The sequence below is a fragment of the Capsicum annuum genome, chromosome 6, assembly GCF_002878395.1.
Source record: "Capsicum annuum cultivar UCD-10X-F1 chromosome 6, UCD10Xv1.1, whole genome shotgun sequence".
NCBI classification, from domain to species: Eukaryota; Viridiplantae; Streptophyta; class Magnoliopsida; order Solanales; family Solanaceae; genus Capsicum; species Capsicum annuum.
Genome location: NC_061116.1, coordinates 203,086,957 through 203,159,045, shown reverse-complemented (window position 1 = coordinate 203,159,045; position 72,089 = coordinate 203,086,957). Strand labels below are relative to the sequence as shown.

Here is a 72,089-nt window from a genome sequence, read left to right as displayed (position 1 = left end):
TGAAAATCACAAACACTGATCGCAACGCAAAACTTTCTGGGCTGGATTAGCAAAATTTGGGTAACAACTCTAACAATCTCCACCTTGACACGAATTCTAATTCAAAACTCAAATCCATTTCAAGACAAACTCTCCACCTCTCCCACAAAAGCCCCTAAGGGCACATCTTAACAACTAACACTAACCAAGTCTAAGCAATGCTCAAATTTGGCACTTGGTAGTGTCTTGTTCATCATATTAGCAGGATTATCGTGAGTACTAATCTTTCTCATCATAATATCACCACGAGCAATAATTTCACGCATAAAATAATACCAAACATTAATGTGTTTTTTCCTCACATGAACATCTAATCTTTCATAAGGAAGATAGCACTCTGACTGTCACAAAAAACCGTACTAATCTGTAAGTCTTTTCCAAGTTCACCAAACAGACCTTTCAACCAAATAGCTTCCTTGAAAACCTCTGTAATAGCCATATACTTTGCCTCAGTAGTTGACAAAGAAACCATAGTCTATAAAGTAGCTTTCAAACTAATAGTACAACAACCAATAGTGAAACATAGCATGTAAGGGATCTCCTTTTATCACGATCTCCTGAAAAATAAGAATCAACATACCCGATTACTCCATCTCTATTTCGCTCAAAATGCAAACAAACATCATCAGATCCATGCAAGTATCTGAAAATCCACTGAACTGCTTTCCAATATTCTTTGCTAGGATTTTCCATGTATCTGCTAACTGCACTGATGAAATAAGATAAATCTAGTTGTGAACACACTATCGTATACATAAGAGACCCGACAACACTTGAGTATGGAACTCGAGACGTATAGTCAAACTCATCAATCTATTTTTGGAGATAAAGTGGTCGAGAGTTTGAAGTGAGCTGCCAATGAAATACTTACAGGTTTGGCATTTTGCATATTGAACCTGTGAAACACTTTTTCAATTTATCCTTTCTGACTCTAGTATAACTTTCAATTCTTTCCATTCCTTAGAATCTTCTTTGCTGCACTTAGATTCTTCATATCAAACTCCTTACTGAGCTGGGTTTTAACTTTTATTATCTCTCTTATATCCTTTGCTAAAGTCAACATATCATCCACAAACAAGAGAAGAGAATAATCCATAGATATTCTATAGTCTGTGAGATAATAGAGTGGGAGTAATATTGTAGTGAGTTTTGAGAAATAAAAATGTGTTGTTTCATTTATAAAGAGTAGTAGTCTTTTGACACTGTCAAGTTGTAATCACTATTATTGTATTCCTCCATTGAGTATTTTATTCACCCCGCTATAATATTTGGTGTCGTTGTTACTCTCTTATTATTGCTATTTTGTGTGGATATTATCCTGGGTGGAAATATTTATTTTCCCAACACTAAGAATGTGGAGGTGGAGTGGAATAGATTATTTGTGCACATTCTAGGATGGAACCACTATGGTTTTTTCCATATTAAAGAGGAATTTGTTTCTAATAAATCTAGGTAAGAGGATGTGTTCTGAAATAAACCATGGCATGTGGTATATAGAGTTGCAATGATGGCAATAGTAGTGCTGGGTTTGGTACTTACTTTAGTAGGAGGAGTGACGACGAGAGAGGACTTTGACCCAAAAGATTAATTTGAAGTTACGAAGGGTTTTCATTATTAAGTGACAAAATGGAGATTTGTTTTGGAAAGGACTTTTTATATTTAAAACTCAGAGTTGCCACTTGGAATAATCCGGTGTGACAAGTCGCCTTTGGAAATCCTTTTCAAAATGGTTTGACTCTATAACTGATCTGCGAACTGAGATTCCAGTTAAGGAATTCTGTTGACCGAGGGGAAGGTGTTAGGCACCCCTGATCCTGTGGTTCGACCACAGTCTCTTAGTGGAGCGTATCGGCTAATTTGACATTATGAATATATAAATCACACAAAATCACACAAAACAATCAAACAAACAAACAAACAAAACAAATCCAAAATTATAGTGTCCAGTCCGATTATTACAATCCCGAAATAGAAAATGCAAAAATATAAGCCTATTCTATTCTATGATAATTCTAAACTACACTCCCTTGCTTTCTCTACCCGATGTTCCGGGCCTTGATCATGCATCGTCTTCAAGTATATGGTACTTCAAGGCATTCCCCGGATAAATCAATACAAATCCCTCGGGGGATCCCCTGACCAAATGAAAACAATAGATCCCAATGCATAAATCAAAACCCTTCCACAAACATTTCATCATTCAACAATCACAAATCCTAAGTTTTGTGCACCCCCTATCGATTGCCTATCCTTACGACGGCCTATCTTATGCTACTATTATGTTCAACATAATGAATCAAAGTTAATCCAAATTCAATGACATCCCTATCCATTTCATGTCAAACAATCGATTTAATTTACTTCATTAATCTCCGATTCCCATCCCCAAATTTATACATGATAATTTAAACATAAGAACAACTATCCATCCATATCATCATCGATTTCATGCTTATGACTACTTATTCAGGTAAAACAACACCAATTATCAACAAAATTGTTCAGTCAACAAAAAACGCACTACCACAACATCCATGCACCAAATATCACAAACAAGGAAGTCAAAAGAATAAAGAATAGAAATGGACCTTCAAAGAACAAATTTCGTTGAGAATAATGTTTAAGAAGGCCTGGAATTAGAATCCCAAATAGAATACCTCGACAATGAACTAAAATCCAACTTGGTATTTGAGAAATTACAACCCGCAACAGACTACGGCGAACAGACTGACCCAAACCAAATGAAGTACCCACATTGATTTTCACGACCCAAACCGGGGCCCTGGCCGTGACGAGTATTCCCGAACTGTGAAGGCTCGAGACGCCCTTTGTCTATCCGGTAGTCATGCACAAGATTCATATAATAAAAGATAATGTAAAAATAGAAATCTAAGACAGAAACATGGTCAGTCTGAATGTGATCATAATACTGAAAAATTGAAATACAAAAATATCTGGATAATAATAATTTCTGACTTAGTCTGCGAAATCTCTACTATAAACTAAACAAAACTGTCTGAAAACTGGAACAAGGCCTCAGAAGACCAAAACATGACTAAAGATAAATATCTGAAGGTAAAAAGGCCTTCTGGAATATAGAAGGCTCACCCCTGCACAATCTGCTCTGCGATCTGAAATACCTACTGTTCATCTCGACCCCTAGATTGTGTCTCAAAACATGGAAGGAGGGAGGGTTCAACACAAATGTATTGGCACGTGAAGCAATCCAAAATAAAGTATTTAAACATATATATAATAGATGAGAGCAATTTTCATCAATACATCATGAATAAAATAGTTTCTGAAAACACATGGGCATCATTCGAAAATCATAAGACATTCTTGTCAAAGCAATTTTTTATCTTTGTATAACTTCTGAGTTAGGTGGCACTCCCCTACAAGTCTGATATTCCACAGGCTATATGGAATCCGCCATTGACTCGGCGGGGAAGCCCCCAACCCAAGTGTATCGCAAAGGTTGGAGTGTATTACAATTTTAGGAAATGAGTTGTCTGAACTCATGCCTTCTTCGAGGACCACCTAACATCTCTTTATTCCCAATTTTTAACCTTTTCTGAACATGTATCATTATGAATTTTCTAAATTATGAAAGTCTGATAAAATCTGATTTCTGAACTAGTCTGTGTCTGTTATGGTATTTGTCTGAGTTGGTATCGTCATACCAAGACTTGCAAGTCCTATTTCTGAGCCATAATGCATTAAGCATGATCTTTCATAAAAGTGTAGTTTCAGACCACCCAAACATGTAATTAGCATAAAAGATTTCATGTTCCGAAACTCAAGTCAAAACCATGCAAAAACATTCATCAAACATATGGTGTTCATGTGCTTTTGGAAAAATTATGCACTCTTTCATTATATGTATATTCAACATTTACAGCCCTCTCTTTCGTGTTCAAAATCGTATTCCAAACATAGAAAAGTCAAAGCTATTTCATATCATGATTTTTCAAGACGTATTTCAAAGCAATTTATATCATGTGAAACATAGGAAAATTACATCAAGAGAGGGATTTCATGTAAATCGTGCTATCAATTCATATTTCAAGGGAAAACACATATATACATATACATATAATTTTCAAGTCACTTTGGGGGAAATCCAAAAGGCTAAAACAATATGATTTAAAGCTTCTAAAACATGAATATGTACATGAATTCAAAAACCCCTTTCTTAACACATGATTTCTATGCCCATGAGAATTTAGAAAAACCCCGAGTACCTCTATTTAAGAAATTGAGGGATGATCCTTGAAGCCTACGATGTGGGGATTTCAAATCTCTAATTATCTTCCAAAACCCACGGTTGAATCTTGAGTTATTTGAGATTTTTGTTTGAAACCCTAAGGGGTGTTCTTGAGAGAAAATTTGAGAAAAGGATTATATTTTGATGAATTGGGGGATATAGAAGAAATTTGGGTGAGGTGAAATGACTAAAATTCCCGTAAGAAAACAAACAAAGTCAAAACTGTCCCTCAGTTGCCGAACTGACAAGCTGAAGTAAACCGGGTATAACTCCTTACTCAGATGTTGGATTTAGATGAAACTAGTTTCATTGGAAAGAAAACTCAAAGGTCTTACATTTGATAGGTAGAATCTCTCCCATTTCTTTATATTCATAGAGTTATGATCGTTTGAAGTTGACCCTGAAATGCTGAAAACTAGGCAATAGGCTATGCGTTTTGCTACTATTTTGAAATCCAAACGCAGCCTTATACGTTTCGAAAAATTCCAAAACTTATCCGAGATGTACTATGAGATTGTACAATCGTAACACAACTTGAAAATCTAAAAACAGAGGTCGGAAAGGTTGAAAAGTTGTATCCCAAAGATTGCCAGCTAAAATGACTCTAAGTCCTCATTAATTGCCAGCTAAAATGACTCTAAGTCCTCATTACACTTAGAAAAATTTTCAAGTTTTTAAGTCTAAGAGCACTCTATTAAAGGCTAATCCATGCACGACTTTTACGGGATGTTACATTATCTCCCCCCTTGGGATCATTCATCCCCGAATGCTGGATTGGAAATGTTGAAGCTCAAAGGTATAGAATGATGCTGACACGATGTGTCTTTTAAGAAAGTAAATAACTGATCTGAAACATTTAAACTTCTATCATGAAACTGAATTCTGAGTTGACTTTCCCTTACTTGCTTCAAGAAGCTGATTCATGCAAAGAGTTTAGGATTCCCTTGGAGTTTTCATGATCCAATCATACATATTAAATTGAGAAGTGATAACTTATGCGATTACGAATCATGAGGCATCAAGACATAGATCGTACCAAGGTATTATACTAACTGGGCTTAAATACTTGGAAGTATTTGAGATTATACACTGAACACTTATGAACTGAGTCACGACTAAATAGCTGAATCTGAAACATGATGCTTTGACTGAACTGAATTTACAACTTAGGATGAAATATATTATAGCTTGGGATGGTCATACGCATGAGACTTCGGATAGCAGGATTGGGTGAAAAGGTGGAAAACCACCATAACTTGTCTGCCTGACTGCTAAAATGAAATACACCGGAAACTTATATTCAATGGGAGTATCTCTTCAACACTCTGTCAAAGAAATTCTAGTAGCATTATGGAGCAAAAGATCTTGGACAATGCAACTTCTTGTTTTTCAAGCTTAGCACACTTCTTTAATACTCCCTTAACTATACTATTTCCCTTAAATACCATATTCATTCCATTCAACTTATAATTCTCATATGGGCGTTGATAGCTCTTTCTACAATGTCTATAGTAGCTTAAATCCTTTCACTACGATCAAGCCTAAATCCAAGTCACAAAAATATAACATGTCATACCATGATACTAGTCTAAACAATATGATTCAATCTTTCATATCTTTTTAAATTTCACACCCTAAGCATATCATGCCTTCCCACATTAATGACTAACTCTGAACTCGTACTATAGATTCACTAGCGCATATTGCGTCCCTTCACTAAAATTCCAACATGTCATTCAAGCCTATCTTTATAAGCTTATATGAAATACGAGGCAAACACCCATGAAGACATACTTCACATAATCTCTAAACCACTATTAATATAACTCCCACACGCTACCCCAAGAACATACACACACAAATTTCCACTAACCATCACATATATCAAAAACTTGGACCCAGATCTTACTTCACACTTATGGTCTTATCTAAAACAAGCATACTATAAAGCGTGAGTACATGAGTCATGAGCTACATGGCCTCAATTTGGAGTTCATAACTTATGGAATGGGATTCTAACTACTGAATGAACTGAAACTTCTCATTTTTGAACTTGAAGAGTACATGATTCTCTATCATATGCATGAACATGAATTTTGATCATTGGACTAAAGTGTAAGGCATGAGTAGATATTGGGATAACTGGAAAAAAATACTGAGATAAGAATGGGTTGAGTCTCACCCTCACTTTCTGACGTTCTATATCATCATGACATCACAACTAGAATCTGAAAGCCTGACTTGGTTATTCTCTTTATCATCTCCCCCTTAGCTTCAAGCCATCATATTAAGTTTGGGAGATCCCTTACTAGACTCTAAATTGAAGTACACTCACTGCACTCTAGGATCTGGAAAACTACTATACACACATATCATGGCACTTAACCCGAATGACTACACCTGAAAGTGGAAAACCCACTGTTAATACTACCTTCTGAGATACAATTTTATAATTCTATAGACCCAGCAGTCATCATATAATACTTGCACACTTACTAACTTAGAGTTTTCATGAGTATCCCCATAGTCGGAGTGCACACCCTCTAGTTCTTTAACTCTTATTTCTATTAGTTCAACCTTCAAAAACTCAAACTTAGAATCTAGCAGTCAACATGGATATCACCAAGCCTTTAATGAATCATACTACTTCCGACATAGCCTACCAATATCGCGACTCCAAACTTACATCTCTCTACTATGAGAATCAAGATCATATAAAACGGCTCAACACAATCAATCAAAACTCCTTAACTTGGCTATTTAGAACACCATATACCATCTAACTAGTCTTTCTCCACCTAGCAACTCAACATTACCACTCGTCACACAAAACGTGTAATAGTCTTAGAAAATACCGCAACCTCAGATCACCGTGGGCATACTTCTACATTATATATGCAACATCATACTTCACTACTAATCAAATAAACTTAGGCTCTTGCATATACCATTCAAGCCTATTAGATTACTTCCATAAAACTAGTATCATTAACCAAGAAACCATCACATCCACCTTCATGGACATCAATAGTTCAAACTTAATGTCTAGTGCTAAACATGATTTACAACTCAACCTTATACATAATTCTTACAAAACATACATCATTAATCTTTATTCACTATTTTTACAACCACATTGTGATGCTCAACGTCACAACCCATTAAACTCCTCACGTTTTGGGCATGTTTCGGACTATTCGGGTGCGTTTTCGAGCTTGGCAGGGCTTCGATAAATGCCCCGCATTGCTGCCAACGTTCCAACACCTTCTAGATGGTCAAAATAGGCTGGCAGGACATTTATTAGAATTTAGGAAGTTCACACGGGCTGGTATGAAAGTGCAGATTTTCCATCTTTAAAAGGTCCACAAAGGTTGGCATGCATGTGCAGAAATTTCAGCATGCATGTGCAGGATTTTCAGATTTTCAGCTTGTAGTTGATAATTGTATAGCTTGCATTGTTGTACCTTGTTGACTTAAGGACTTTTAAGTACTATAAATACATGTTGTAAGGCATCATAGGTATCAGCTCATACTTGTTTTATTCAGTAAATACCACCCAGGAAGAATACAATATAATTTACTAGTCCATCAAATTGGGACATTCTACCCCAAATACCAGATTTTATCTAGATACTATCCACGACCAAAGCACCTTTATGACATTACTACTATACCTCAAAAATCTACTACATACCTTCTCACAAGTAGTACTAGTTTACAACTACCAAGGAAAAGAAGGTCAAGGGGTAAAGTCACATAATAGACATGATCGACTTAATCCTATACTATAACCCCATACAATCTTATCTACTTATACGGCTTCTCACATCACGCTTACTTACCCAATCATACATTTAGACTACCTTCAAATTCCACAAACAACCATGAGTCTATACTTACAACTTACTGGCTAATATAGCCATTTTCACACATCAAGCAACCGACAAATCACCCTAACTAACAACTCCTTCTCTACCTTCTACTAAACTAACACACAAGGACGAATCACCTCTTTACCAACTCATTCTCATGCAAACAAATTCAGCTATATATATATTAAACCAACACAAGAACAAAAAGTTGGACAACAAGTTGCTAGTGAATCGAAATAGGCCACACACGGCTTCACTAGACTTTGATTTTGTATTTTGAACAAGAAAATGAGATGAATGACAAGTCAACTATGTTAGTGAATCGAAAGAGCCCCACACGGCTTCACTAGACTTTATTTTTTTCAACAACACCTTGATGACAAGATTACATGAGATAGAAATTTAATACGCAATATCCAATGAACTAAGAATACACATCTTACTCTGTATAAATAAAATCGGAGTCAAACACTTCCTTCATGGACTACCGTACCATCCATACATTCTACTAGTTACCACATTAGTCTATCACCATAAGGGTGGTAAATCATTCTCGAACATCGATTATTCAACTAAAATATTCATTTACACAAAATTCATCCTCACTCTGACTTCTAACTTTGTGACTTCACATCACCAACTTCTTGGTCTAATTTCACTACGAATAGGTCATGAAAACAACACTCTAATGCATACTACTATTCGGGTGGAAATACAGTTCCAACATTCTACTACACATCATCCCCCCTTAAGCAAGACATTTGTAACATAAATTTGAAGGGGAGTAAATGCAATTAATACCTCAAGCTGAAAAGCACGATTCCATTAGGATCAATGTTTACATCGGAATCAATACACGTTGAAGCACTAACAGACTCTTCTCAAGTCCTTGCACAAATTTTAACTCTTATATGGTTCAATCAGAAAGGACCATACCATTTAGATTCTAAACTTCTGCACTTAAATCACCTCAATAATGAGACATATCTGAAGACATTAGAGTAAGGAAAGAATTTGGGATGACTTTTTACTTTTGTATGGGCGACACCATAGCACCAATTAGAGTATGAAAGAGGAACATTCTGAATCTATTGCACGAACTAGAACATGAAGAAACAGAGACATTCCTAAATGCCTAGTAGCCTCCTACTTATAAGTGTGGCGTGCTACACACCCATACATAAGACTCTACCCAACACTATTTCACAGACACCCTGGGACCATGAACCGTGCTTTGATACCAAGTTTGTCACAACCTGAACCGGCGCCCTAGCCATGATGAGCATTCCCAAATCGTGAAGTCCCAAGATGCCCTCTTTCTACCCAGTAGTTATGCACAACATTCATATAATAAAAGATAATGTGGAAATAGAAATCTAATACGAAAACATGGTCAGTCTGAATGTGATCATAATACTGAAAAATTGAAATCCAAAATATATCTGAATAATAATAATGTCTGACTCAGTCTGCGAAATCTCTACTATGTACTAAACAAAATTGTCTAAAAACTAGAACAAGGCCCCCAGTAGACCAAACCATGACTAAATATAAATATCTGAAGGTAAGCAAGCCTTCTGGAATATAGAAGGCTCACCCCTTCACAATCTGCTCTACGATCTGAAATACCTACTATTTATCTCGACCCCTAGACTGTGTCTCAAAACCTGGAAGGATAGGGGGTCAGCACAAATATACTGGCACACGAAGCAATCCAAAATAAAGTATTTGAACATATATATAATAGATGAGAGCAATTTTCATCAACACATCATGAATAAAATATTTCTGAAAACACATGGGCATCATTTGAAAATCATAAGACATTCTTTTTAAAACAATTTCTGATCTTTGTTTTACTTCTGAGTTAGGTGGCACTCCTCTACAAGTCTGATATTCCACGGGCTATATATTATCCGTCATTGACTCGGCGGGGAAGCCCCCAACCTAACTGTGCCGCAAGGGTTGGAGTGTCTGAGTCTGATATGCCACACGGCACTTAAGCCAGCGTATAATAATATACCCGGATCGGTAAATCACGGTTTTGGAAAATGAGTTGTTTGAACTCTTGCCTTCTTCGGGGACCACCTAACATCTCTTTATGCCTAATTTTTAACCTTTTCTGAACATGTATCATTCTGAAATTTCTAAATCATAAAAGTCTGATAAAATCTGATTTCTAAACTAGTTTATGTCTGTTATGGCATTTGTCTAAGTTGGTATCGTCATATCAAGACTTGCAAGTCCTATTTCTAATCCATAATACATTCATCTTGATCTTTCTTAAAAGTGTAGTTTCAGACCACCCAAACATGTAATTTGCATAAAAGATTTCATGTTCCGAAACTTAAGTCAAAACCATGCAAAAACTTTCATTAAACATATGGTGGTCATGTGCTTTTGGCAAAATTATGGACTCTTTCATTATATGTATATTTAACATTTACAACCCTCTCTTTCGTGTTCAAAATTGTATTCCAAACATAGCAAAGTCAAAGCATTTCATATAATGACTTTTCAAGACATATTTCAAAATAATCTATATCATGTGAAACATGGAAAAATTACATCAAGAGAGGGATTTCATATAAATCGTGCTCTCAATTCATATTTCAAGGCAAAACACATATATACATATACATATAATTTTTAAGTCACTTTGGGGGAAAGCCAAAAGGCTAAAACAATATCATTTAAAGCTTCTAAAACATAAATATGTACATGAATTCAAAAACCCCTTTCTTAAAACATGATTTCTATGCCCATGAGAATTTAGGAAAACCCTGTGTAACTCTATTTAAGAAATTGAGGGATGATCCTTGAAGCCTACGGTGCAGGGATTCCAAATCTCTAATTATCTTCCAAAACCCACGGTCGAATCTTGAGTTGTTTGGGATTTTTGTTTGAAACCCTAAGGGGTGTTCTTGAGAGAAAATTTGAGAAAAGGATTATATTTTGATGAATTGGAGGCTAAATCTGGTGTTATAGATGAAATTTGGGTGAGGTGATATGACTTAAATGCCTCTAAGAAAACAAACAAAGTCAAAACTATCCCTCAGTTGATGAACTGACAGGATGAATTAAAACGGGTATAACTACTTACTCAGATGTTGGATTTGGATGAAACCAGTTGCATTGGAAAGAAAACTCAAAGAGCTTTCATTTTATAGGCAGTATCTCTCCCATTTCATTATATTCAGAGAGTTATGATTGTTTGAAGTTGACCCTGAAATGCTGAAAATTGGGCAACGGGCTATGCATTTTGCTACAGTTTTGAAATCCAAACACAGCCTTATGCATTATGAAAAATTCTAAAACTTATCCGAGATGTAATCTGAGCTTGTACGATTGAAACACAACTTTAAAATCTAAAAACGGAGGTCGGAAAGGTTGAAAAGTTGTATCCCGAAGATTGCCAGCTAAAATGACTCTAAGTCCTCATTACACTTAGAAAAATTTTCAAGTTTTTAAGTCTAAGAGCACTCTATTAAAGGCTAGTCCATGCACGACTTATATGGGGTGTTACATTGACTGATTTCAAAATCGATTTGGATAAAAATGGGTGACGTTGTTGTTGTTTGACTGGACATCGTAAATCGATCCGGACCAAATTTAAAACCAGCAAGATAAACTCAATACGAACTCACTCCTAAATCGATAATTTTGAACAGAATTGCGAATCCAAAACCAAAACTAGTTTGACCAAGAATAGGAATTGCAAAAACAAACCACACACGAACCCATTTCAGATCCGGCGAAAACAGACCACCCCTTCCCGAAATCCGGCGAGCTGATCGGGGTTCCCCTCACTTTTTTTTGTTTTTTTCTTAGTTTTTGATCTCCGATCTCCCTCTCTCGCACACGATTCACTCTTGTTCCCGGCTATTTTTTGTTCTCAATAGCTGGGTCCCTTGAGGTATTTCATAGTCAGTTCTAAAATTCTCAGTTTTCTGGTCATTTTCTCTTGTTCTTTTGATATAACAGACTTCTCAATATTAAGAGGAAATTCAGGCGGGTGAGTATAACCATAAGGATTAGTCGACCTAAATGTGGGATCAATAGCATGATGTTAATCAGCCAAAATATTCAATACAGGCTCTCTTGCAGAGTGGGGAGGCATAACTTATGGATAAACCTCAAAATTAGGAGCTTCGGGTGGGGGTGGTAAGGCAAAAACATAAACAGTGGGTAGAGTCGAGCTTGTGGTAGCTTTGTGTTGAGGAGTGAGGAAATGAATATTAGAAGTATTTTGATAGTGTTGCCTCGGAATAGGTCCTGATGCATGTCGTGGTGTGTCAACAAAAATAGGAAACTGTGTATGTGACACTGGAGGGAAGCTACAAAGATATTCAAGATTATCAGCGGGAAATGGAGGAGGTGGAAACCCATTAGCCCAAGATCGATACATTTCTATCTTTTGTTGCCTTAATTTTCGAATTTCTTCATTAGCTCCTAAATTCTCATTGCCCAAACTCCTTATCTGATCAGTGACAAAAAACTTGATATCCTTGTTGGCCGTAACTTTCTCTGTGACTTGGTGCAATATGGAGGACCAGCCAAAATGCCACAAACCAACCACCTTAAACTAACTGAACAAGAGATAGCAAATGCATTAGAATTCAACATTTTTTTTTCAAAATCTCTTTTTTTTCTTTTTGAAAAGGTCACCGAACCCAAGAGGGGCACCTACTATCTTACCCCCGAAAGGGGAGAATCAAGTGTACGTAGTTCATGAAGTCTTGCCAAAATGGCCAATTAATTCTTTTTCCCTTTTTTTCAGAAACTTCAAAAATAACAAATTGTCAAAAGAATTGACGAAAATCTTTTTGCATTTTTCAGGTTTAAACTCCTTATACAAAACGAAACCTATGATTACCAAAGAAAAATCTTTTTGGGTTTTCAATTTTTGAATTTCATACGAAAATGAGACTTGAAGCTATTAACAAAAAATCTTTTTTGTGATTTTCTACTAAAGATGTATAGGAAACACCTACTTTGAAAGAAAATTGAAGAAAATCTTTTTTTGGATTTTTCAAACAAGATCCCCGAACCCACAATAGGCTGCGTACGTATCTCACTCTGGAGAGAGGAGAATCATGGGTGTGTAGTTAGTCAATATTGGACAATTAAGGAGTAAATGACAAACTAAACCCTGAATTGAGAGAAACGACTAAAGACATACAAATAAATTCTTTTTGGATTTTTAATTAGAAACTAACACCAACAACTATGAAAGGAAAAAAATCTTTTTGATATTTTTGTTATATAAAAATGTACAAAACTCCTATTGAAAGGAAAAAATATTTTTGGAGTTTTTAAATTGTGAATACTAACTAAAGAAATAAAAGAAAATTTTTTTTAACGTTTTTGATTTTTTGGGAAATGAGAGAAAAAAGTAAAAAAAAAAATATTTTTTTTGAATTGTGGAAAATAAAAGTCATAAAGAACCCTAAAAACTACCAAATCTCTTTTTTTTTCTTCCTTTTTTCCAATAATTTCTTGCTTACACACTTTGCTTCTAACTCATGCTTTTTCCCAAATTACCGTGTTACCCTCAAAGATGCAACATTTAGAATGTAGGGATGCTTTTAGAGGTGAATTTCGTACAAAGGGCCACGTGGGTCCTGCTAGGTCTCAATATGATGCAAATAATCATGACCTAAAGGCTGACCTATACTAGGGTCCACTAACAAGGCTGTTCGAGGGAGCGTATGGTCGATAGTGGATTGCTTTAGCTGTCCACCTACTCCCTACAACCCAACGGCTCCCCCTCCTAAAATAAGGGTGACTCAATTATAGGTTGTGTACACACGTGTACTACGAACTTGTTGCAGAAAGAAAGATTCAAGCTATGCACATGATGCCAAATATAAAGCGGTAACACATAAAGTAAAAAATGTAAACAAAGAGCACATAGACACTCAACAATGATAAACAATGACACAAAACAACACAAACAAAATATCTATACACCTATAGTGCCAAGCTAAGCTGATACAAACTCCAAAATAAGCTCGAATTCTGAAAAATCCCCAGCAGAGTCGCCAGAACAGTCACACCCTTTTTTTTCACCAAAAAGATTAATTTAAAGTTCGAAGGGTTTTCATTATTAAGAGACAAAATGGAGATTTATTTCGAAAAGGACTTTTTATATTTAAAACTCAAAGTCGCCACTTGGCATAATCCGGTGTGCCAAGTCATCTTTGGAAATCCTTTTCAAAATGGTTTTGACTCTATAATTGATCTGCGAAAAGAGATTTCGGTTAAGGAATTCTGTTGATCGAGGGAAAGGTGTAAGGCACCCCTCGATCCCATGGTTCGATCATTGTTGCTTGGTGGAGCATATCGGATAATTTGACATTATGAATATATAAACAACACAAAATCACACAAAACAATCAATCAAATAAACAAACAAAACAAATCCAAAATTATTGTGTCTAGTCCGATTATTACAATCCCGAAATAGAAAAATGAAAAAATATATACCTATTCTATTCTATGCTAATTCTAAACTACACTCCCTTGTTTTCTCCACCCGATGTTCCAAGCCTTGATCGTGCGTCATCTTTAAGTACATGGTACTTTGGGGCATTCCCTAGATAAATCAATACAAATTCCTCGGGGCATCCCCCGACCAAATGAATACAATAGATCCCAATGCATAAATCAAAACCATTCAATAAATATTTCATCTTTCAACAATCACAAATCCTAAGTTTTGCGTACCCCCTATCGCTTGCCTATCCTTACAATGGACTGTCTTATGCTACTATTATGTTCAACATAATGAATCAAAATTAATCCTAATTCAACTACATCCCTATCGATTTCATGTCAAACAACCGATTCAAATTACTTTATTAATCTCCAATTCCCATCCCTAAATTTATACATGACAGTTTAAACATAAGAATAATTATCGATCCATATCATCATCGATTTCATGCTCACGACTACTTATTCAGGTAAAACAGCACCAATTATCAACAAAATTGTTCAGTCAACAAACAACGCAATACCACACCATCCATGCACCTAATATCATAAATAAGGAAGTCAAAAGAGTAAAGATTAGAAATATACCTTCAAAGAATGGATTTCATTGAGAATAATGTTTAAGAAGGCCCAGACTTAGAATCCCAAATAGAATACCTCATAACAAACTAAAATCGAACTCGGCATTTAAGAAATTTCAACCCGTAACAGACCATGACGAACAGACTGACCAAAACCAAATGCAGTACCTATATTGACTGATTTTGGAATCGATTTGGATAAGAATGGGTGACACTGCTGTTGTTTGCCTGGACGTCGCAAATCAATCCATACCAAATTTAAAACCAGCAAAACAAACTCTTAAATCGATAATTTTGAACCAAATTACAAATCCAAAACCAAAACTAGTTTGACCCAAAATAGGAAACACAGAAACAAACCACGAACGAACCCATTTCTGATCCAGTGAAAATAGACCACCCCCTTCCGAAATCCAGCGAGATGATCGGGTTTCCCCTTACTTTTTTTTTTGTTTTCTTCTCAGTTTCTGATCTCTAATCTCCCTCTCTCATAAACGATTCACTCTTGTTCCTGACTATTTTTTGTTCTCACTAGATGGGTATGGCAGTGTGGATTTTACTTCAGTGAGGGTCCTTTGCTGGTGACAGTGGTGTGTATATATAATAGTGTGTGTAGTTCTCTTGGGACCAAGAAAAAGGAAAAATAAATAGAGTATGTATATGATGGGTGAGGTCCTTCGTGAGAATGAGTGTTGCTGTGATGGTGGAGAAGAAAAGAAAATTCTCCACTGTGTGTTATGCGTCTATGCTGAAGAACCCATTGAGATTATTCTATGTGGATGTTGAGAAAGTAAGGATTTTTTGAAGTGTTCATCTATGCCCATGGTCAATTGAGAGTGGTGAGTATATGGGTCTATGTGTATGTGAAAATTGTGCCCCCCTCTAATTCTCCTCCTTCAATTTGGTATATTTTTGAAGTATATAAAAATGGAAAAGATCCCTATGAGCTGTATCCCCCAATTCCTGTGGGCCCCCTTTCTTTTTTGTTGTATGTGTAATTTTTTATGAACAAAGAAGGAAAAAATGTGAGATGGAAATGGGTGGGGTCACATGGGTAGGTAGGGTAGGGTAGGGGTAGGGTGTGAATGAGGTGTAAAAATTAGTTAGGATAAGGGAATATTTTGGGATTGGTGATTTAATTTTTTAGGATTTGTTGTATTTGTTTTCTTGTGGGGAAAGTATAGAATGGGTGAGGGTAAAATAAAGTGAGGTAAAAATGAATAAAATTGGACTTGGGAGGGATAAAATTAGGTGCCTACAGCAAACACAGAGGCAAACAAAGATACCATGGCATGATTTTATACACAAATGATCAAACAATGATATGATATGCACCACAGAAGAGTTCCTATGAACATGCTTTCTAACATGTTAAAGCATCCAATAAGTAAATAGATAATTAAATTGCATTGTTTTAGGTACTTAAAGGTGAGCAGCAATAAGAAATAATAGAATTAATAAAGACGAACACTTGTGAGAATACGATGCGGGGATCCCACTAAGCCTCCCAGAAAAACAAAGAAGAATATCTAATTGATTTTGCATTAAAATAATCAATGATTTTTGTTAGGAGAGTAATGATTGTGTCACTTGTCCGTTAACGGAAAAGAAGAGTTGTTTATATAGTGGGAGAGTAGAGAAGTAAAAGGTGAGGAATAGGTAATAAAATCAATCAGTGTCGATATAAAAGAAAAATAAAATATTCTATAAAATCAGTTAGTAAGTTAATCAATTGAGTGGGCGAGAGATATGATAATTCGTCGGTTAAGAAAATTTTTTCCTTTAAATAAGTGATCCAATCAATCAAAGGGAAAAGAATATTCAAGAAAAATTCAAATCTGCGGATTGAATCCCCAAGAGGAACAAAATATGTTAAGTTACCATAAATGTATACACACAATCAGTCAAGTATATGTAAAGAAAAATAAGAAAGATTACACGAAAAATTTCTGCCATAAATATGTAACCATGATTTCATTATTTTGTTTAAAAAAAAATACAACAAACCAATCAATAAACATATTCTCATTCACATACAAGTTATAAATATTCAAGTAATATTTACTAAAAATGACTCAAAAGAATGGAAAAATTGTCTCAATTTCAACAAGGAAACTGAATCAATTAACATCATATCAAATAAGAGAATCTTCAATTAGTAGAACATCTATTTACGACATGAAATCTCATCAACCAAATATAATAGAAAATAATAAAGTTTCAGTGTAAGGCAAAGTAAAAATCAGTCACGTATTTATTCCTTCAACAATAACCCAATTCATATCAACACGTCAACAATCCATCTTACTATGTAGGAATTATGACGAAGTGTCAAGGCATGAGTGTATGCTAAATTATTTCTAACGCCACAATTGATAGAAATTAGGGTTCATCACACATGACAATCTAAACAAGTAGTCAAGAACGAATTATAAAGAATCGCACCAAAATATCAATCGAACTTCGTCAATTTTAAACCTTAAACTTTGTCAAAGAAAAGAAAATAAGAGGATTGCATTAATCAGACATGCAACTTTAACATGTAAACAAACCTGTGGATGGGTTATTGAGAGCCCAACTTTTTTTTTCAGAAATAGGTCAGCGGTGCAGAGAAGGTTGATGGTGGGTAGATGGCAGAGATGACTTGGGGCGGCGACGGTTGGTTTGCGAAGGAGGTTAGACAGCAGGGGGGTCTTGTTATGATGTTAGGGAGGTGATGGAGTTCTGGTTCATTGTCGGAAGGGGAAAATGGAGGGAGAGATGGTGATAGAGGTGGAAGGGGCTGGTGGCGCAGCGTTGGCAGCGGCGAGAACGGACGGCGGGACGCGAGTGAGGGAGCTGTCATCGCTGGTCGTTGTTGTTTTACCAGAGACAAAAATTTCTCCGATGGTTGAAGCGACGATGGCTCATGGCAGTGTTAATGGTGAACGGAGGGACGACGCCTGAGCGGATTGGTTGCTGGATGTTGTTCGACGGTGTGGGGGATGATTTTTCTAGAGGGAGAAGAGAGAGAGGTTTATGGGGAGAGGGAGAGAGAGGCGGATGAGATAGGGAGGTAGAGGCTGATAGGAATGAAAATTAGGGTTAGGTTTGGTTTTGGTTGTATAAAAGGAAGATAAATGGGATTTAATCTCAGTCGTTAGATTAATCTTGATCAACGGCTGATATTTAAGCTTATGTGAAATTAAAAATATGACTAGGAACATAATAGATTAGGCTAAAATTGACGTAAATATGGATAAAATTGAAATGAATAAAATGTAAATTGGCTATATTTGTAATAGATAAGGTAAAAATTAAGCAATAAATAAATTAGACAAATTGATTTAAAAAATAGGCTGTTATTTAAATTAAAGGAGAGATAACAATATATAATAATAATAATAATTAAATAATAAATTATAATAATAAATAACAAAAAATAACATATATAATAACGATTTTAATAATAATAAATAAAAATACTAATATAAATAAACATTATTTAATAATGAAAAACTAGACAATGTTTTTGAGAAAAAAATGTGAATGTGCACAATTACGTGAAAACAAAATTTAATAAAATTACATAAAATATCATATTTAAAAATTATAAAATGATGCTAAAAGATAGTAAAATAATTTATGCATTTTTATGAATTATGAAGGTGATACGTCAGTACATATTTAATATAAAAAATGATGTGTAAAAATATTGATAGTTAAAATTAAATAATTTGATAAAAATAACAGCCTAAAACTGATATCGGGAGGTCAAAATTGGGTGTCAACACCCTCGCATGTCTGGGGGTGTGTCTTTGAATGATCACCTAACTTTATTTAAGGAAATCGTCTGTAATTTAGAGACTTTGGAGGTTAAGTACAATGAGGAAGATCTAGGGTTAATTTTTCTATGTTCACTGCCTGTATCATATTTGACCTTTAGGGATACGATTTTATATAGTCGTGATACCCTAACCCTAGCTGAAGTTTATGATTTATTGTTCTCTAAGGAGAAGATAAAGTATCTTGTGAATGGGCCAGTGAATCAAGGAGATGGTCTCACTGTTCGAGGAAGGACTCATGAGAGGAACTCCAGAGGTGATGACAACAATAGGTCAAAATATAGGAACAGAAACAAAACCTATAATTACTGCGAGAAGAAGGGCCATATCAAATCTGAGTGTTATAAGTTACAGAATAGAAATAAACGGGAAGCTCAAAACTAGAAAGGAAAACAACCAGAGAAGTCCGGTGAAGCCAATTTTGTTAAAGATGGAAGTAGTGATGGAGAACTCTTGGTAGTTTTTGATGGTAACTCCAAACCCTGTAAGAATTGGATTCTTGATTCAGCTTGCACATTTCATATGTGTCGCAATCGGGATTGGTTTACAATATATGAAATGGTCTCTAAAGGTGTTATGTTGATGAAAAATAGCACACCTTATAATATAGATGGTATTGGAATAATAAGGATTAAGATGTTTGATGGGATTGTAAGGACACTTGTTATTGTGCAGTATGTCCCAAACCTGAAGAAAAATCTTATTTCCTTGAGTATCCTTGATTCAAACGGATATAAGTACACTGGTGAAGGTGGAGTCCTGAAGGTTAGTAAAGGTGATCTTGTTGTGATGAAGGGACAGAGAAAAACTGCTAATTTATACATCTTGCAAGTCTTTACGATTACAAGTGATGTTGTTGTTTCTACTTTCTCTCTATCAGATAGTCATGTTACTAAGCTTTGGCATATGCATCTGGGACATATGAGTGAAAATAGGATGGCTGAGCTAAGTATGAGAGGCCTTCTTAATGGCTAAAGTATTACCAAATTGGAGTTTTGTGAACACTGCATTTTTGGGAAGTAGAAGAGAGTCAGATTTACTAAAGGAATCACTCTACTAAAAGCACACTTGATTACATTCATTCTGATCTATGGGGGTCCTTCTAGAGTACTTTCTAGAGGATGTGCTAATTACATGTTGACTATTATTTATGACTATTCCAGAAAAGTTTGGTTGTAATTCCGAAAGAAAAAGAATAATGTATTGCCTATTTTCAAGGAGTGGAAGACTATGATTGAAAAACAAATAAGGAAGCAGGGAAAACGCCTTCGGACTGATAATGGTTTAGAGCTCTATTCTAATGAATTTAATGTTCTGTGCAAGTCAGAAGGAATTGAGAGGAACTTAACAGTTCATCATACTCCACAGCAGAATAGTGTGGCCAATGAATAAATAGGACTATAATAGAGAAGGTACATTGTACTCTCTCTAATGCTAGTTTCCCCAAGTCTTTTTGGGGCGAAGCTGCTTCCACAACTTGTCTTCTTATTAACTGCTCTCCTCCAATTGCGATTAACAAAGAGACTCCACGAGAGCTATGGTTCAGTACTCCTGCCAGTTACTCTGATTTGAAGATTGTCCTTCTTATGCTCATGTTGATAATTGAAAGTTTGAACCTAGATTTGTCAAGTTCTTATTTATGGGTTATAAGTCTGGTGTTAAATAATATAAGCTTTGGTGTCCAGAAAACAAAAAGGTTATAATTAGCAGGGATGTTGTGTTCAATGAAAATGTCATGCTTTGGGCTTCGCCCCTAGATGAGCCTAGTGACATGAATAAGCAAAAGTCAAGAAACCCAGTTGACTTATATATTGGAGCCATACCAGTGCCTACTTCTCAGTCTAGCCTGGAGATATAAAGTGATACTATTTTATCTTCACTACCAGTGGCACCACAATATTCTATTACTAAAAATAGACCTAGGAGAGATATTAGACCTCTTCAGATGTATGATGATTCTAAATTGGTTGCTTATGCATTGAATGTAGAAGAAGGTATTGATTCCGGAGAAGAACCTTCTTCTTACACAAAGACATTTAGTTGTGATAATTCTAGCCGATGGATGATTGCTATGCAGGAGGAAATAGAATCATTTCATAAGAATGATAGATGGGATTTGTTGAGATTCCCTAAAGATAAGAAAGATGTCTGTTGCAAGTGGATATTTTAAAAAAAAGGAACATCGGGAGTTAAAGATGCTAGGTACAAAGCAAAACTACTTGCTAATGGTTACAATCAGGTTCTAAGTGTTGACTTCACATATGTGTTTTCTCCAGTTCTAAAGCATAGTTCGATTTGAGCCTTGCTTGATATCGTGGCCATACACAATCTTGAGCTTGAGCAGTTGAATGTCAAAACTGCATTCATACATGGAGAACTTGAGGAGGACATCTATATGCAATAACCAGAGGGTTTTGCAGTCTCAGAAAAGTAAGATGATGTATGCTTGCTGAAAAAGTCCCTTTTATGTCTTAAAACAGTCGACCAAACAGTGGTATAAGAGGTTTGACTCTTTTATGACTTCACATATGTTTAGGAGGAGTAGTTATGATAGTGTGTTTATTTCAAAGAGGTAAGTGATAGTTCGTTCGTGTATCTTCTCTTGTATGTTGATGATATATTGATTGCAGCAAAGGATATGAGAGAGATAAGAAAAGTCAAAGCCCAGCTTAGTAAGGAGATTCAGATGAAGGATTTAGGAGCAACAAAGAAGATACTTGGAATGGAAATTTTGAGGGATAGAGAGAAGTGTAAGTTATACTTGAGTCAGAAAAGGTACATTGAGAAAGTACTTCACAGATTCAATAAGCAAAATGCAAAACCTATTAGTACTCTATTGGCAGCTCATTTCAAATTCTCGACCACATTATCTACAAAGACAGACGATGAGTGTGACTATATGTCTCAAGTTCCATACTTTAGTGTCGTTGGGTCTCTTATGTATGAGATGGTGTGTTCACGACTAAATTTATTATATGCAGTCAGTGCAGTTAGCAGATACATGCAAATACTGGTAAATAACATTGGAAAACAGTTCAGTGGATTTTTAGATACTTGCATGGATCTGCTGTAGTTTGAGCGAAATAGAGATGAAGTGATCGGGTATGTTGATTCTAATTTTTAGGAGACCTTGATAAAAAGAGGTCCCTTAAAGGCTATGTTTCCACCATTGGTGGTTATGCTATTAGTTGGAAAGCTACTTTACAGATTACAGTTGCTTTGTCAACTACTGAGGCAGGGTACATGGCTATTACAGATGCTTACAAGGAAGCTATTTGGTTAAAGAGTCTGTTTGGTGAACTTAGCAAAGACTTACAAATTACTACTAGGGGTGGCTCAAGCGTATTGGTGGCCTAATGTGAAAATTAAATAGAGGCCTTAAACTTTTTTTAAAAAAAATGATTTTTTTACTAACTCTATTTTCAAAATTATATAATTGATTTTTTCTAATTATTCTTTTTTAAGTAACAATATAATTAATGCATTTAATCTTTCTTGAGACATAATACTCTAGATATATGAACTTCTAATAATTCTTTTTTTATATAAAAAATAATTTTTCTATAAATAATATTTATTTATTGTTTTCAAAATTCTATAATATATTATCGTGAAAAATGAGGCCCCTCAAATTTGGGGGCCTAAGGCGACCGCCTATTTTTTTCTAGGGTAGAGCTATCCTTGATTACTGCTATCTTTTGTGACATTCAGAGTGCTATCTTCCTTACAAAAAATTAGTTGTTTCATGAGAGGACAAAATGTTCGGTATCATTTTATGCGTGCAATTATTGCTCGTGGTGATATTGTGTTAAGCAAGATTAGTACTCATGATAACCTTATTGATATGATGACCAAGAACTACCAAGTGCCAAGTTTGAGCATTGTTTGGACTTGGTTGTTGTCAGCAGTTAAGATGTGCCCTTAGGGGTTTTTTTGTAGAAGAGGTGGAGAGTTTTCTTAAAACGGATTTGTGTTCTGAATTAGAATTTGTTGATCCGGCCCTGAAAATTTCGCAGTGCGACCCATGTTTGTATGTTTTTAGGCCTAGGATTTATTTGTACGCACGTATTATATAAGTGCAATTTAGTGGGTCGTTTTGGACGTTTTTAATACGTCATTCTCCTCATTGTATTCTCCATCCTTCATAGTGAATTTCCTCTGCCTTTGCCCGTGGTTTTACCCGCAAGGGTTTCCACATAAATATATATGTCTTCTTCTTATTTTATTTTGTTTTGTGGTATTGCTTATTCTACCCAATTATAATAATGAAGCTGCCGAAGGTACTGCCTACTGTGCCATCATCCAGGCATCTTTTTGATTTCCCTAATTTTCTTGATTTTGGGTTAAAGTATGGTGAATATGCAATTGTTATATAGATTGTACCAGTTAAATTTCTGCCCTTTTCTGACTCCTCAAGTAGGATTCGAGGTCTTTTTGCTGATTTTTTCAACTGGACTGGTTCAACTACTACTTAACTTAGAACTGTCTCCACACCTCAAAATGTGGTACGTAGAACTAAGGGAACAAAAAAATGCTTGTCCCGTGGATGAAGCATCCTACATTTAGTAGGGTTTCGGGAAGGGCCATACCTCAAGAGAGTGATGGTTAAATCTGTGATCTATAGGCTATAAGGGTACAATTTTACCGTTGCTTCAAGACTTTTAGCAATTTTGGGTAAATTAAGCATATCAACGGCGGCACAAAAATACTATTGTAATAACTAATAGCAGGGACATCCTCTTTTCAGTACCATCCCCATTTCTCCCTTGCACAAAAGTACTTGAGGTCAGCTTGCTGAAAGTATCATTCTTTACTATTGGAGTTATTCACCTTCCGGTTATTGAGCAATTCAAATAGTTCAATTACTTTAAAAGTAACAAAAACTGGTTATGTGATTTACTGTTATAGTGGGTTACTTTCGGTAATTAATTTGATGTGACAAGATAATTTTGTCACTTCAATATTACATATGTGAAATTAACACGAATTAGATGTATGTTACTAATGAAGTTTATATGTATGGAGTAATTGTTGGATCAATAATTGGATTCTTCCACTAAATGAATAAGAGGGGTGTGGGGAAACGAATGACTTATAAGTTACATGAGTTATAAAACATAGAGAGGAAGAACTATTAGTGAATAATTAGTGAGATGTAACAAAAGAAAAATGCCACATTCATTCTTCCACAATTAAACATGGAAAATGAGTCATCAAAAGACCATTTTTACCACAATGAAACGTGGGAGATAAAGATCAAAAGATACTCTAGTATGCAGCACTTCAATGCACGTCAACATGGAACATTTCAATAGCAAATTTAATATTAAAATGCTTTAAAAACCCAACAATTCATATAGAAAAAAAAAAAAACAATCATTCCTACTAGATCAAAACTTGAAATAGTCAAGTAGGAGAAATAAAACATTGTCCCAAATTTTCTAATACTACTTCTTTATTGAGATCACATTTCTGGGCTGATCACTGCGCTTTTTCAGAGCTTTTCAATTGACGTTGCTGCGAAATTTCTGAGAGATGTTAGATGATATTAGATTAAAAAGAAGAGAGTTATACCATAAATATATTTAATTATCATATGAACTACAGAGTTATTTTTAATAAAAAATATTTTTGATGTTTGATGATTACTGAACGATAACAATCATCTGAAACAATATGAATTAAAGATTGAAAATAATGTTATTTCATAGAATTGTCACTACAAAAATATAGAAATTAGCAATGATTAATTAACTTTTATCATTAAACAAAGTCCATCTCTAATCCTTTTAATTACTGAGTGTTTTGATAAGACTTTCCAAAACTAAAGGTTGAATAATGTCGAAATATTTACTGGTGAAAGTGATAGTATTACATTTAATTTTTCTTTTTTGCTATAGATAAACAATTTTAAAATTAAGTAGTTGTAGAAAGAATAACTTCACCATCTCTAATCCTTTTAATTACTGAGTGTTTTGATAAGACTTTCCAAAACTAGAGGTTTAATAATGTCGATATATTTATTGGTGAAAGTGATAGTATTACATTTAATTTTTTATTTTTTTTTGCTATAGATATACAATTTTAAAATTAAGTAGTTGTAGAAAGAATAACTTCTCAGACAAGTGTTCGATAAAAAATAGTTTCAACCAAAACATTTTGTAAAATAAAAATTTGAGAAAATCACTTTTATAAAATAATTTGCTTTTGCAGAAAAACTGCAGTAAATGCATTCAAAAGTTACATAATTTATCACTTTAATTTTTTTAAAGACGTACCTAAAGATGACTTGCAATTTGCATCCTTATAAGACCAGGAACATTCATCATTTCCAGAATATTCTTTGGGTAACATTCTACATGGTCCACAAGTAAGCAATATTATTTAATGCCTATAATATTTTCAAATCAAGCCAAGATACTTATAAATACAAACTGATATTAGACATAAGTATAAATTTCAGCTATTCATGTCGCTCTTTAGAAATAAATTGTAAGGAAATTTAATTAATAGTAAAATAAACTTACTTCATTTACCAAGTTGTTGTAAACATTTTATGAATTTCGCATGAAGATCCCCAGTCCACTTTATGTTGTCCTTTTGATTAACATCCTTGTTATTTTTGAGGTAGAAATGAGCTCAATCTTTCATAGGTTGCTTTTCTAAGAGCTCATTGTGTTCATCACATGTAACGCCCTGGAAAACGGGTCCCAGAGGGTCACATGGTGCTTGATGCTATGAGTAGCCCCAAGCTAACCCTTTGAGCCATTTTCATTTAGTTCAACACAAATCTACGGGGTTTCCATAAATAACCCTCAAATATCAACAGAGTGATCATCATCCAAGAATAAAAGAATTTTAGAAAGATAACAAAATATGACTTATTAGTCAGCTCCTAACATCTATACTAGTATGACAAGTCTCTAGGAAGATCAATAAAACCCGCGAGCGATTGAGACATGCCCCAACTGACTCATACTCAGTTATCAAATGTAAATAATTCCGTGAAACCAAAATCAGACATCACGTCCTCGGAACATGAGGAATCACCAATACAGAGGATGTAGAACAACTTGCCTGAAGAATCACTGTCGAACCTGGAACTAAGCACCTGCACCTAAATTCTGAGAAAATGCAGCCCACATTCGAAGATGTGGGTCAGTACCATGGAAAGGAACCAAGTATATGGGGTGTATGCAGTTGTATAAACATCATCATCATAAATATTTATAAGAAATATGCAGGATGTATGAAAGACTCACATAGCCCGAAGAAAATCATCATAATCATGAGAGGATGAAATAAGTACATTAACACATGTGAGTCATCATATAATTTGTCAATCACTTTCAGTCAATCAGGAATATCAATTCTCATGATGTAAATATCATTTAAATCTTTTGAAAGAATAACTTTCACAATTCCACTTTCAAATCACTTCACCATTCACCATAGACACAAGGAAACACACACACACTGGGAGATCCTATAACTGACATAAACCATGTGAGCTACATGGAGTCCAACATACAAACCATGTTGGGGAGAGCCACCCTATCCTTGCCATCGGAGTAGGACTATCGATATCAAATCCACACAAACTAGTGATCACTATATAAATCAGCCTCAGGCTCACTCCTACGGGGGCATGTAGTTCTAGGGTAGTAAGGTCGCTTTATACCTCCCACTCGGTGCTAAAGATTTCTCCTGGACTTAGCTCAGATCATTTCAAATATAATCCACAACAAAAAAATTTCAGTAATATATAAATATACATCGGGAGCCATCATGCTTCCCATCTATCAAAATCAACCACGTTGTGGATTTCTTTCACACTCGAGTTCAAAACAACTCCACTAAGACCAAAAGGTCAAATCATTCAAAATATCTCAAATATTCAACATCAACGTGCTTATAACACACACTTTCTCAAAAAATCACAATTTCCAACAGGGATTCACGACCCAAATATCAAAATCATGATAAATATCATTCAAGATTCATGCTTTATATCTCAACACATTAAATTCATCTTTCAAAATCATAAACATCAAGATTTCATAATAATCATCATAATATAACACATTAAATCTGGATGGTCCGCGCAGCCTGATCATCGATCTGTGGATGAAAAGCAGAACTTAAAAGCACTTAGGTACCAAGACCCTTCTGAAAACCTTTCCAAAATTGCAAAGTGAACTGAGTACCCCTATCTGAAATGATAGGCAAGGGAACTCCATGCAGTCTGACTAGCTCTCGGATATACAATCTAGCGTAATCCTCAGTACTATATGAAGTATGAACTGGCAAAAAATGAGCAGACTTAGAACCTATCAACCACAACCCAAATGGAATCATGATAGCATCAGAAAGGAGGTAAACCGATCACTAAGTCCATATTTATCTCTTCCCACTTCTACGTAGGAATACTAAAATCTTGCATCATACCACCAGGTCTTCGGTGTTTGACCTTAACCTGTTGGTATGTTGCACACCTAGCTACAAACGCAGCTATATCTTTCTTCATGCCACTTCACCAATAGATTTCCCGCAAGTCTTGGTACATCTTGGTGGCACCAGGATGAATAGAATATCGCGCCCCATGCTCTTCAGCCATAATCCTCTATCTCAAATCATCAACATTCGGGACGCACAATCTACCCTACAATCTCAAAACACTATCTCTCCCTTGGGAGAAAACCTCTACTTTTTGGTCCTTGACTGACTCCTTCAGTCTGACCAAACTATCATCTAAGTATTGCTTTTCCTTCACTTCCAAAACCAAGGAGGATTCAGAACTACTCTGAACCCCTATATTACCTTCAGCAGAGTCAAAAAACCTAACCCCTAATCTAGCCAAACGATGTACATCACGAGCCAACTCTTTCTTACCTTCTACCAGATGCGAAACACTACCTATGGACACTCTACTTAGGGCATCTGCCATAATATTGGCCTTGCCCGGATGGTACAACACACTCATATCATAGTCCTTTAACAATTCTAACCATCATCTCTGCCTAAGATTCAATTCTCTCTAGGTAAACACATACTGCAGACTCTTATGATCAGTGAAAACATCAACATAGACACCATACAAATAGTGTCTCTAGATTTTCAAAGCAAACACAACAATAGCCAACTCAAGGTCATGGGTGGGGTAATTTTTCTCATGGGGTTTCAACTGTCTTGAAGCATAACCTATCACCTTACCCTTTTGCATCAATACGCAACCCAACCCAACTCTCGAAGCATCACAGTACACCACAAAACCATCAACACCATCAAGCAAAGTCAAAACAGGGTCTGAAGTAAGTCGAGTCTTCAACTCCTTAAAACTCTTCTCACAAGATTCGGACCACAAAAACTTCACTTTATTTTGGGTCAACCGAGTCATAGGAGACGCTATAGAGGAGAAACCCTCAACAAAACGATGGTAATAGCCATCTAAACCCAAGAAACTTTGGATATCATTCGGAGAAATAGGTCTAGGCCAATTTCTAACAACTTCAGTCTTTTGGGGATCAACTCTAATACCCTCAGAAGAAATGATATGACCCAGAAAAGCAACTGATCTTAGCCAAAACTCACACTTATTGAACTTGGCAAACAACTTGTGATTTCTAAGGGTTTGTAAGACAGTTCGGAGATGATCAGAATGTTCATCCTTACTACGGGAGTACACCAGTATATCATTAATCAAACTATGATAAACATATCCAGATATGGTCTGAACACTCGATTCATGAGGTCCATGAAAGCTGTTAGGGCATTAGCTAACCCAAAAGACATAACAAGAAACTCAAAATGGCCATAACGAGTTTGGAAAGTGATTTTCGAGATGTCACACTCCCTAACTTTGAGTTGATGATAGCCGAAATGAAGGTCTATCTTTGAGAAATAACTTGCACCTTGCAATTGGTCAAACAAATCATCTATTCTTGGAAGGGGTACTTATTTTTTATGGTGACTTTATTCAGTTGGCGGTAATCAATGCACATATGCAAAGAGCCATATTTCTTTCTCACAAACAACACAGGAGCACCCCAAGGAGAAACACTGGGCCTTATGAAACCTTTATCTAGTAGATCTTTGAGTTGCTCTTTCAACTTCTTAAGTTCTGCAGGGGCCATACGGTAAGGAAGAATAGAAATGGGCTGCGTATCGGGAAGAAGATCAATCCCGAATTCTATCTCTCTATCAGGAGGTATCCTTGGGAGATCATCCAGAAAGACATCAGAAAACTCATTGAAGATGTTAACAGACTGGAGAGTTGGATTCTCAGACTTAGTGTCTTTGACTCTAACCAAATGGTAAATACACCCCTTGGAAATAAGCTTTCTAGCTTTGAGGTAAGAAATAAAATGACTCTTGGGTGACACAGAATTCCCAGACCACTCAAATACGGATGCACCTGGAAATTGAAACTTGACCACTCGGGTCCGACAATCAATAGAGGCATAAGAAGAATACAGCCAGTCCATACCCAGAATCACATCAAAATCTACCAACAAGACTCTATGAAGAAAGGTAGCAGGACACTTTTTATACACTTTCTGGGCAACAATCGAATCACCCACTGGGGTAGAAACTAAGATAGGCTTAAGAATAATCTCAGGACTTATTTCAAAATTCACAGCAATTAAAGGTGTAATATATGAGAAACTGGATCCAGGATCCAACAAAGCATACACATCAAACTAAAATATATGAAGCATACTAGTAACAACATCGGGAAAGTCCTCCTGTTCCTAGAGGGATGGTAAAGCATAGAATCTATTTTGGTGCTGCCCCCCAGCATTGCTAGAAGAGGCGCCCTGGGCTGGGGCTGGGCGAGTCGCTGGAACTGGAGCATTAACAGTCTGAGTCTGGGTTTGAGGGCGATACTCAGGATGCCCTTGTCCATCTTGTGAACAATCTCTAACTCTATGAACCATGTCACCACACCAGAAATAACCCCTCTTCTCACCCCAACACTCACCCGAATGAGCGCTACCACACTTAGAACACAAGGGACAATTTCGCTTACTGCCAACACTGTACTAGGACCTGGATGCATATGACCTGCTACCTTGCTCCTGCCTACCTCTAAGCACGGGAGCACTAGCAGATGATGGTGTTGGCATAGATAAATGACCCTGAGGGCGAATCCCTCCCTACTATCTAGTCTGACCCTGTCCGTGCTGCTCGAACCTAGCTCTCTTATTCTCTCTCATTCTATCTCTCTCCTTAATCTTGTCTGCCTCAATCTGTTGGGCATGAGTTATTAGCCTAGAAAGATTCATCTCACTATTCAGCATACAAGACCTATACTCCTTAACCATATAACTAGACACTCCAGTCACAAACTTACTCATACTAGCCTAATTATCAGCCACTAAGTTAGGAGTATACTTGGCCAACTGATTGAACTTTAGACAGTACTCCCTAACAGTCATAGAGCCCTGTCGCAGGTTCATAAACTCTTCCAACTTCGCCTCCCTCAACTCCAAAGGGAAAAACTTATCCAGGAATGCATCCTGAAACTCTTGCCAAGTTGTAGGGACAGCTCCCTTACCTATACCTTTCCTCCAAGAAACAACCCAATCATAACAAAGGTCTTTCAACCTATACGTAGCCAACTCCACACTATGTTCCTCAAATACATGCATCACCTGAGTATCTTTCGCACCTCCTCTAAAAATAATCGTGGATCCTCATCAGACATAGACCTATAGAATTCTGGTGGATTCATCTGCAAGAAGTCACGGATCTTGAAAGCAGCTGAATCACCTCCCTGCTACTGTAGAGCCATGGCCAGGTTAGCCTGAACATTTGCAGTAACAGCTTGGGCCAGCATTGGAAAGGCAGCCCGAAATTCAGCATTAGACATATTTTCATTCAATGGGTCAGCGGGTTGAGGTTGCTGACCATCATTATTTATTCTCTCTCAATGTGGAGGCATATTTCTGAAAAAGGAGAGCACGGATCAATAGCAGAGAGAGACACTTTAAGCACGATAGACTTCTGAAAGAAAGAATCATATTTTTTCCTAAAATGTCTTGTAGCCTCTTGCTCATAGATGTGGTGCACTGCACATCAATGATCAAGACTCTACTAAACGCGGCTTGTCAGACTCCCTAGGACACCTAAAAACCTTAAGCTCTGATACCAAGTTTGTAACGCCCCAAAAAATGGGTCCTGGAGCATCACACGGTGCTTGAGGCTATGAGTAGTCCCAAGCTAACCCTTTGAGCCATTTTCATTCAGTTCAACACAAATCAATGGGGTTCCGATAAATAATCCTCAAATATCAACAGAGTAATCATCATCCAAGAATAAAAGAATTTCAGAAAGATAACAAAATACGACTTATATAGTCAACTCCCAACATCTATACTAGTTTGACAAGCCTCTAAGAAAATCAATAAAACCAGCGAGCCATTGAGACATGCCCCAACTGACTCATACTCAGTTATAAAATGTAAATAATTCCATAAAACCAACATCAGATATCATATCCTCAGAGCATGAGGACTCACCACAACAGAGGATGTAGAACAGTGTGCCCGAAGAATCACTGTCAAACCTGGAACTGAGCACCTGAACCTACATTCCGAGAAAATATAGCCCACATCCGAAGATGTGGATTAGTACCATGGAAAGGAACCAAATATGTGGGGGTGTATGCAGTTTTATAAACATCATCATCATAAATATTTATAAGAAATATGCAGGATGTATGAAAAACTCACATAGCCCGAAGAAAATCATCATAATCATGAGAGGATGAAATAAGTACAATAACAGATTTGAGTCATCATATAATTTGTCAATCACTTTCAATTCATCAAGAATATCAATTATCATAATGTAAATATCATTTAAATCTTTCGAAAGAATAACTTTCACAATTCCACTTTCAAATCACTTCACCATTCACCATAGACACAAGGACACAAACACACACTAGGAGATCCTATAACCGACATAAACCATGTGAGCTACATGGAGTCCAACATACAACCCACGTTGGGGAGAGCCATCCTATCCTTACCATCGGAGTAGGACTATCGATATCAAATCCACACAAACTAGTGATCACTATATAAATCAGCCTCAGGCTCACTCCTATGGGGGCACGTAGTTCTAGGGAAGTAAGGTCGCTTTATACCTCCCACTCGGTGCTAAATATTTCTCCTGGACTTAGCTCAGATCATTTCAAAGATAATCCACAACAAAACAATTTCAGTAATATATAATTATACATCGGGAGCCATCATGCTTCCCATCTACCAAAATCAACCACGTTGTGGATTTATTTCACACTCGAGTTCAAAACAACTCCATTAAGACCAAAAGGTTAAATCATTCAAAATATCTCAAATATTAAATATCAACGTGCTTATAACACACACTTTCTCAAAAAAACACAATTTCCAATGAGGATTCACGACCTAAATATCAAAATCATGATAAATATCGTTCAAGATTGATGCTTTATATCTCCACACATGTGAAATTATCTTTTAAGATAATAAACATCAAGATTTCATAATAATCATCATAAGATATGGGTTCATGCATCAAATTTGTAAAAATCAAATAAAAATCTTGCCTTTGTAAAGAAAATTACTTTTGGGCACAAGAACGAAAGAGAGTTCTTGTTGAAAAACCCCATATACCTTGAATGATGAACTTTAGATCGATACTCATTTTTGAGATGTTAATCGTGTCTTTGAATGATGGTTCTTGGAGTTCTTGAACTAGGAACTTGGAATCTTGAATAAATTTGCAGAATTAATGGTGAACTTTGGAGGTTCCTAAAGTTGGATGTAGGAGCTTAGGGTTTACTTTTTGAGGGAATTTAATGAAATATAACATATAATGCTTCTAATAGGCTTTAATATAGGGTTTGGATGGATTTTAGGTGAGGGGGAATGACCAAAACGCCCCTAAAAATCAAATAATTCTCGAATCTGTCCTTTGGTGGACTGTTTTGATAGTTTGAAGTAGATCAACCATAACGTTTTACTCCGATATCCAAATTGGATGAAACCAATTTCATTAGTAAGAAGATTCTCATATCTTTCCGTTGATATATAGTATATCACCAAGATCATTGTGTATGAGGAGTTATGATCATTTGAAGTTGATCCAAAAATTCACTTTTGATAGGCTAAAGTAGATCGACCATAACTTTTTGCTCCGATAGACAAATTAGATGAAACCAATTTCATTGGAAAGAGGACTCGCAGAGCTTTTCGTTGATATATAGTATATCACCTAGATCATTATGTACAAGGAGTTATGATCATTTAAAGTTGGAGCCAAGAAACGCCAGGCCTCAGTACTTTTTCCTGCATGTTTTACTGTTCACTACTATTCACGGTTCGATCGGAATGTTCATAACTCGTCGCTCGGGTGTCCGTTTTGGATGATCCACATATCGCTTGAAAGCTTATCGATACTATACGAAATGGTGGGTCATAATCTAAGACATTCTGCACGAAAAAATTATTATTCATTCTAGAAGATAGAACCAAATATGTTTACGCACAAAATTTCAATGAAAAATTTCCCGGGGTATTACATCACATACAACTGTGGATTTATTTTAAGAAGATATCAATTATAATTGAATTATATCATATATTATATGAATAGTTAACTTCACACATATTTATAAAAAAAAAATAATTATAAAAATAACATTACAAAACATACTAAAAATAGGAGTTAGCGATGGATAATTTATGTTTCTAAACAATAAAAAATTCATTACTAATTTTATTTAACGATGAATTACGTTAAATTCTTTTAGCTCCGAACTATTTAACTATTTATAATGGTGAATTTTAGAATATCTTTTTTAATGTGTATTTATAAAAATAATTGAATTTATCCAGAATAGATATCATAACTAAAAGAGTATGGATAATTACTCAAGGAATTACATCCAAAGCCACAACTCAAGCCAAAAGTTTTAAAAAATCAAGGTTCGGTGAGTGGATATTTATTATCATTATATCAATTTTGTAGTTCCTTCGGAAAGCATTGACATTGATGTCGAATACGTATCAACCATAATAACTGTATTAATACATTTTGAAAGTCAGTAAAATGTTTACCAAAAAAAAAAAGAAAGTCAGTAAAATAAATTATACGCAAAATTACTATGAAGATTTATCTTTCATATACAATTTCCATATTAATTTTTAGGGTTTATTGCTACTCTTTAGCTTATGCAATTGCACATTTATAAACTTATATTATAATCAGGGACGGAGCCAAGCCTTGTTAGGGGGTTCGGCCGAACCCCCTTGACGGAAAAATACATACTTATATATGGTTGAAATTATTTTAATTTATTTATAGTAGGTGTTGAACCCCCTTCGACTAAGTTTACTTCGATTATTGAACCACCTTAGTTGAAATCCTGACTTCGCCTCGGATTATAATCAATATGTACAATTTTATACATATTTACACACAAAAAATTAATTAACGTATAGTAATTTAGAAAGAATAGTTGAATCTATTATATAGAATAGGAAAAGCATAGTAATGACACACATAAGTATCACACAATTTCAAGTTTGAAAATTATTTAAAACAAAAATTTTGAGAAAAAAGACCAGTTCAGCTTTTTGATATCAACAAAGGGAATTCAAACTCAAATTCAAATTAAAATATCTTATCATAATCATACTATCACAATATTTGATTATTTAAATAAACTTAAACATGAATATGTATTTTGAATTATTATTGTTATTATTTTTAAATGGAAAAGTAAAAATAATTAGAATTGTATTGATTAAAATGTCATGTTTATAATATAAAATTAAAAAATAAAATCAAAATATTCTGAATCAAAATTAAAATTAAACAAAATTAACAATATCACTTCCTTTATTGTGTATGTGTATTACTTTTCTTTTTTCTTTTTATTCCCTATCTAGTGTTTGGCATCTATATTATTGGAACTCGATTAATCTGGATTCGTGTGCGTAAGGTCCATTTGGAGGAGGCACCCCCTATCAAGAATTTTTTCATATCCAAAAATCAAATATGTGACCTCTAGTTAAAAAAGGAGTAGCTCCAGCCACTGTACCATATTTTTTAGTGGTTGTATTACTTATCTTCATCGAAGGACCAACTTATCTATTCATTCTAGACAATCCAATAGTGCATATTTGAGTAAAATTGGATATACTTATTTTTACTGAAGGTAAAATATTAAATAAAAATTAGAGAAAATATTAGAGTTTTTGAAATTTTATTATATAAGGATGAAAATGAATAAAGTTAAACCATTACAGAAGTAAAGATGTGTGAGATGTCAAAACGATAAAATAATATGTTAAATTAGAGTGGAAGAAAAAACTCCTCAAAATTAAGAGGGGAATTTCAATTAAAAAGAAAATTATTTTTCATGAAAATCATATTTTCTTGCTTTTTTTTTCTACATCTAATATAAGATTTAAAAAAAAAAGAAAATTATCTCGCGATCAATAGTAATAATAATCAAATCGATGTTTTCCTTTGTCTTTCTCTTCCCTCTCTATTTCCTAATCTTGTGTCGCCACTACCATCCAAACGATTGTTTTAAAATGGTAGATAGACTGTAAAAGTCAAAAGATCTGCACCTTCAAAAATTATTCTTAAGAGATTTAATTTATTTTCTCCTCCAATTCTATATCACTTTGACCTATTGACAAAAAATTATTTATTCCTCCCTTTTCCTTCAAAAAGATCAAGCGTAAAACAATTTTAAAGTCATTAAATAATTAATAAAATGGTGTCCCTTCAAGGAGATTTGATAAAATTGAAAAGATACAAATATTAAGTAAAACTATCGTCCTCTTCTGAAAAGTCATAGGGAAAGCTAATGGAGTAAGTGACATGCTTATAAAGAATCTAATTTAATTCCTTATAAACACATAAAACTCATTTTAACTAGTAAAACAACATAAACAAACATAGAAATGATGTTGTGACAACTAGGAAAAGAAAAATTCAAAATTTATAAGATAAAAATAAAATTTTAAAAGAGATCGATGTTAAAATCGCAAATGAAAAAATTATCAACACATCAATTAAATCTCTTTTAAATAGAAAATCACATATAATTTATTTATATCAAAGAATCAAAAATTATAAGTTCAATATAAATTTTTAGAGATGTTACCTTTATAGTCCTTACACTTTAGCAAATCAACAATCTTGATAGCAATATTATTGATCTGACTAACTAGCATCACGCGAACTTTTAAATTTTTATCCAATGATATCTTAGTGACATTCAAGCACGAATGTTGTCCAGAATTTTCACTGATCTCCACAACATCGTGAATATGGTGCAAATCTGACTATGACATCTCACGGGTCACAAAATTTATGGGTTTTAAAGATGTATTATGCTCTTGTTCGTCAGTGTATTGTTCAACAATTAAGTTCCACACTTGTAGTCCATATTTTTTTTGAGATGAAGGGACTAAGACCTTAGAATTCTCTCCAGATTGGACCATCAACTCACGTGCATCCACATCACCTATTGCATTATTGTTTGTAATAATTTGTTGCTACTGGGAATCAACATTTGACACAACAAGCTCAGCAACATTGTTATGGACCTCAACATCTGTACGGGACCTTGCGAACAAGTTTTGTTGTTGGTTCTTTTCATGAGGTCTTCGATCTCCATTTTCCTATCCTCTCTTCTCAATCAAAAATCCTCTCATATTCTCTTGAAATTTTTCTTCAATAGCTTCTTCACAACCTTCACCACCTGTATTTTAGATAGTATCTAGTTTCTTTTTTAATATCAAACAACATGTACCTTCATCATGTCCTTGGTGTTTGCGCAAAAATTACATAGAAGGGTAGATTATCTTAAATAATTTTATGGAAACTCCCTACAAGATTACCAGTTTTATTGTCCAAATATCAAAATAATATTTCCTTTAAAAGTTTTTTCAGTAGGTCTGGAATCACCTTAATTCTAGTGGTGCTCGGTCTGGACTTACCTTGTGTTGCTTTATCTATAGCTATTGGTATTCCAACTGTTTCTTCTATAGACAATAATAACCTCTTAGCAAATAGATCTAGAGCCAAGTTTGGCAAAGAAATCCACATTGCTTCCTTAGTCGTTTCTTCTTTGTAGTTAAAATCGATAAACCACGAGAATGTCCTATATTAGTGATCCTTTCCATTGTAAGAAAAATATTTCACTGATTTTGCAAAAGCAGTCACATAATCATCATATTGATCACATGCACCTTAGCAAGAGTTGTCATGGTGCCAATGAACCAATTAGACAATGACCCTTGATTTTGAGATGTTTCGATAGCAGTGTCCTTAGGTCCTTTAAACTAGTGCACCTAAGGAAAGTTTAATCACAATTGCTTGATGCAACCCTTCCTCGATAGCAAATGCTTCTCTTTTCTCCATTGTAAACTTGAGTGTAGGTTCACCATGAATATATTCAATTGGTTTTAGTTGAGTTCTCGTAATATTTTGCAAAATCACAATAGAATTTCGTTAACACAGAGCTTACAAATGTTCCTATTGAAGTTGATGATCCTTTAGAGGAATACTTTTCTGCAGAGGATATAGAATTTTCTAGCACTGATATAGATTGCAGCCTTCTATGGTTCAGTCTACCTCACAAAACACGGCAGCATCTGATGATCAAGTTAAAGTCCCTTGCACCTCTATTCCACTGTCCTCTTCTCCTGTAATATTTTCTCTAAGAAGAACATCTAGGATGTCCAGGCAACCTATTTGGCTAAGTACTATGCTACTTCTAAGGATGGAAAGAACTGCAGATATTCCCTGGAAAACTAGCTCTTCTATGATAAAACTTCAAGGTCATTTCATAGCTACTTAAGCAAATTCTCCACCTTGGTTGAACCACATACTTCTAGGCAAGCTTCATTAGATTCAAGATGGGTCGAGGACATAAAGCTATAGATTCCAACACTTGAAGAAAACAAGGCCTAGAAGTGGTACCTTTACCTCTTGGAAAGAATGCTGTAGGATCCACGTGGGTGTATAAGATCAAGTATCAATCTAATAAAGAGTTAGAGAGATTCAAAGCTAGATTTGTAGCAAAATGTTATAGTCAACAAGAAGGTTCGGATTATCATGATACCTTTTCTCATGTGTCTAAGATGGTTACAGTTAGAAGTGTAATTTATTGTAGTAGCTTCAAAAGGTTGGTTTCTATATCAGATGGATGTCTACAATGCTTTCTTACAAGGTGATCTAGATGAAGAGGTTTACATAGAGATGCTGGAAGGTTTCAAACAACAAAGAGACACAAGAGTATGTATATTGTTGAAATCCTTATATTGTTAAACAGGCTTCCAGATAATGAAACCTGAAACTTACTAATCCCTTGGTAAATGATGGTTTTGTTTAGAGTGTACATGACTATTCCTTGTTTACATTGAATAAATAGAAAGACATAGTGATAATTTTAGTCTATGTTGATGACTTACTCATCACTGGTAGCAGTTCCTCATTGATATTGATGCTAAGGAGGTTTTACACAAGAAATTTAAGTTGAAGGACTTAAGTGAGCTTAAGTATTTTTTTGTATTGAAGTTCTAAGATCAAGCATAGGTGTTTTGTTGAACCAGAGGAAATCTATTCTGGAGCTTATCTCAGAAATAGGTCTTAGAGGTTCTAAGCCTGCTTTCACTTTATAGGGCATAATCTCAAATTGACTACGATGGAACATGATCATGCAAATAGTTGTCCTGAAGATGCAATTTGGACCGATATTACCTCTTATCAGAGGCTTGTTGGAAAATTGATGTATGCTACTATTACCGGACCTGATATTAGTTTTGTTGTTCAGACTCTTTGTCAGTTCATGCAAAATCCCAAAAGATATCATTAGGAGGCTTCTACTAGAGTGGTTGGATACCTTAAGGTTACTATTAGTCAATGCATTTGGTTAAAGGCTTAACCTGCTAAGACTCTTTTTATTGGTATGATTCAAATTAGGCAGCCTGTCTTAATACTAGGAGGTCTGTTACTGGCTATATAGTGAAGTTTGTAGATTCCTTGGTCTCATGGAAGTCCAAGAAGTATTAGACAGTGTCCAGAAGCTTAGCTGAAGTTGAGTACAGAAGCATAGCTTCAGTGATTGTAGATGTGATTTGGTTGGTTGGTCTGTTGAAGGACTTGGATGTACCTCTCACTAAACCTATCAAGGTAATCAGTGATAGTAGATCAGTTATTCAATTGGCTGCAATCCCTGTGTTTCATGAGAGAACTAAACATATAGAAATTGATTGTCACTTTATTAGAGACAAAATCAAGTATGGTTTGGTTCAAACTTAGAGGCGGAACCAAGATTTCAACTGAGGGGGTTCAATATTCAAAGAAAAATTAGTCGAAGGGGGTTCAAAACCTACTATAACCACATAAAAAATAATTTTAATCATGTATAAATAGTATATTTTTTCGTCGAAGGGGGTTCGGCCGAACTCCCTAAAGGAGGCTAGCTCCGCCTCTGTTCAAACTCATGATCAAGTGTCTGATTTACTTACTAAGTTTCTGTCAACCTCAAGATTTGGATTTGATGGGCAAGCTTGGTGTGCTTAATATCCTGCACCCTTCAGCATGAGGGGGAGTAGTGCAAGCATAAGATAGACGAGGAAGTAGGTTTTTTACTGTTCCATTGAAATAAAATAGTTTTTACTATTAATTCATAGTTTCTATTTTTACTATGCAAGTGAGTGAAAGTGGGAGTTTGATACGGGTACAATCATGAAGATGGACATTTTTTATTGTGTTGAATGCAACCTACGGAGTGTACGAGTTGGAGTGTGAAAAGGGCTCAAAAGTCGTCCCTCTATTGCACTCCATGGGAGCTATTTTGTTCATTTAACACTAAGAGGCACTTTTTTTATTTTGCCTATTATTGTAATAAGTCTATAAATAAAACATGTTAGGATTTATTTTATTTGGTTGCTGAATATAGATGTAAGAACACTTGAGAGAAGCCTCTTTAGGCCCAAAACTAGGGCATGGCAAGTGTGGAAACACTTGTGAATGCGTATTTCTTGGAAACGTCGGTGTTTGAGTGGTGGAATCCCTCTCATGTCTTCGTAAGAGTGTCGTGTTGCTATTGTAAGCTCTAAGGGTCCTTAGATGGAATATGTCTATGGGTTCTTGGATCTTATTGTAGTGTATGTCTTACTTCCTATCTTTACATTTGATGTTTTAGTTTGTGTTGTCTAGTAAACTATTGGTTCTTGTTGTTCTTGTAATCTTATAATTGTTGATTCTTGTTATCATAGTGTTGTTTCTTCCTACCATATTGTTAATTATCTCTTGTTGTTGTTGCTGTTTTTAGGTGTCAAATAAACCTACATATCTTGTATTCTTGTTGTCATTGTCAAATCCAAGAGAGGTCCCCATTTGGTCTGCAATTTGTTGTAATTTGTGATTATTTTGGGGTGTGATTTCGTGTTCCCTTGTTTTGTCCTGTATTATTTGGTATCAAAGTCGAGTTTGATTTCGTTCCTATGAAGTCAATCTTGGGTTTGTTACTTAGAAAATTGAAAAAAAAAAAAAACTGAAAACTGAAGAAAAAAATTCCAGAAAAGTTGAAATATTTTCATTTTTGTCTCTTGGCCGAAAATTGTGTTCTTGTTGTCTTGGCCGAGATTTGTTGGTTGTGTATATAGATCTAGTAGTGTTCTTGTTTGTTTTGTCGTTTCTAGTGTCAGTTTTCTTGTTCACTAATATTTTTTAGTCTAGGTCTAAACTTGAGCTTAAACTTTTTGAAAGTTGTTGTTGTGAACATTGTTGTGGCCGTATGGTATTGTTGTTGTTCAATCTGGGCCGTGTGTTGTATTGTGGATTTGAAGTTGGACGTTGGGTTGTTGTTGTTTGTTTTTGGAGATTTGAGGTTGAACATGTGTCATTGATGATGGAGAACCCAACATGAACCTTAGAATTTCAACATGAACCTTAGAATTTCAAGTGTTGTGTTCTTGGTGTTCTTCACCACCTTCATAACTTGTTGAAGAAAAAGTATTGTTTGATCTTAACACCAAGAAGAAAGAGAATGGTATTGTTGTTAGTGTTGAAGACTTTTTTCAACCACCCTTAATCCTTCTCCAACAATCTTCCAAGTTTTAAGGTCTTTCAAGACTTTTCCTACATAAAACAAAGACTTTACAATCACTTCCAACAACCTTCCATGATTTAAGGACCTTGTTTTGTGGGAATAGTATTAGCCAAGTCAATACTTTTGTTTGAAAATTGAAAAGAGTTTCAAGACTTGTAGTTTCCCTCCATTAACCAAATCTCAACCATCCAAATTGAAAATTGACCAAGACTTCTAAATTGAAAAATAACAACTTGTTTAAAAACCACAACCAATACGTGGCTGCCACATTATTATTTACTGTTCACACGATAATTTTAAGCTCAAATTTTGATCTCTTAAGTTTCAATTTGTTGTTTTCTAGTTTCATTTGTTGATTCTAATACCAACTTACAAACTAGTGACCATTTACTAGATTGTGAATTGGTTTTGGAAATCGTTCTTTGTGTTTACGTCCTTGTGTGTTTCTTTTCTTATTCTTTGGAGTTGTTGTAAATGTTTGGTTCTTCTCTCAACACCTCATGGAGTACAAGAAAGCTTACAACACTTGTGAGATTAAAGTGTGAGAAATCCGAGAGGCAAAGAAATAAAGAGAGAGTGTGAGGACCTTTCTTGTACAACTAATTTGTTTGTGTTTTGTAGGTAACTTCTTAGTGAGAATGAATAACAACGTTCCTAATGCTATCTTGGCCGGGAATAAAAATCAACTGATCCGAATGAGATTGAAGGCAAATCTCAAGATGATGAGAAAGCCGAGGTTCAAAATGAAGTTGTTATGTTCTTGGTTTCTTCTTATTTTGTGGGCTTTTTTGGAACCATTTTTATTTAGTTTGTGCCGTGAATTTGAGGTCAAATTCCTCTCAAGATGGAGAGGATGATACGGGTACAATCATGAAGATGGACGCTTTTTAGTGTTTTGAGTACAACCTACGGAGTGTATGAGTTGGAATATGAAAAGGGCTCAAAAGCTGCCCCTCTATTGCACTCCATAGGAGCCATTTTTTTCATTTAACACTAAGAGGCACTTTTGTCATTTTTCCTATTATTACAATAAGTCTATAAATAGAACATGTTAAGGTTTATTTCATTGGTTGCTGAATATTGATGTAAGAACACTTGAGAGAAGGCTCTCTAGGCCGAAAACTAGGGCATGGAAAGTGTGGAAACACTTGTGAATGTGTATTGCTTGGAAATGTTGGTGCTTGAGCGATGGAATCCCTCTCGTGTCTTCGTAAGAATGTGGTGTTTCTATTCTAAGTTCTAGGGGTCCTTCGATGGAATATGTCAATGGGTTCTTGGATCTTATTGTAGTGTATGTCTCACTTCCTATCTTTACATTTAATGTTTTAGTTTGTGTTGTCTAGTTAACCATTGGTTCTTGTTGTTCTTGTAATCTTGTAATCGTCGATTCTTGTTATCTTAGTGTTGTTTCTTCCTACCATATTGTTGATTATCTCTTGTTGTTGTTGCTATTTTTAGGTGTCAAACAAAGCTACATATCTTGTATTCTTGTTGTCTTTGTCGAATCCGAGAGAGGTCCCCATTTGGTCCGCAATTTGTTGTGATTTGTGGACTGTTTTGGGGTGTGATTTCGTATTCCCTTGTTTTGTCCCATATCATAGTTAGTTAGTTAGTTAAAGTGAAAGCTGATGCTAAGCTGTATAGTTGAGTTTCTTATAAGATTGTCTATAAATAGTGAGGTGTATAGATATTTTGTACAGTTTTCAATCAGAAAATGCAATGAAATAGTTCTTTTTCTTCTTCCCTGCACATTACTTTGTTCAGTTCCTTGAGCTCATCAATGGTGGATGAAACTCATCAATGATAGAATGAGCTTAGACATTCAAATTTTCTCAGATGTAACAAAAGTTACCGAAGAAAAATGTCAGGTGCATTCTTCCACAACTGAACATGGAAGAGGAGCAATCAAAAGACCATTTTTACCACAATGAAACGTGGGAGATAAAGATCAAAAGATACTCCAGCATGCAGCATTTCAATAGCAAATTTAATATTAAAATGCTATAAAAACCCAACAATATATTTTTTTAAAAAAAACAATCATTCAGCTAAATCAAAATTTGAATATAGTCAAGTAGAAGAAATAGAAAATTGTCCCAAATTTTCTAATACTACTTTATTGAGATTCACTTAGGGATTTCTCGGTTGATCAACACGCTTTTCCAGAGCTTTCCAATTGACATTGCTACGAAATTTCTGAGAGATGTAGAAGGAAAAAAAGAGTTAGATCATGAATATATCTAATTATCATATGAACTATATAGTCATTTTTAATGAAAAATATTTTTGATGTTTGATGATTAATGAACGATAACAATCTTTTGAAACAATATGAATTAAAGATTGAACATAATGTTATTTCATTGAATTATTGCTAAAAAAATATAGAAATTAGCAATGATTAATTAACTTTTATCAGTAAACAAAGTCTATCTCTAATCCTTTTAATTACTGAGTGTTTTGATAAGGATTTCCAAAACTAAAGGTTGAATAATGTCAAAATATTTATTGGTGAAAGTGATATGTCGAAATATTTTTGGGTGAAAGTGTTATAACATTAATTTTTCTTTTTTTGCTATAGATATAAAATTTTAAAATTAAATAGTTGTAGAAAGAATAACTTTTCAGACAAGTGTGATTAAAAATAGTTTTAACCAAAACATTTGGTAAAATAAAAATTTGAGAAAATAACTTTTATAAAATAATTTCCTTTTGCAGAATAACGGCAGTAAATGCATTCAAAAGTTACATAATTTATAACTTCAATTTTTTTAAAGACGTACCTAGAGATGACTTATGCACCCTTGTAAGACCAGGAACATTCATCATTTCCAGAATATCCTTTGGGTAACATTCTACGTGATCCACAAGTATGCAATATAATTTAATAACTATAATATTTTCAAATCAAGCCGAGGCACATGTAAATACAAGATGATATTAGACATAAGTGTAAATTTTAGTTATTCATGTTGCTCTATAGAAATAAATTAAAAAATTTAATTAATAGTAAAATAAACTTACTTTATTTATCAAGTTCTTGTAAACTTTTTATGAATTTGGCATGAAGATCCCCAGTCCACTTAATATTGTCCTTTGGCTTAACATCCTTGGTATTTTGGAGGTAGAGATGAGCTCTATCTTTCATAGCTTGCTTTTCTGAGAGCTCATTGTGTTCATCACATACAACTGTACAATTATTTTAAGAAGATATCAATTAAAATTGAATTATATCATACATTAGACTAGTTAACTTCACACATATTTATGAAATTTTTTAATTATAAAAATAACATTACAAGACATACTAAAAATAGGAGTTAGCGATGGATAGTTTATGTCGCTAAACAATAAAATATTCATTATTAATTCTATTTAATGATGAATTATGTCAAATTCTATTAGTTCCGAACTATTTAACGATATATAATGGTGAATTTGAGAGAATTTTTTTTCATAGTGTATTCATAATTGATTTATGCACAATAGATATCACAAGTGAAAGAGTAAGGGGTAAAAATACTTAGAGACGGGAATTATATCCAAAGCCACAACTCTAGCCAAAAGTTTAAAAGAATCTAGATTTGGCGAGTTGTCATTTCTTTTTTTGTAGTTTCTTTCGAGAGCATTGACATTGTTGTTGAAGATGTATCACTCATGATAACTGTTTCAATACATTTTCAGTAAAACAAATTATAAGCAATATTACTATGAAGATTTATTTCTCATATACAAATTCGATATTAATTTTCAGGGTTTATTGCCACTCTTTAATTTATGCAATTGCACATACTTAGGGCTGGGCATATTTTGGTTTAAACCGAAAAAACAAAAAAAAACTGAAATTTAATTATGATTTGGTTTTTTGGTTTTTCAAATTGGTTTCGATTTCAAATTCCAGAAATTTGGTTAAACGGTTTGATTTTTCGATTTACAAAAAGAAAATATGCATAAATCAAAAAATTAAAATTATATAAATAATATATTATAATATATATATATATAATTTAATATATATGTAAATATACTTTAAAATATAATATAATCTGATATAACATATAAATATATAAATTATAATCATTTGGTAACCCTAAATCATAATATACTGCTTTGCTTTAGACCCTAACATTAACGTGAAGGTTGCAGCGATGCTCAACCATCCTCAGTTCATTAGTTCATTTGAAATTTCAACATCGCCAACGAAAACCATTTGCTCAGTTCGTCACTGCCGACGACAGTAGTTGCCGAGTGCGGCCACTGCCATCACGCCAACGGCGATGACTCAGTGAGGTCTATATTTATGGTTATTTCATGTGTGTTGAATTAATTATATTTGGGAATGAAAAATATGTTTGGAAAAAAGATTATTTTTCTAGAAAAATCATCAATTTTAATTGCTCACTACTTTAATCTTTAAAATCGAAATAAAAATCCAAAATAACCGAACCGAATTTGTAAAAACCGAATACCCACCCCTACACATACTAATAAAAACTTATATTAGAATCAATATTTACAAATTTTATACATATGTACATAAAAAATTAAGTAACGTATATTTAGAATGAATACTTGAATCTATTATATAGAATAGGAAAAGCATAGTGATGACACACACAAGTATCATACCATTTCAAGTTTGAAAAATAGTTAAAACAAGAAATTTGAGAAAAAAAGGCCAATTCAGCTTTTTGATATCAATAAAGTGAATTCAAATTTAAATTAAAATATCCTATCATAATGAAATCATACTTTCACAATATTTGATTATTTAAATAAACTTAAACATGAATATGTATTTTGAGTTAATATTTTTATTATGTTTAAATGGAAAAGTAAAAATAATTTCAATTGTATTGATTAAAATTTCATGTTTATAATATAAAATAAAAAATTAAAATCAAAATACTCAAAATTAAAATAAAACAAAACTAACGATATCGCTTCCTTTATTGTGTATGTGTATTACTTTTCTTTTTTTTTTCTTTCTCTTTTTAATCTGGTGTTTAACATCTATATTTGAACCCAATTATTCTGAATTCGTGTGCGTGAGGTTCATTCAGAGGAAGCACTCCCTATCAAGAAACAAATCTGAGACCTTTAGTTAAGAAAGAAGTAGCCCCATTCGCTGCACCACATTCTTTAGTGGTTGTGTTACTTATCTTTATCAAATTACCAACTTATCTATTCATTCTAGACAATTTAATAGAGCATATTTGAGTAAAATTGGATATGCTTATTTTTACTGAAGGTAAAATATTAAATAAAAATTAATGAAAATATTAGAGTTTATTGAAATTTTAATATATATAAGGAAGAAAAAGAATAAAGTCAAAATATTATAGAAGTAAACATGCGTGAGATGTCAAAATGATTTCCCATGATAAAATAATATGTTAAATTAGAGAGGAAGAAAAAACTCCTCGAAATTAAGAGGAAAATTTCAATTAAAAAGAAAATTATTTTTCATGAAAATCATATTTTCTTCCTTTTTTTTCTACATCTAATACAAGATAAGATAAAAATTATTTTGCGATCAATAATAATAATAATAATCAAATTGGTCTTTCTCTTCCCGCTCTTTTTCCTAATCTTGTGTCGCCTCTGCCATCCGAAAGATTGTTTTAAAATGATAGATAGATTGTAAAAATAAAAAGATTTGCACCTTCAAGAATTATTCTTAAGAGATTTAGTTATTTTCTCCTCCGATTCTATATCACTTTGACCTATTGAAAAAAATTATCTATTCTTCCCTTTCTCTAAAAAAAGATCAAGTGTAAAACAATTTTAAGTTGATTAAATAATTAATAAATTAGTGTCCCTTCAAGGAGATTTGATAAAATTGAAAGGATACAAATTTTAAGATAAAACTATCGTCCTCCTATGAAAAGTCATATACTATTTATGGGGAAAGCTAATTGAATAAGTGGCATGCTTATAGTAAGGATAAAAATAAAGTATCTAATTAAATTCTTTATAAACACATAAAACTCATTTTAACTAGTAAAACAACATAAACAAACATAGAAATGATGTTATGACAACTAGGAAAAGAGAAATTCATAATTTATAAGATAAAAATAAAATTTTAAAAGAGATCGATGTTAAAATTGCAGATGAGAAAATCATCAACATATCAATTAAATCTCTTTTAGAAAGAAAATCACATATAATTTATTTATATCAAAGAATCAAAGATTATAAGTTTAATATAGATTTTTAGAGATGTTACCTTTATAGTCCTTACACTTTAGCAAATCAACAATCTTGATAGCAATATTTGATCTGAATAACTAGCATCATGAGAACTTTATCTATCATTAAAAAATAAGCAGTTGCCACTGGATTATCGCTATCAAAGCCATCTGCGATGAAATTGTATTGATAATATGTGGTAACCCTAATGAGTAGAGGGAGGATCAATTTATAGAGATTGAGACTTAATCTGGTACGTCGATCAAATAGATGGTGGATGACCAAGATCTATTCTTTATTAAATATTAGTTATAAACTTTATATTAATTTAACCATAAATAAAAAAAGGTGGAAAATCAAAATATACCACAAATATATCAAAATACATTGGTTACCAAAAGATATCAACCACCCTTTTTAAAAAAAATAAAAAATAAAAATTAAACCCCAAAAGAGAAGTACACGCAAAAGGGGCTAGACCTTACCTTACCATTCTTAATGAGGTAACAAAACCTAGACTAATCAACAAACGTGCAAAAAATAAGAAATAGATATTCTGGGATCACATAGAGTTTATGTTACACTCTATGATAATATTACAAAGAAAGATGCTTAAGTAATAAAAAAATATAAAAATGAATGAGAAGTTTGAGTTATCAATCATGAACTCCTTTTTGCAAATGTATGAACTACAAAGGAATGTTGGCCCATCTAAAGTACATTGATATATTCAATCCTTGCCTTCTTCTTCGAACCTGCTCAAAATCACTTGAAAATTTATCACTTCTTGAATTTGTTGGGTATTCTTAAAAGTTGTTGACAAAATCACTTGAAAATTCATCACTTCTTGAATTTTTTAGGTAGTCTTAAAAGTTGTTGACATGTCGCGTGATTTTGCTTTGTCAGTGGTGCCTTGGAACAAACTCCTCTGTTACTTTTTCATCCCAACTTCAATTTCTATCGTGATATATTTTGATCTTTCTATTTCTTTGTTGTCCAGGAGAGATATCAACATCCCTAGCTGCACTTGCAAAGCATATATCCAACATGTCTTCATCCTCAATGTCATCTTTTTTGGAGGTTTTCAAATCTCTTTGGAGACAATGTATCACTTCCCACCAATAGTTTGACAGTATGAATTGGAGAAAGGGAATTTAATACACCACTTGAAGTTTGCTTGCAACTTAATGAATAATTATGAAAAGGAATTTAATACTTTATCCACCTTTGAATATTATACAGGCATTGTAAGATTATTTGGATTAATTTGTGACCAACTTTATCTGAGAGAAGATGAAAAGGATTTGGAAGAGAGATGTCCTTTGGAGAAGAAGCTCGAGATCATGGAACATTCCTTGCTAGCTTCACATTAATGCAAGTAGGGAGAGCCATTTCAAATGCCTAAATATTTTTATGTGCCATCATGGTCCAGTCCTTGCCAATACTGTTATCCACACAAATTGATTTTGTTCATTGATTCATCACCAGTAGCATGCTTTTTTTTGATGGAATGTTCAAACTGAGTAGAATTAGAAGGAAACTGTAAATTATGAACTTCTGAATTCTTATCCATCAATTTCTTAGCGACATTCAACCATGAATACTGCCCAAAATATTCACTTCTCGCCACAACATCGTGAATATGGTCCATATCTGACTATGACGTCTCACCAGTCATCAAATTTGGAGGTTTTAAAGATGTATTATGATCTTTTTCATCAATTTGTTGTTAAAAATTTAGTCCTGGCTTGTAGTCCTTATTGAGTTTGATGAAGAGACTAAGACCTTAGAACTCTCTTGAGATTGAACCATCAACTCACGTGCATCCACATCACCTATTGCTATTATTTGCAATAGTTTGTTGCTGCTGAGAATCAATATTCTATGCAGCAAACTTAGCAACATTGTTATGGACATCAATATCTGAATGGGAACTTATTGGTTTTTTTCATGAGGTCTTCGATCACCATCTTCCCACCCTCTTTTCTCATTCAAAAATTCTCTCAAATTTTTTTGAAATTTTTCTCTAGTAGCTTCTTCTTCACAACCTTCGCCACCGGTATTCTGGATAGTATCTAGCTTCTTTTTCAATATTAAACATTTTCCTTCATTATGCCTTTGGTGTTTGCAAAAATTACATTATAAGGTTAGATTATCATAAACAATTTCCTGAAAATTTTCTAAAAGCTTACTAGTTTTATTGCCCAGTTAACTATTGAAATGTTATTCACTCCAAAAGTTTTTCAAGTCAAATATTGGTCTAGCAGTGCTCGGTATGGACTTACTTGTGTTGCTTAGCTATAGACAATAATGACCTCTTGGCAAAGAGATGTGGAGCCAAGTTCGGCAAAGAAATCCACACTACTGCCTTAGTTGTTTCTTATTTGTGATTAAAATCGATAGACAATGGGAATATCCTATATTGGTGATCATTTCCTTTCTAAAAAAAATATTTCACTGGTCTTACAAACGTAGTCACATAATTAGCATATTGATCGCACCTTAGCAAGAGTTGTCGTGGTGCCAATGAACCAATTAGACAATGACCCTTGACTTCAAAATGTTTTGGTAGCAATGTTCTTAGGTCCTTCAAATCTGATGTACCTGAAGAGAGTTTAATCACTATTTCTCGATGTAACCCTTCCTCGTTAGCAAACACTTCTCTTTCCTCCATTGTAAACTTGAGTGTATGTTCACCATGAATATATTCAATTGGTTTTAGTTGAGTTTTGGTCATATTTTGGGAAGCTTGTCTTTGATTTTGTAATCCAGAATATGATGTTTCTGGATTAGAAGTAGGGTTTAGTTCTCCCACAACCATAGACTGGGGAGAGATAGACGCGACCATTGCTTCCCTAAGTTTGTATCAGAGTTGGCTGGAGAGAGAATAGAGAGAGAGAGTTGCTTACCTAAAATTGTTATCAACCATCCCTAATTTCTCTCTTAAATGATATTTTTTTCTCATTTCAAATGAAAATATTAACTATTGAAAATAAAAATCTCTCAATATTTTTAATGATTTTCGATATATATTTCAATATTTAATTTTTAAAATTTTAAGAATAATTTATGTATAGTTCATAGAGAAATTACTTGGAACTTTTCTAAGAATTTTCGTGTATAAGTCTGGATAAAATCAATATCCCGCACAAGGATTACTTGTAAATATTTTAGTATATGAAATGTGCATAAAATATGGTACATATAATTAACTTACGTTATTTTTATTTGTTATGCGTTTAAAATATATATATAAACTTATGCATCTTTAATTTTTTTTTCCGTTTATATATGTTTATATGTAAGAAATTTATATACAAACTGATGTGAATCATGAATACGAGATTGTTCACTGAATTTGCGATTACATTAAAAATTCAGGGATATAAATAAACATGTTTTGTGCATGGATGGTGTCTAAAATATGCTAAATTCCACTAATTTAGGTGTATTTTATTTTCTGGGTTATGAATTTTGTATAAAAATTGATGTATCTTTCTACGCTATTAGTTGCTTGGCAAGTTGTATCATTCGTCAATAAATTCACATAGAAAGGTATAAAATATGACTTTTGTAGACACCTAATTTTGTCCCTCCCCTATCTGGTTGGACTGAACATTATATTTTGGATTTTGATTTGGTTTGTGTTTGTTTGCTTGATTGTTGCGTGTTATGTGGTTTATATATTCGTAGTGTCAGAATTAGTCGATACGCTCCACCAAGCGACAATGGTCGAACCACGAGATCGAGGGGTGCTTAACACCTTCCCCTCGGTCAACAGAATTCCTTAGCTGGAATCTCTGTTCGCAGATCAGTTTAAAGAGTCAAATCATTTTGAAAAGAATTTTTCAACGGTGACTTGGCACACCGAATTTATGTCAAGTGGCAACTCTGAGGTTTGAATGTAAAAATAATCCTTTTTTAGAACAAATCTTCATTTTTGTCACTTACTAATAAAAACCCTTTCAAACCATAAAATGAATCTTTTTGGAGTTAAAAAAAGGGTGTGACAATTTTCATAAAACTTCAGATAACAATTTTGTATCAACTGTGTAAGAAAAATTATTCATGAATTTGTTATTTTCTACAAAAAGAATTTAAAAAATCAAGAATGAAAAATATGAAATTCACGTTGATTAACGTATAAAAATATATGAAATTCACGTTGACTAACGTATAAAATTTGATTCACGGATAAAATTTATATTGTAAGAAAATAAGGAAAAAATAAATATTAGTGTATGAAAAAATTAAGAATAAAATGTGGATTTCAACAATCTGATCGAAGTGTATGCAATGAAAGCAATTTAAAGTAATTATTAATATCAATGAAAATAAAGTATGAAAGAACTAAGAAACGCATATGAGAGAAATTTATGAAAAGACAACATTATTAATTTTTTTGAAAGGATTAACTAATATAAAAAAAATTATTTAAGAAAATGAAAGAAGTAGAAATTTAGGATTTCTTATAATCCTTTTACCGTATTTTCTTTTTTTTTTTCTTTTTACTTTTATAAGTGGAGGATTTGAGTAAGAAAAAGTATAAAACAATAAGGAAAAAATTAAGAATTTATTATCAATCCTTTATTTAAGAAAATAGATGAGGGAGAAAGATAAATTCAAATATTTAAGAGAGATTTTAGCTGATATATATATATATATATATATATATATATATATATATATATATATGTATGTATATATATATATATAATAGTTTTTTTTTAAATATTTTTTAAAAAACTGCTAAATTAAAAACTTAATTCAACAAATATAAAAAAATATAGCTACAGTTTACAATAAATAATTTAAAGAGTACATACAAAATAATTTTTACATAAAATAATGGTAAATTGACATAATGTAACAATTTATGATCCAATTTGACATCAAATAACAATATTTAACATTTCTAGCCAAAATAAATAACCCATAAACTTTTTTTCTCTCTTTCTATGAATTGTTCTACAGTATGTATGAATCATTTTCCTGTTTTTTTGGAAAATCAAGTGATCTAAGAATCCTAAGGAAAAATGCACCAGTTTTTTGTTCCCCCATTAACGTGTATGCATGTGGTGCAAAAACAACTGCAAAAATGTGAAATGCTGCCTCGAAATGGATGCAACCCTTCGAGGAAATAACACACTGTTTTGAGAAAATGTATGATTGTTTGGATGGTTGTGGTTGTTCGAAAAAGACACACTGTTTCGAATAAATAGTGTTAGGAATCAGGCAGAAATAAAGCAAACCACAAGCAGAAAGAAAATAAGAACACACTGATTTACGTGAAAACCCTTACGAAAAAAACCACGGGCAGAGGTAGAGGATGTTTCACTATAATGAAAGGAGAGGAGTACAATGTGGATAATGAGTATTTTCTAGATACCCAAAACAACCCACTAAATGCACTTATATAATATGTGCATACAAAAAAGTCCTAGGCCCGAAAAACATAAAGGTCTATGGGCCTATCGGCCCGATCCCTGTGCTACCACCACAGACCCCATTGAAAATTACAAATATGGATAGCACTGCAAAAATTTCTGGGCCGGATCAACAAAATTCGGGTTACAACTCTAGCAATCTCCACCTTGACATGAATTCTAATTCAGAACTCAAATCCATTTCAAGACAAACTCTCTAACTCTTCCACAAAAACCCCTAAGGGCACATCTTAATAGCTAACACTAACCAAGTCCAAGAAATGCTCAAACTTGGCACTTGGTAGTGTCTTGGTCATCATATCAGCAAGATTATCATGAGTACTAACCTTTCTCACCATAATATCACAACGAGCAATAATTTCATGCACAAAATAAAACCGAACATCAATGTGCTTTGTCCTCTCGTGAACATCTGATCTTTCATAAGGAAGATAGCACTCTGACTGTCGCAACAGACTATAGTAATCTATAAGTCTTTGGCAAGTTCACCAAACATACCTTTCAACCAATATACCCAATTACTCCATCTCTATTTTACCTAAAATGCAAACAAATATCAGCAGATCCATGCAAGTATCTGAAAATCCACTTAACTGCTTTCCAATGTTCTTTGCTAGGATTTTCCATGTATCTGCTAACTGCACTGATGAAATAAGATAAACCTGGTTGTGAACACACCATCGCATACATAAGAGACCCGACAGCACTAGAGTATGGAACTCGAGACGTATAGTCACACTCATCATCTATTTTTGGAGATAAAGTGGTCGAGAGTTTAAAGTGAGCTGCCAATAGAGTACTTACATTTTGGCATTTTTCCTATTGAACCTGTGAAACACTTTTTTAATTTATTCTTTCTGACTCTAGTATAACTTACAATTCTTTCCATCCCTCAGAATCTCCATGCCATAAATCTTCTTTGCTGCACTTAGATTCTTCATATCAAACTCCTTACTGAGCTAGGTTTTAACTTTTACCTTCTCACTTATATCCTTTGCTACAATCAACATATCATCAACATACAAAAGAAGAGAGTAATCCACAGATATTCTATAGTCTGTGAGATAATAGTGTGGGAGTAATATTGTAGTAAGTTTGGAGAAATAAAAGTGTGTTGTTTCGTTTATAATGAGTAGTAGTCTTTTGACACTGTCAAGTTGTAATCACTATTATTGTATTCCTCCATTGAGTATTTTATTCACCCCGTTATAATATTTGGTGTCGTTGTTACTCTCTTGTTATTGATATTTTGTGTGGATATTATCCTGTGTGGGAATATTTATTTTCCCAACACTAAGAATGTGGAGGTGGAGTGGAATAGATTATTTGTGCAAATTCTAGGATGGAACAACTATGGTTTTGTTCATATTAAAGAGGAACTTGTTTCTAATAAATCTGGGTCAGGGGATGTGTTCTGAAATGAACCATGGCATGTGGTATATAGAGTTTGCAATTATGGCAATAGTAGTGTTGGGTTTGGTACTTGCTTTAGTAGAAGTGACGACGAGAGAGGACTTTGACCAAAAAGATTAATTTGAAGTTTCGAAGGGTTTTCATTATTAAGTGACAAAATGGAGATTTGTTTCGAAAAGAACTTTTTATATTTAAAACTCAGAGTCACCACTGGGCATAATCTGGTGTGACAAGTGACCTTTGGAAATCCTTTTCAAAACGGTTTTGACTCTATAACTGATCTATGAACAGAGATTCCGGTTAAGAAATTCTGTTGACTGAGGGGAAGTGTTAGGCACCCCTCAATACCGTGGTTCGACCACAGTCACTTGGTGGAGCGTATCGGCTAATTTGACATTATGAATATATAAACCACACAAAATCACACAAAACAATCAATCAAACAAACAAACAAAACAAATCCAAAATTATAGTGTCTAGTCCGATTATTACAATCCCGAAATAGAAAAATGTGAAAATATAAGCCTATTCTATTCTATGATAATTCTAAACTACACTCCCTTTCTTTCTTCACCCGATGTTTTGGGCCTTGATCGTGCGTCGTCTTCAAGTATATGGTACTTTAGGGCATTCCCCGAATAAATCAATACAAATCCCTTGGGGCATCCCCCGACCAAATAAATACAATAGATCCCAATGCATAAATCAAAACTATTCCATAAATATTTCATCATTCAACAATCACAAATCCTATGTTTTGTGTACCCCCTATCGCTTGCCTATCCTTACGACGGCCTATCTTATGCTACTATTATGTTCAACATAATGAATCAAAATTAATCCAAATTCAACGACATCCCTATCCATTTTATGTCAAACAATCAATTCAAATTACTTCATTAATCTCTGATTCCCATCCCTAAATTTATACATGACAATTTAAACATAAGAACAACTATCCATCCACATCATCATCGATTTCATGCTTACGACTACTTATTCAGGTAAAACAACACCAATTATCAACAAAATTGTTCAGTCAACAAATAGCGCACTACCACAACATCCATGCATTAAATATCATAAACAAGGAAGTCAAAAGAGTAAAGATTAGAAATGGACCTTCAAAGAATGAATTTTATTGAGAATAATGTTTAAGAAGGCCCGGACATAGAATCCCGAATAGAATACCTCAAAAACGAACTAAAATCCAACTCGGTATTTGAGAAATTACAACCTGCAATAGACCGCGATGAACAGACTGACCCACACAAAATGTACTACCCATATTGACTTATTTCAAAATCGATTTGGATAAAAATGGGTGACGCTGTTGTTTTTCGCCTGGACGTCATAAATCGATCCGAACCAAATTTAAAACTAGTAAAAAAAACTCAATACGAACTCCTAAATCGATAATTTTGAACAGAATTACGAATCTAAAACCAAAACTAGTTTGACCCAGAATAGGAATTGTGAAAACAAACCACGCACAAACCCATTTTCGATCCGACGAAAACAGACAACCCCCTCCCGAAATTCGGCGAGCTGATCGGGTTTCCCCTCACTTTTTATTTATTTTTTTCTCAGTTTTTGATCTCTGATCTCCCTCTTTTGCACATGATTCACTCTTGTTCCGGACTATTTTTTATTCTCAATAGTTGGTTGCGTGGATGGTAGTGTGGATTTCACTCCAGTGAGGGTCCTTTCTCGGTGACAGTGGTGTGTATATGTGATAGTATGTGTAGTTCTCTTGAGACCAAGAAAAAGGAAAAAGAAATGGAGCATGTATGTGATGGGTAAGGTCCTCCGTGAGAATGAGTGTTGCTGTGATGGTGGAGAAGAAAAGAAAATTCTCCACTGTGTGTTGTGCGTCTATGGTGAAGAAGCCATTGAGATTATTCTGTGTGGGTGTTGAGAAACTGACGAATTTTTGAGTGTTCTTCTGTGCCCATGGTCAAGTGAGAGTGGTGAGTATATGGGTCTATGTGTATGAGAGAATTGTGCCCCCCTCTAATTCTCCTCCCTCAATTTGGTATTTTTTTGAAGTATATAAAAATGGAAAATATCCCTATGAGCTATATCCCCCAATTCTCGTGGGCCCCTTTTTTTTTTTTTTGTATGTGTAATTTGTTATGGACAAAGAAGGAAAAAATGTGAGATGGAAATGGGTGGGGTCATGTGGGTGGTTAGGATAGGGGTAGGGTGTGGATGAGGTGTAAAAATTAGTTGGGATAAGGGAATATTTTGGGATTGGTAATTTAATTTGTTAGGATTTGTTGTATTTATTTTCTTGTGTCGAAAGTATAGAATGGGTGAGGGTACAATAAAGTGAGGTAAAAATGAATAAAATTGGACTTGGGAGGGACAAAATTAGGTGTCTACAGCAAACACAGAGGCAAACGAAGATACCATGCCATGATTTTATACACAAATGATCAAACAATGAATGACATGATAAGCACCACAGAAGAGTTCCTATGAACATGCTTTCTAACGCGTTAAAGCATCCAACGAGTAAATAGATAATTAAATTGCATCGTTTTAGGTACTTACAGGTGAGCAGAAATAAGAAATAATAGAAATAATAAAGACGAACACTTGTGAGAATACGATGCGGGGATCCCACTAAGTCTCCCAGAAAACCAAAGAAGAATATCTAATTCCTTTTGCATTAAAATAATCAATGATTTTTGTTAGGAGATTAATGATTGTGTCACTTGTCCGTTAACAGAAAAGAAGAGTTGTTTATATAGTGGGAGAGTAGAGAAGTAAAAGGTGAGGAATAGGTAATAAAATCAATCAGTGTCGATATGAAAGGAAAATAAAATATTTGTAAAATCAGTCAGTAAGTTAATCAATTTAGTGGGCGAGAGAAATGCTATTAAGAAAACTTTTTCCTTTAAATAAGTGATCCAATTAATCAAAGGGAAAAGTAAAAAAGGTAAAAGAATATTCAAGAAAAATTCAAATATGTGGATTGAATCCCCAAGAGGAACAAAATATGTAAAGTTACCATACATGTATACACACAATCTGTCAAGTATACGTAAAGAAAAATAAGAAAGCTCACACGAAAAATTTCTTCCATAAATATGTAACCATGATGCCATTATTTTGTTTAAAAAAATACAACAAACCAATCGATAAACATATTCTCATTCACATACAAGTTATAAATATTCAAGTAATATTTACTAAAAATGACTCAAAAGAAAGGAAAAGTTGTCTCAATTTTGACAAGGAAACTGAATAAATTAACATCATACCAAATAAGAGAATCTTCAATTAGTAAAACATCTATTTATGACATTAAATCTCATAAACCAAATATGACAGAAAATAATAAAGTGTCAGTGTAAGGCAAAGTAAAAATCAGTCACGTAATTATCCCTTCAACAATAACCCAATTCACATCAACATGTCAACAGTCCATCTCACTATGTAATAATTATGAAACTTTCAAGACATGAGTATATGCTAAATTATTTCTATTGCCACAATTGATAGAAATTGGGGTTCATCACACTTGACAATCTAAACAAGTAGTAAATAACGAATTATAAAGAATCGCACCAAAACATCAATCGGACTCCGTCAATTTTAAACCTTAAACTTTGTCAAATAAAATAAAAGAAGAGGATAAGATTAATCAGACATGCAACTTCAACATGTAAACAAACCTGTGGATGGGTTATTGATAGCCCATCTTTCTTTTCAAAAATGGGTCAGTGGTGTAGAGAAGGTTGGTGGTGGGTGGATGGCGGAGATGACTTAGGGTAGCGACGGTTGGTTCGCAGAAGAGGTTGGAGAGCAGGGGGGTCTCGTGGTGATGTTGGAGAGGCGCTGGCATGCTAGTTCATCGCTGGAAGGGGAAAATAGAGGGAGAGATGGTGATAGAGGCGGTGGGGGCTCGTGGCGCGGCGTTGGCAGCGGCGAGGATGGACGACGGGACATGAAAAAGAGAGCTGTTGTCGCTTCTCGTTGTTGTTTTGCTAGAGACGAAACTTTCTCCGGTGGTTGAGGCGGCGGTGGCTCGTGGTGACATTAATGGTGAACGAAGGAACGACGCCAGAGCAGGCTGGTTGTTGGCTGTTGTTCGATGGCGTAGGGGATGATTTTTCTAGAGGGAGAAGAGAGAGAGGTTTGTGGAGAGAGGGAGAGAGAGGCAAAAAAGAGAGGGAGGTAGAGGCTGATGGGAATTAAAAATTAGGGTTAGGTTTGGTTTTGGTTATATAAAAGGAAGATAAATGAGATTTAATCTCAATCATTAGATCAATCTTGATCAACGGCTGACATTTAAGCTTATATGGAATTAAAAATGTGACTAGGATCATAATAGATTAGGCTAAAATTGATGTAAATATGGCTAAAATTGACATGAATAAAATGTAAATTGGCTAGATTTGTAATAGATAAGGTAAAAATTAAGCTATAAGATAAATAAATTAGCCAAATTGATTTAAAAAATAGGTCATTATTTAAATTAAAGTAGAGATAATAATATATATTAATTAAATAATAAATAATAAATAATAACATTTATAATAACGATGTTAATAATAATAAATAAAAATACTATTATAAATAAATAGTATTAAATAATGAAAACTAGACAATATGTTTTGAGAAAAAATGTGAGTGTGCACAATTATGTGAAAAAATAATTTAATAAAATTACACAAAATATCGTATTTAAAAATTATAAAATGATGCTAAAAGATAATAAAATAATTTATGCATTTTTTTGAATTATGAATGTGATATGTCAGTACATATTTAATATAAAAAATGATGTGTAAAAATATTGATAATTAAAATTAAATAATTTGATAAAAATAATATCCTAAAACTGATATCGGGAGGTCAAAATTGGGTGTCAACACCCATCACATGTCTGGGGGTATGTCTTTGAATGATCACCTAACTTTATTTAAGGAAATCGTCTCTGATTTAGAGACTCTAGAGGTTAAGTACAATGAGGAAGATTTAGGGTTAATTTTCCTATGTTTGCTGCCTGCATCATAATCGACCATTTATATAGTCGTGATACACTAACCCTAGCTGAAGTCTATGATGCGTTGTTCTCTAAGGAGAAGATAAAATATCTTGTGAATGGGTCGGTGACTCAAGGAGATGGTCTCATTGTTCAAGGAAGGAATCATGAGAGGAACTCTAGAGGTGATGACAACAATAGGTCAAAATCTAGAAACAGAAACAAAACCTATAATTACTGCCAGAAGAAGGGCCATATCAAATCTGAGTGTTATAAGTTACAGAATAGAAATAAACGGGAAGCTGAAAACTTGAACGGAAAACAACCAGAGAAGTCCGGTGAAGTCAATTTTATTGAACTTGGAAGTAGTGATGGAGAACTCTTGGTAGTTTCTGATGGTAACTCCAAACCCTGTGAGAATTGGATTCTTGATTCAGCTTGCACATTTCATATGCGTCGCAATTAGGATTGGTTTACAATATAGGAAATGGTCTCTAAAGGTGCTATGTTGATGAATAATAACACACCTTATAATATAGCTGGTATTGGAATAATTAGGATTAAGATATTTGATAAGGTTGTGAGGACACTTGTTATTGTGCGGTATGTCCCAAACCTGAAGAGAAATCTTATTTCCTTGAGTACCCTTGATTCGAACGGATATAAGTACACTAGTGAAGGTGGAGTCCTAAAGGATAGTAAAGGTGATCTTTTTATGATGAAGGGACAGAGAAAAACTGCTAATTAGTACGTCTTGCAAGGCTTTATAGTTATTGGTGATGCTATTGTTTTTACTTTCTCTCTATCAGATAGTGGTGTTGCTAAGCTTTGGCATATGCGTCTAGGACATATGATTGAAAAAAGGATGGCTGATCTAAGTATGGGCGGCCTTCTTGATAGCTAAAGTATTACCAAATTTGAGTTCTGTGAGCACTGCATTTTTGGGAAGCAGAAGAGAGTCATATTCACTAAAGGCATCCACTCTACTAAAAGCACACTTGATTACATTTATTCTGATCTGTGGGGGTCTTTCTAGAGTACTTTCTAGAGGATGTGCTAATTACATGTTGACTATTATTGATGACTATTCCAGTAAAGTTTGGGTGTACTTCCTTGGGAAAATAATGATGTATTGCCTATTTTGAAGGAGTGAAGACTATGATTGAAATACAAACAGGGAAATAGGGAAAACGCCCTCGGACTGAAAATGGTTTAGAGCTCTATTCTAATGAATTTAATGCTCTATGCAAGTCAGAAGGAATTGTGAGGCACTTAATAGTTCGCCATACTCCGCAGCAGAATGGTTTGGCCAACGAATGAATAGGACTATAATAGAGAAGGTACGTTGTACTATCTCTAATGCTGGTTTACCCAAGTCTTTTTGGGCCGAAGCTGCTTCCACAACTTATCTTCTTATTAACCGCTTTCCTCCAGTTGTGATTAACAAAAAGACTCCACAAGAGGTATGATTCAGTACTCCTGCCAGTTACTCTGATTTGAAAATTGTCCTTCTTATGCTCATGTTTATAATGGAAAGTTGGAACCTAGATCTGTCAAGTACTTATTTATGGGTTATAAGTCTAGTGTTAAATGATATAAGCTTTGTTGTCTAGAAAATAGAAATGTTATTATTAGCAGGGATGTTGTGCTCGAGGTAATTGTTTTGCTTTGGGCTTTGCCCCCAGATGAGCCTAGTGACATAAATTAGCAAAAGTCAAGCAACCACGTTAAGTTATAGATTGGAGCCATACCAGTGCCTACTTCTTAGTCTAGCCAGGAGATACAAAGTGATACTATTTTTTCTTCACTACCAGTGGCACCACAATATTCTATTGCTAAAGACAGACCTAGGAGAGATATTAGACTTCCTTAGAAGTATGGTGAAAATGAATTGGTTGCTTATGCATTGAATGTAGCAGAAGGTATTGATACCGGTGAAGATCCTTCTTCTTACTCAGAGACACTTAGTTGTGATGATTCTAGCCGATGGATGATTGCTATGCAGGAGGATATGGAATAACTTTATAAGAATGACAGATGGGATTTGTTGAGATTTCCTAAAGATAAGAAAGATGTCTATTGCAAGTGGATATTTAAAAAGAAAGGAACATCGGGAGTTATTGATGCTAGGTACAAAGCAAGACTAGTTGCTAAAGCTTACAGTCAGGTTCTAGGTGTTGACTTCACAGATGTATTTTCTCCAGTTGTAAAGCATAGTTCGATTCGAGCCTTGCTTGATATCGTGGCTATGAATAATCTTGAGCTTGAGCAGTTGGATGTCAAAACTGCATTCATACATGGAAAACTTGAGGAGGACATCTATATACAATAACTAGAGGGTTTTGTAGTCTCAAAAAAGTAGGACGATGTATGCTTGCTGAAAAAGTCCCTTTTATGTCTTAAAACAACCGAACAGATAGTGGTATAAGAGGTTTGACTCTTTTATGACTTCACATATGTTTAGGAGGAGTAGTTATGATAGTGTGTCTATTTCAAGGAGATAAGTGATGGTTCGTTCGTGTATCTTCTCTTGTATGTTGATGATATATTGATTGCAATGAAGGATATGAGAGAGATAAGAAAAGTCAAAGCCCAGCTCAGTAAGGAGTTTTAGATGAAGGATTTAGGAGCAACAAAGAAGATCCTTAGAATGGAAATTCTGATGGATAGAGATAAGTGTAAGTTATACTTGAGTCAGAAAAGGTACATTGAGAAAGTGCTTCACAGATTCAATAAGCAAAATGCCAAACATGTTAGTACTCTATTGGCAGTTCATTTCAAATTCTCAACCACATTATCTCCAAAGACAGATGATGAGCGTAACTATATGTCTCAAGTTCTATACTCTAGTGTCGTTGGGTCTCTTATGTATGTGATGGTATGTTCACGACCAGCTTTATCGTATGCAATTAGTGCAGTTAGTCAATACATGCAAAGCCTGGTAAAGAACATTGGAAAATAGTTCAGTGGATTTTCAGATACATGCATGGATCTGCTGATGTTTGTTTACAGTTTGAGCGAAATAGAGATGTAGTGGTTGGGTATGTTGATTCTAATTTTGTAGGAGACCTTGATAAAAGGAGCTCCCTTATAGGCTATGTTTTCACCATTGGTGGTTGTGCCATTAGTTGGAAAGCTACTTTATAGACTACAGTTGCTTTGTCAACTACTGAGGCAGGGTACATGGCTATTAAAGATGCTTACAAGGAAGCTATTAGGTTAAAGGGTCTGTTTGGTGAACTTAGCAAAGACTTACAGATTACTACCAGGGGCGGCTCAAGCGTATTGGTGGCCTAATACGAAAAACAAATAGAGGCCTTAAACTTTTTTAAAAAAATGATTTTTTTTACTAACTCTATTTTCAAAATTATATAATCTATTTTTTCTAATTATTCTTTTTTAAGTAACAATATAATTAATGCATTTAATCTTTCTTGAGACATAATACCCTAGATATATGAACTTCTAATAATTCTTCTTTTTACATAAAAAAATAATTTTCCTATAAATAATATATATTTATTTTTTTAAAATCTATAATATATTATCGTGAAAAATGAGGCCCCTCAAATTTGGGGGCCTAAGGCGACCACCTATTTTTTTTTAAGGTAGAGCCGTCCCTGATTACTACTATCTTTTGTGACATTTACAGTGCTATCTTCCTTATAAAAAATTAGATGTTTCACGAGAGGACAAAGCACATCAATGTTCGGTATCATTTTGTGTGTGAAATTATTGCTCGTGGTGATATTGTGTTATGCAAGATTAGTACTCATGATAATCTTATTGGTATGATGAACAAGACACTACCAAGTGCCAAGTTTGAGCATTGCTTGGACTTGGTTGGTGTCAGCAGTTAAGATGTGCCCTTAGGGGTTTTTGTAGAAAAGGTGGAGAGTTTTCTTAAAACGGATTTGATTTCTAAATTAGAATTCGTGTCAAGATAGCTATTGTTAGAGTTTGTGACCCAAATTCCGTTGATCCGTCCCTGAAAAGTTCACAGTGCGACCCATGTTTGTATGTTTTTAGGCCTAGGATTTATTTGTACACACGTATTATATAATTGCAATTTAGTAGGTCATTTTGGACGTTTTTAATACGTCATTCTCCTCATTGTGTTCTCCATCATTCATAGTGAATTTCCTCTGCCTCTACCCGTGGTTTTTCCCGTAAGGATTTCCACATAAATTTGTGTGTCTTCTTCTTATTTTATTTTGTTTTGTGGTATTGCTTATTCTGCCCTATTATAACAGTGAAGCTGCCAAAGGTACTGCCTACTGTGCCATCATCCTGGCATCTTTTTGGTTGCTCTAATTTGCTTGATTTTGGGTTTAAGTATGGTGAATATGCAAGTAGGATTCGAGGTCTTTTTGCTGATTTTTTCAACTGGACAGGTTCAACTACTGCTTAACATAGAAGTGTCTCCACACCTCAAAATGTGGTAAGTAGAACTAAGGGAACAAAAAAAGGCTTGTCCGGTGGATGAAGCATCCTACGTTTAGTAGGGTCTGGGGAAGGGCCATACCTTAAGAGAGTGATGGTTAAATCCGTGATCTATAGGCTATAGGGGTACAATTTTCCGTTGCTACAAGACTTTTAGCAATTTTGGGTAAATTAAGAATATCAACCGCGGCACAAAAATACTATTGTAATAACTAATAGCAGGGATAACCTCTTTTCCGTACCATCTCCATTTCTCCCTTGCTCCAGCCAGTCTCTCCGTTAATGATTTTGAAGTTTAGAAATTGTATATTAATGCATTTAAATCATAAGAACATTGAGGTTAGTTTGCTGGAAGTATCATTCTTTACTGTTGGAGCTGTTCACTTTCCGGTTATTGAGCAATTCAAATAGTTCAATTACTTTAAAAGTAACAAAAACTTGTTATGTGATTTACTGTTATAGTGGGTTACTTTCGGTAATTAATTTGATGTGACAAGATAATTTTGTCACTTCAATATTACATATGTGAAATTAACACGAATTAGATGTTTGTTACTAATGAAGTTTATATGGGCTTCAGGAACTGGAATTGGGGTGGAGATGGCGTAATTGTTGGATCAATAATTGGATTCTTCCTCTTAATAAATAAGAGAAGTGTGGGGAAACGAATGACTTATAAGTTACATGATTATAAAACATAAAGAGGAAGAACTATTAGTGAATAATTAGTGAGATGTAACTAAAGAAAAATGCCACATTCATTCTTCCACAATTAAACATGGAAGAGGAGTCATCAAAAGACCATTTTTACCACAATGAAACGTGGGAGATAAAGATCAAAAGATACTCCAGTTTGCAGGACTTCAATGCACGTCAACATGCAACATTTCAATAGAAAATTTAATATTAAAATGCTTTAAAAGCCCAACAATTCATAAAAAAAATAAAAATCATTCAACTAGATCAAAACATGAAAATAGTCAAGTACGAGAAATAAAACATAGTCCCAAATTTTCTAATACTACTTCTTTATTGAGAATCACATTTCTGGGTTGATTACTGCACTTTTTCAGAGCTTTTCAATTGACGTTGTTGCGAAATTTCTGAGAGATGTTAGATGATGTTAGATTAAAAAGAAGAGAGTTAGACCATAAATATATTTAATTATCATATGAACGACAGAGTTATTTTTAACAAAAAGTATTTTTGATGTTTGATGATTACTGAACGATAACAATCTTCTGAAACAATAAAAATTAAAGATTGAAAATAATGTTATTTCATAGAATTGTCACTACAAAAATATAGAAATTAGCAATGATTAATTAACTTTTATCATTAAACAAAGTCCATCTCTAGTCCTTTTAATTACTGAGTGTTTTGATAAGACTTTCCAAAACTAAAGGTTGAATAATGTCAAAATATTTATTGGTGAAAGTGATAGTATTACATTTAATTTTTCTTTTTTGCTATAAATATACAGTTTTAAAATTAAGTAGTTGTAGAAAGAATAACTTCTCAGACAAGTGTTTGATAAAAAATAGTTTCAACCAAAACATTTTGTAAAATAAAAATTTGAGAAAATCACTTTTATAAAATAATTTCTTTTTGCAAAAAAACTGCAGTAAATGCATTCAAAAGTTACATAATTTATCACTTTAAGTTTTTTAAAGACGTACCTAGAGATGACTTGCAATTTGTATCCTTATAAAACCAGACACATTCATCATTTCCAGAATATTCTTTGGGTAACATTCTACATGGTCCACAAGTAAGCTATATAATTTAATGACTATAATATTTTCAAATCAAGCCAAGATACTTATAAATACAAGCTGATAATAGTCATAAGTATAAATTTCAGCTATTCATGTCGCTCTTTAGAAATAAATTGTAAGGAAATTTAATTAATAGTAAAATAAACATACTTCCTTTACCAAGTTGTTGTAAACTTTTTATGAATTTGGCATGAAAATCCCCAGTCCACTGTATGTTGTCCTTTTGCTTAACATCCTTGTTATTTTTGAGGTAGAGATGAGTTCCATCTTTCACAGCTTGCTTTTCTAAGAGCTCATTGTGTTCATCACATACAACTATGCATTTATTTTAAGAAGATATCAATTAAAATTGAATTATATCATATATTATATGACTAGTTAACTTTACACATATTTAGAAAATTTGTTTTATTATAAAAATAACATTACAAAACATACTAAAAATAGGAGTTAGCAATGGATAGTTTATGTCGCTAAACAATAAAAAATTCATTACTAATTTTATTTAACGATGAATTATGTTAAATTCTTTTAGCTCTGAACTACTTAATGATATATAATGGTGAATTTTAGAATATTTTTTTTATTTTGTATTTATAAAAATAATTGATTTTATCCACAATAGATATCATAACTAAAAGAGTATGGATAATTACTCAAGGAATTATATCCAAAGCCACAACTCAAGCCAAAAGTTTTAAAAAATCAAGGTTCGGCGAGTGGATAGTTGTTATCATCATATCACTTTTTATAGTTCCTTTGGAAAGCATTGATATTGATGTCAAAGACGTATCAACCATGATAACTGTATTAATACATTTTGAAAGTCAGTAAAATGTTTACAAAAAAAAAAAGTCAGTAAAAGAAACTATACACAAAATTACTATGAAGATTTATCTTTCATATACAATTTCGATATTAATTTTTAGGGTTTATTGTTACTCTTTAGTTTATGCAATTGCACATATATAAACTTATATTATAATCAGGGGCGGATCCAGGCCTTGTTAAGGGGTTCGACCGAACCCCCTTCGACGGAAAAATACATCATTTATATATGATTAAAATTATGTTTATGTATTTATAGTAGGTGTTGAACCCCCTTCGACTAGGTTTTCTTCGATTATTGAACCCCCTTAGTTGAAATCCTGACTTCGCCTCTAATTATAATCAATATGTACAATTTTATACATATTTACACAAAAAATTAATTAACGTATAATAGTTTAGAATGAATTGTTGAATCTATTATATAGAATAGGAAAAGCATAGTAATGACACACATAAGTATCATACAATTTCAAGTTTGAAAATTATTTAAAACAAAAAATTTGAGAAAAAAGAGAAGGGAAAAAAGGATAAAAAAAGGACTGACGCGAGAGATGAGAGAAGTGATGGTGAAAAAAAAAGAGGTATGATTGGAGTAAAGAAGCAAATGGGTGTAGTAAAAAGATCGGGATGATGTTGAAATGACCTTGCTACTGTCAAAGGTTGGTAGAAATACGCATGAATCTAGGACAATTTTACAAATGTAATTCCCATGCTTGTTGTGTGACCTAATCCTAACGATTTTTTTCTTTGATGAGCATGTTATTTCAGATAAGTGGTTGGTTTGCAGCACTCTGGATAGTCACGCGTACTTCACTAGATCAAAAGCGAAGCTTGCCATGGCTAGTAGGGAGATTGAAAATTCACTCATTGACCCAGATCAAGATCCCAGGGAAGAAAGTTCAGAACGTAATGATGAAGTATTGAGACATAGACAACAATTGCTAGATCTACACCGAGCATGGGCTAGTGGCATGCCTCCTCCTCCACTCCCTGAAGATCTTGGGAATATTCCCAATTTCCCACCACTCTCTCAGGCGCAATTCTCTGTTCCCATTAAGTCACCGGAGCACGCACCAGGATTCACTCCGCGGCAATATTACCCTGGCACTTCTAGTGTGGCCCTGGCAGTTCCTCAACCAAGACCCGTTACTCATCCGGTACCACCAGCAACACCTGTGTTCGTGGCTCTACCACCACCTGAAGCTCCCACATATGTTGTACGTCGGATAATAGTGCTTCCTTGGTCTGCCAGTATTGAAGCTTTTAGATAGTCAATATTATGTCCCAGAGCCTAATTTGAGAATGAATGAACCGTATGGGTACGCTCAGTCACCTGCATTTCTATTGATACGGAGAAACCTACCACAACATAGGAACAGGAGGTCATAGCGTAGAAATTGAAAAGTTTAGAACAGGCTATAAGGAATCTGCAGGGAACCAGAGGTTATAAGAGTGTTTCCTATAAATATCTTTGCATGTTCCTAGATGTCAACCTTCACCTCAGTTTTAAAATGCCCAAGTTCGAGAAGTATGCTGGGCATGGTGATCCCGTGGCATACTTGAGACGTTATTGCAACCAATTGATGGCTGCAGGGGGAAGAGAAGAGTTGCTTATGGCTTTCTTTGGCAAGAGTATTTCCGATCTAGCTTCAGAATGGTTTATCGATCAAGATATCGACAAGTAGAATAGCTGGAATGACAGCTTCTGAATTTGTGCAATATTTTTAGTATAATGTCGACCTGATTCCTGATGAAAAATCCTTGTTCAACATGAAGAATAAAAGCACTAAAGGTTTTAGGGAATACGCGATAAAGTGGCGTGAACAGGCCGCCAGGGTAAAGCCTTCAATAAAGGAGATTAAACTGGTAGAGGTCTTTATTCAAGCACAGGATGAGACCTATTTTCAACATTTACTTCCAGCAATGGGATAGTCTTTTATTGAAGTCCTTAAAATGGGAGAGATAATAGAGGATGAGAGAGATGATAGAGGATGGAATCAAGACCGGCCGAATAGTGGGTTTTGCCATATTTAAAGCCACCACACAAGTGATTCAAGGTGGATTTGGTGTGTTCGAAGGTAAAAAGAAGAAAGAGGATGTGGCAACCATTGTAGCTGGAACCCATTCCTATCCCAAAAGACCGCCTCACCCCTATCCCCAATCCCAAGCCTAAGTTTACGCCCAAGCTCCATATATTCTTCCCCACCATTAATACACTCCTCAAAACCCATTATATTCCATTCCACACCCCCGTACCCAGTATATAGCATGCAACCATATGTCCAAACCCCTTCTTACCCACAATGGCGCACGCAAGCTCTACAAAATCATCCATCAACTCCACCAAATTACCAAAACCCCTTTAGACCCAATTTCCAACCCAGGCCCGAGTACAAGAAAGAGAAGACAGTTAAAAATTAGTTCACACCTCTTAGGGAGTCATATGTTAGCTTGTTTGATAGGTTGAGAAAGATGAAGGTCTTAAGCCCAATTCAAGAAAGGCTTTCAAATCCACCTCTAAGGAATCTCGATTATTCTTTAAGGTGTACATATTGTTCTGACATACCAGGCCACGATATCGAGAAATGTTGGTATTTAAAGAGAGTTGTCCAAGATTTAATTGACACAAATCAGTTGTTGGTCCAGGCCCCGGAGGTTCCAAATATTAACCAGAATCTACTGCCAATCCATACTGAAACTAATATGCTAGAATTGATATATGATGGCAAAGAGTCATCAAGGTGTTATAAGCCTATTGTCAAGATACAGACCAATGAGGAAAAATCGATGAATATTGCAGAGTCGTCAAAAGAAATGTCATTAAGCCAGAAAGAAATAGGAGAAGATAAATCCAAGAAAGTACAAAGAAACCTGTGATCATAGTGCCAGGTGCTAGAAGATATGTTGATTCAAGTCAGGATAAACTTTAGTTGACGGTGGTAGGAGCTCCAGGTAAGCCCATCTTAATAGTGAAAGGAGCACTGGCAGCGTCTATTGTCCTCAAATCGGTGACCCAACCTCTGATAGTTAATATGAAAAAGGTTCCCTAGAACTATAAGTGGAATGTGATGACCTATCAGGGGAAGGAAGTAGTAGAAGATGTAGATGAGGTAGGGGGTTTGACTCGATCAGGAAGATGCTTCGTGCCTAAAAGTGTAAGGAAGTCCAAGACAATTGTGAGTAGACCTTCATCTATTAAAAATCCTGTCACCGAAGAAGAAGCCGAGGAATTTTTGAAAAAGATAAAGTTGCCAGAGTATCCAGTAATAGATCAGTTGAAGAAAACCCCTGCTTAAATTTCCCTCTTATCTTTATTGTTGCATTCCAAGGAACATCGTGATATTATATTGAAGGTATTAAATAAAGCATATATTCCTAGCGAGATTACAGTAAATCAGCTTAAGAAAATGGTTGGAAAAATCTTTGAGGTCAATCAAATCAGCTTCTCTGACGATGAATTGCCTATTGAAGGTACGAGGCGTAACCGAGGTCTTTACACTACGGTGAAGTGCAAAAATTTCTACGTCACTCATGTCATAATTGACGGAGGTTCAGGTGCAAATATTTGCCCTATTTCTACTTTGCAAAAGTTGAATATTGGTGTTGAGAAGATCAGGCCCAACAATGTATGTGTCAGGGCTTTTGATGGTGCAAAATAAAAATCCATTGGTGAAATAGAACTAATATTGATTATAGGGCCTTTTGAGTTTGCCATAGAGTTTCAAGTATTGAATATAGACTCCTCTTACAATCTGTTGTTGGGAAGATTGTGGATCCACAAGGCCAAGGCGGTTGCATCTATATTGCACCAAATGATCAAGTTTGAGCATGACAGGCAAGAAATGGTTATTCATAGTGAAGGGGATTTGTCCTCCTACGAAGATTCTCCCTTTTCCCTTATTGAAGCAAACAATGTAGAGGAGATATTTTTCTATCAAATGTTTGATACAGTGTCAGTGAATTGTATTGTTGAAAGGCAGGTTATTCCAGGGCCACAATTGTCTCCTGCTTCTTTCATGATGATAAATGAAATGTTAAAATATGGATTCAAGCTAGAAAGGGGTTTGGGAGTGTCTCTGCATGGTACTCTCTGCGTGGTACGGTTCGTCCCATATGTCCGAATGAGAACATGGGCACTTTTGGTTTGTGATTTAAACCTACGGCTGAAGATCTGAAGAAGGCCAAGGGAAGGAAAAAAGTAACATGGTCACTCCCTCGCCCAGTGTCCCTACTTAGTAAGTCATTCATCAAGGGTAGTGTCGTGGCACCTATAGAGTTTGGAGATGAATTAGTTGATGACTTCCAGAACCTGTTGATCGAAGTTGACATGGTTAAAGTAGGAGAAGGTACTAGTAAGGCAGACGTGCAATTCATAGGTCCAGCTGTCCAGCTTAACAATTGGGAAGTCACTCCTCTCCCCATCAGGAGGGAGTTTTGGTAGTTTGTTTTGTTTTTGTTTCTATTTATCTGAGTTATTTTAGGGTTGTAATTTGGATTTTAGTTTGTTTATGTTATGTTTTCATTTGTGTTTAAACCCTCCTATCTTTTCCTTTTAATGAAATGCAATGTCCCCTTATTTTGTGTCTAATATATTTTGATTTTGTCTTTTTCTTTATACAGTTCTCTTTATGCTGATTCTAATAACATGACATGCATGCAGAATTTTCAGTCTAATCTTAAAATACAAACTAATCAACATATAATGAAGCAAGAGGGGGAGTATGATGATGAAGAGGCACTAGAGAAATTAAGCAAAGAGTTGGAACAGTTTAAAGACAAGCCGAATCCTAATTTGAATGAAACTGAGCCAATCAATCTAGGGAATCATCACCAGGTTGAAGCGAAAGGCAAGTTCTCCCCCAAACTGGCAAGGTCCCTTTATTGTGAAGAAAGTGTTGCCCAATGGAGCCTTATATTTGACAGATATTGAAGGCCAAATGGCAGAAATGGCTATCAATGCTGATGCGGTCAAAAAATATTATTTATGGTATTTTATCCTTTGTTGATTTTATTGCATGTTTAGTAATTGTATTTTTGAAGATTGATATGATGAAGGCATTTTATTCTTCTATCCAAACATTGTGTCATCCTTTGTTTACCCATTTGAGCTTAGTTTTATTTTTCTTCCATATCTCTCTTTTGCAATCAAATAGAGTCAAAGATAAATGTCAGGAAAATAAGAACAAAATAAAGAGTTCGAAAATTAAAAAAAATAACAACAAAAAAATCAAATCAAAACAAAGAACAATATAATGGAATTGCGTGCGACCTGATTCTCCTCTATTAGGAGTGAGATACATAGAATGCCCTACTCAGGACTCGGTCCAACCAAATAAAGATTTTAGAGTCACCCAGTCAACAAAAACTGGGGCATGAGTTAATGTTTGTTTGAGTAGATTCCAAAAGTTGTAAGTCTCACCCCCACTTCAAGTGTCATTTGAGCCTCTTGCCATCCTTTTCTAACCTTATTCAAAAGCTAAGTTACAACTAAAGAAAGTCCTTCAGATCCATTTTTGATAATGTTAAGGGTAATTATGCAATGGATATGATGATACATTGTGCGGTACCACTTGTCTTCCTCAGCATAAGAAATCAGGAAAGAAATAAAAAATGAGAGAGACTTATTGGTGAAAACCCTCGCGGATACCATGAGGCGATGGTGAGTCGAGAGAAATAAAAATGAGAGAATCTTACTGGTGAAAACCCTCACCTGCACCATAAGGCGATGAGGAGTTGAGAGAAATAAAAATGAGAGAGTCTTATTGGTGAA

General features: G+C 34.4%; 1 long non-coding RNA gene across 2 annotated transcripts; it reads right to left on the bottom strand.

The window, feature by feature from the left end:
* Window positions 1-43,275: 43,275 nt before the first annotated feature.
* Window positions 43,276-47,597, bottom strand: LOC107874808. 2 transcript variants are annotated; one of them, XR_007056733.1, is made up of 4 exons: window positions 47,449-47,597; window positions 44,241-44,405; window positions 44,000-44,071; window positions 43,276-43,412 (listed from the first exon to the last, which is right to left on the bottom strand). It is a non-coding gene; the product is annotated as an uncharacterized LOC107874808 (long non-coding RNA). The 2 variants fall into 2 exon arrangements; XR_001675599.2 differs by lacking the exon at window positions 44,000-44,071 and having other exon boundaries at window positions 43,278-43,412.
* Between the last annotated feature and the right edge of the window lie 24,492 nt (window positions 47,598-72,089).